Genomic DNA, 72,089 nt, shown 5'->3' with positions numbered 1-72,089 from the left:
AGGAAGGATCAAGTTTAAGCAGAAAAGACATTTGGATTCAGCAATTTAGTTGCATCACAATCAGGTCATTTCATTGTTACTCTTTAACCATTGTAGCAGTGATCTAAAAAACTCTTAACAGAGTTGGTTTAATAGCTAGTTGTAAATCCTCTAATAATGTGGTAATTTCATTGAATTATTTTTAAGACCTCTTGCAAGGCCACTCCTAGTAGGGTGATTAAATCCTCTAACAAGACCACACCTAATAGTGTGTTTTGTAATCTTTAATAGGGTTGGCTCCTAATAGGGCTCACTTCAGAAGAGTGAAAAATAGTAAATAATTACATTGGTGGTTTTTCCCAAAAATTGGTTTCCACATTAAATCCTGGTGTCTCGTGTGTTCACATTATTTCTATTATACTTGCAAAATAATAACTTTTAATGTTTTAAGATCTACTAAAAGTAATTTACACTCAGCATTTACCGAGTTACAACATTTTCTGTGTCTTTGTCGAGTAACAATAGCAATCAGTTTTCTCAATCCAAATTTTGTTGTTGACATCTAAGGGAGCTAGGATTTATTTTAGTGGTAACTGATTCACCCCGCCTGCCCTCCCCACCCCCCCCCCCCCCCCCCCCTTAGTTACTCCTATATTTGGTGCTTGCAGGAAAGGTTTCAAGGACCTAAGCTAAAGATTAGGATGTCTTACAAGAGAGAGATACCAAAGCTAGATAGAGACAACTTTTTAGTATAGTAGGGACTCATGAGATGTCATCTAGCCACCATTAGTTATTAAGGCTACAAATACCTTGATGAAGAATACAAAACTCCTACTAGTACATTATCTGTTGGAGATCTTGTTAAGGAAAAGAACCATAACATCATGATGATTAATATTGCATCTACTCTTAGCTATAATGAATTTGATGAGATCAAAGATTGTAAAACTACTTTTGATATGTGGAACAAGCTAAAGGAAATCTATGGTGGTGATGAAAATGTAAGGAGAGCCAAAGCAGAAAGCCTTAGAGGATAGTTTGATTAGATGAGAATGAGAGAAGATGAAAATATTACCAAATATGTGGAAAGAATCAAAGCTAGTGTCAGTGCAATCAGGGCTTCTGGAGGAGAAATCAAGGAAGAAACTGTTGTAAGTAAAGTTCTCCGAACATTGTTTCCTATCTATGAAATTAGAGTATCTACTATTCAAGAAAAGAGATGTGACCCAAATCCTAAGTTAAGTTTGGATGCCTTGCTAGGAAGATTGCCAGCTTTTGAGCTAGACAACTTTGACAATTATGTTCTAGCTTCCAAAAATGTTGAGTCAACATTTGAAGAAAAACTTTCACTCAAAGAGAAATGCAAGAAAATAAAGGACATTCAGTCAGAAAGTGAAGAAGAAACATAGGAAAGTTCTAACAGTGATCTTGAAGTTGTTAAAGCTTTACTTGCAAAGAAATACTCTAGAGGTAGAGAAAAATACAAAGGTAAATTTCCTATAATCTACTTTTCATGTGAACAAATTGCTCATATTGTTGCCAGGTGCCCAAACAAAGAAAGAAAGGATGAGAAGAAGAGCCACAAGTACAAAGGCAAGAAGGAGTCCAAAAGTCACAAATCCTTCAAAGATAAAGGTAAGAAGACTTGTTTTATGGCTAAAGATTCTGATAACAGTGAAGATGAAATAGTGTACATTGTTGTAAAAGATGAATCTGATGAAGAAGAAGATAAGATGGCACTTATCTCCCATGTCAGTACAAATGACACATGGATCATAGATAGTGGATGTTCACATCATATGACTGGAGACAAAACAAAATTTGAACACTTTGAACACTATGATGGAGGTAGTATAAGGTTTGGAAACAATGAACCTTGTTGCATAAAAGGAAAAGGTCACATATCATCAACCAATGAACTTGTATGCGACAATGCCTATTGGGTTGAAGGACTAAAACATAACCTACTAAGTGTGGCACAACTAATCAACATTGGATTCAAGGTAGAATTCATGCATAGCAAGGCAAGATTATTGGATGACAAAGGGAATTTGATTGGATCAGGCAAACAAACAAGAGGTAACCTATTTTATCTTGATCTTGGTGATTGCTCATGTTTATTTACTCAAATGGAAGAAATTTAGTTATGGCACAAAAGACTATGCCATGTAAACTTTGATAATATGGTCAAGATAAGCAAATTCAAAAAAGTAAGAGGTATCCCTAGTTTGAAGAAACCAGATGTTGGATTATGCAAAAATTGTCTGATTGGCAAAATGGGAAAGACTAGTTTTAAGAGCAAAAACTATCAAACTGAAGATGTCTTGGAAATTGTGCATACTGATTTGTGTGGACCCATTGGAATAGAAAGTTATAGTGCAGAAAAATTCTTCATTCTTTTTGTCGATGACTACTCTACAATGATGATTGTTATGTATCTTAGAGAAAAGTTAGAAGCATTTGAGAAATTCAAATGGTATCTAGCAAGAGTAGAAAAAGAAATAGGAAAAAGATTGAAATGCTTAAGATCAGACAGAGGTGGTGAATTCATCTCCAATGAATTCAATAATTTTTGCATTGAAAGAGGAATCAAAAGGCAAGTATCAGCCCCTGGTGCTCCTGAGTAGAATGGAATAGCTGAAAGAAGAAACAGATCCATCATGGATTGTGCAAGGACTCTAATGATTGAAAAGAATGTTGCTATCAAATATTGGAAGGAAGCCATTAGCATTTTAGTTCATACTTTGAACCAAGTACAGTAGAAGAAGGACTCACATAAAACTCCCTATGGATTATGGTATGGCTACAAACCCAATGTAAGTTACGTGAAAGTATTTGGTAGCAAATGTTATATCTTGAAAGAGTCTAGAAAAGGCAAAATTGATGTGAAAGATAATGAAGGAATATTTTTAAGATATTCTTGCAGAAGTAAGGCATAGAAATGTTTGAATTTGTCTACTCATAAAATCATAGAAAGTGCACATGTGAGAATTGATGAGTTTGCAGAAAAGACTAAAGAAGAAAGCAAAAGGGAACTAGAAGACTACAAAAGATATGTCTACTTTGAACCTAATACATTACTCAGTACATCTAATAATAAAGAGACTTCACCTCCCGAGTCTTCCTTAGCTACCGAGTTGCAAGAAGTACAAACCAAGTAATAGGGACCCGAGTCACATTTTGAAGCTACCAAACCAATGCCTATCAAGTTTGAATGACCCAAGCTTGAAGTTGAAATTCAAAATGAAGACAGTGCAATTCATTCAAAAGGAAAAGAACCTGTATTGGCCAAATATGTCAGAAGGCATCATGCACCTGATCAAATTATTGGAGATTAATCAAAAGGTACTCTGACGAGAAGCAAACTAAAAAGTACATGTTTACTTGCTGATTTTGAACCTAGAAGTGTTAAGGATGCTATAGAGAATGAAATTTTGATTGAGGCAATGAACAAAGTGTGTGCTAGAAAATGTGACCTGTTGGAAGCACGAATCAACAAACAAACATTAGTTTAAAAACCTCAAATATGCATCAAAGACTCAACAAAATGAAGGAACATTAACTAACTAATGCTTGCTTGAGTTTTGCAACTCTAAGCAGCCAACAAACCAAATCCTCTAGCCACCTCTACAGCTCAACAAGGGCACCCATGGGAGGCCTTTTTGGTGTGTTAAGGTGGGGGGTATGTTTGGTGTGCTCTCCCAAACACAACAAAGTGTTGAATCTCTTGAGTGAATGTGCAAATGTGAGTGATGATGCAATATGAAACTAAGCTATATGAGATGAAGAATACTTCAAGAAATGGCTATGGAGAAAGCCATACTTGAAAGCATTCAATGGTAAAAATATGAAATGCAACAAAGAAACTAACTAGATATGCAAGCTAAATCAACAAGTAAATGCAAAGGCAAACTAGCTAAAAAATGTAAATGCAAAGCTAAACCAACTAACAAATGGTTAGTATGCACCTACAAAATCACCATGAAAACTCTTCTAATGCAAGCTCAAACTACCATGAAAGCTCCAACTATGAATGCAAGCTTAAATCTCAAACCAACATGGTAACAATGCAATAATGAGAGAGGCAAATGCTTGAGAGAAGGCCTCTATTTATAGGCTTGAGGGATGGTGAGGTGGCATCCATGTAGATGTCACATAAGGTGACATGCAAGCCATGCAAGTGGTCAAAAATTCAAAGTTTTCTCACACGTGTGAGCAAACTTGAGAAAAAGAGTGGGAGACAGGAGTACAAAGGGGAGTGTGTAGGCATGCCTTCTCACACGTGTGAGCACACACTTAGGCTAATGAGGGGGATTAGGAAGGAGATTAGGATGACTAAGTGAGATTAAAGAAGAAGTAGGCTTAAGAGGATGAAAATGATGGGTGTAGGCTAGGTTTAAGGCTAGGCTTAAGATTAAATTAAATAGGATTTAATTTAATCATAGGTTTAAAAGAATTAATGGGAAATGGGGATTTAAATAAATAAAATTTATTTAAAAAGGGGAAACATGGAGGATCATGTGTTAAATTAATTTAGCACATTAGGGCTAGGAGTATCAAATTAAATTTAAATACTTAGGAGAATGAACTTATTTAATTAATTGATTTAATTAAATAAGTAGAAGCATGTGACCAATATAATTAATTAATTAATAATTAATTACAATGTCAAAGAAAATATTAATAAATTAATATAGTCTTTAGGGATGATTTTAAGCGTCTACATTTTGCCCCTCTTTAATGTGATGTCGAAACGACATCATATCAAAGAAAAGAAAATATAGGTTGCCCTAGAGAAGGTAGGAGTCCTAAGAGCGACGACAGAGGAGGAGGGTGCCCCCTCAAGGAAATGGGGTGAAAAAGGAATATAATTTTGACCCATTTTCTCAAAAATATACTTTTGAAGGAAAAGGGGAGGAAAAAGGCTTACAAGAAGGCCTTGCATGACCTGTTGGGAAAAGTGGAATGAAGCGGGGTGAATTGGGTAATGATTAATCTAAATGCAACTTAACTACATGAATGCATGAGATTCAGTTGTGTTCATATGGGAGAGCACACCTTAGTTTGATATTGCAAGAGGATTTATGCATCAAATGCTATAGTAGTATAGATGACAAGATTCCTTTGCATGGACTAGACTCTCAACACAATAAATGTAGATTTTAGAGTCATGATGGAAAAATGACATATACACACTTGAGAGGTCTAGGCACACCCAAAGTCTTGTTAGGGATCTTGGTGGAAAGTGTGCTAACCCATTACCCCTAGTGAGCAATGCATAACCATAGCCTAAAAACCAATAGAGATGTGTTAAAGAATCATGAAAATAGATCATATTGCAAAATGAAATGTGTAATCAAGTTAAGCCATTCAAATGATACCAAGATATTGAAGATCGAGGCACACATGGGGAGGCTATCACTGACACACAAAGATAAAATCAACAAAAGACCTTATGACCAAGTAGTCATTCAGTCCACAGTTCTTGGCACGAACTTGAGTCTAATAGTGAAATTTTTTAAGCCTATATAGGAAGGATTCATCCTATAAGGCAAAAATTTGATTGTTTGATTGAATTGTATTGAAATGTTTGTGAGTGTTCACTAGCAATAGTGTGAAAGGAACAATGTTCTTAAATCATTTAGTCTTAGTGTGAATTTGTGTAAGTTTATTTGCAATCACTACTTGATAAGCTCAGTTTGGTGGGTTGAAGCTCAATGTCATGGTTGAAGCTCAATTTAATCATTGAAGCTCAATGTCATGAGATTGGATGATGAACTAGAAGAATTTGGATAAGATATGATAAGATAATGGAAGAACTTTGATTGAACAAGATTAATGGTGGGATAAGCTTGAAGTTGATTTGTATGAAATGATTGGAAGAAGGGAATGTGATTAGATTAGAGGAGAAATGAACTAATTGAATGGATTGGAAGAAGTAAAAATTGATGGAGGGTGGAAGGGATTAGAACCAATGACAAGAGATAACCAAGGGATGGTAAATGGAGGAAAAGTAGCATGAGTTGGTGGATGAAAGGAATGGTGAAAGGATATGTGGGAAAATGCGGAGCCAAGGACCATGTTTTGAAGGAGTCTAGATGCCCCATACCAAGGGTAGGAAAATGGAAGAAAATATGGTGGGAAAGGATACATGAAATTGGAAAGATGGTGTGAAGGATAATGTAGGGGAAGGGAAGGCATGTTCTCTTCCAAAGCATGTATGAACATTTTGTTATTGTGCCTCTAATAGTGATCACGAGCATGGGTATGAAAGGGGAATGAATAAGGGATATGGGAGGGAGGGTATGAAAAAGGGATAAGGATATGAAGGGTATGGATGAAATGTGGAATATTAAGTGGAGGAACAGTATGGAATAAACAAGACCAAAGACATATGAAAAGGGGGAGGGAAAGTATGTAGGAGTATGGATGGAAAATGGATGAATGAACACGACAAGGACTATGGAATGCAAGATATGGATAGCATGTCGAGATCAAATATATGGAAGGATTATGGAAGTATGTAGGATAATGTATGGACATGAAAAGTGCATGTGGATGGATGAAAGAAAAGTGAAAGTCAAGATCAAAGAATGCAGATGGAAGTATGGAAGGTATGTATGGAAGTTTGGTATGGATGGAGCTTGCCCCCAGTGTGGAGCGCAAGTGGAAGAGGAAAAGTGAATGGATGGATAAGTGGAAGTGGAAGGCAATGGATACATGATAGGAAAATGAAGGGAGGACTCAAGAATCTAGATATATGGATGGTATCCCTTGATATTTTTTCCTTTATTCTTTGTTATTTTCAAGGAATTTTTACTATTTGCTCATAGATGTTGGTAGGATGGTGAAAAGACGGATGAAATGGATTGGGGAATGGAGGTCAAGGACTTATGAAAAGGTTTGGATTAAGGGGGTGGAGTGGGTGGGAGGAAGACATGGTTGATGGATGCTAGGTTGGAAGACTTGTGAATGAATGGATGAAGGAGGCAGAAAGATCATCATTGGCACACACCTTGAAGGGTGATGGAAAGGAGGAAATTGTGGCGGATATGTAGGAGAGAGTTGAAATTTTTGGATATAGGGACCCAAAATGGATGAAGGAGACGATGGATTTGGGATGGTGGATTTGGGTATATAAGGATCCAAAATGGAAGCTTGGATGATTGATGAATGAGGGAAGCCTTTAGATTATCAAGATTGGATGTCATTTTGAATCTTTCTTTGAGATTCATTGCTACATTAAGTAGCTTTGGGATCCACAAAATTTTTGCATTTTTGATTTTCAGCCTTTGTGGCCTTTGAGTTCAATTTTGGATCATATTTTTCTTTTCTTGGACATGTCTTTTAGAGGGGACATGTTGATACTTGGGCTTTTGTGGATTTTTAGCTTTATTCGCTTTTTCTTTGGCATCCAATTTGTGTCCATTGGACATGATATGGGTGCATGAGGAAAAATGGGATGGAGAGCTTATGGATGGTGAACATTGGAAGGATTTCAAGGATGTGTGCCTTTTTTTATCTTGATTAGGAGCATGAGGGAATGAGGTGGAAAACATGGATATGGTGGATGGATTTATGTAAGGACCCAAAATGGATGGAAGGGATGAAGAGTTTGGATGTGGAACATAGGGACCTAGAATGGATGGAAGGGATGAAGGAATGGGAATATAAGGGCCCAAAATGGACTTGGAATATGGAGGATGGAAAGCTTTAGGTTTGGAAAGAGTAATTTTAGGTTTGGAAGGAGTGGAAGGTGTACCAACATCTTGAGACATTATTTCTTCAATGGATTTGTTAGTTTCAACACAAGATGTGAGTCCATGTGTATGGGATTCATGAGGGGATTGGACAGGTGTGATAGGATCATGTGGAGGATTAGGATTGCAAGGGGGATTATGAGGGATAATAGGATCTTGGGATGGAAGGGGATCATGAAAGGCAAAGGAAGGGGAGCTTTGATCTTGACTTAAAAGGGGATCATGTAGCAGAATGAGTGGATCATGAGATGAAATAGGATCATGAGATGGAATGGAAGGAATGGAACCATGAGATGGATTGATTTGATCTTGACATGGAGGAGTATTAATGGATGGAGTGGAAGGTATTTCTTCATGAAGTGGAGGATCTACGGATGCTAACTCTTGAGATGGAGGGGAAGCAATAAGGTGTATGGTACATGGAATGTCTTGATCTTGATTAGGAAGGGGATCATTAGATGGACTAGGAGGGATAAATGGATCTTGAGGGATAGGAGAATGAGGAGGTGGAGAAATGCTCAGATCTAGAGGAGAAAGGGAATCTATAATGTCATGCTTTAGACGAAGATCTTGAGATGGAATTGGGAGTATGACTTTGGGTGATTGGCTCTCTTCATTTTGTATTTTACAGTTAGCCAAGAATGATGAGAACTACCCCTTACGAGGTGGGGATGATGTTTTTAGAGGCTTAGGATTGTTTGAAGGTGTAACTATGGGTAGGGGATTGCATGGAGGGTTGGGGTTGGATGGGACATGAGGACTATGATCTTCAAAACATGGGGGAAGAGGACACATGCCATGGAAGGTGGACTCTTTCTACTGACTTGCTAAGAGATAATTCTTTAGTTGCTCCATTTCCATGGCAAGGGCATTTGTGTTTGTGGAATTGTGTAGGCTATGAATGGAATGGTACGTAGTTAAAGGATAATAAGGTGGATTTCCCTTATCAAAGGTAGAAGAATAATGCACATGAGATGGAGTAGAGTTGGATATGAAGTTGTGAGGATGAATTTGATATGTAGGTTGAACAGGAGGTATAACTCCATATTGTCTTTGAAGATTTTCAACCATTTGATTAAGAAAATTTGGATCCATGGATTTTAGACAAAGATTGATGAAAGATTCTAGGATGAATGTAATATGAACCTTGGACTGGGAGCAATGTTGGACTTTGTATTGATTTGATTTGAAATGGATTGTACTTGATATGATTTGATTTAATTTGATTTGATTTGATTTGATTTGATGAGGGTTTGATTTGATTTGATAAAAACCCTAACCAAGTAAATGTGAGATTTGAATAAAAGTCCAATGGTGATGACAATGCTCCTATGTGCAAAGCAGATGTGATGCAAAGTTGAATTAGAAGAAGACTTGAATGGATGAAATTAGAAAGATTGATTATGGAGGAATATGTAAATGGATCGAATTAAGAATTGATTAGAAATGACTAAATTTGACAACGGATTGAATTAAGAATCATGAGGATGAATCATTGAATGAGGGAATTGGATCTTGATGTGGATTATGAACCATGATTAGGATGAAGATTATGAATTTGATTGAATGATTAAGAAAATGAGGAAGTGATTTGGATGAATAGAGATGATTAAGATTTTGTGGAATGATTTGAATGATTAAGAACGTGATTAAGACAAGAGATGTATGAGGGTGATGACTGTGATGGAAAGAGGAAGTGATGGAGGAAACAAGAGCTTCTTTTTGTTGTTTTTGTTGTTTTTGAGAATTTTTTTTTTTTTTGGATTTTTGAACTTTTATGGTTTTTTTAGGATTTTTATGTTTTATGATGTTTTTGGATTTTTCAAATTTGAGATGCAAAATATATACAATGAAATATGTACAAGACAAGTGTGTTCCAAACACTCAAGAACATCAAACACACCAAAAAACTTATAAGGTTTCAACTAGGATGTACAAGGATCAACTAGAGTGCATCCTCGATATATGTAAGGTACGTGAGGCCCAAATCTGTAGATGAAAAAAAATAATGCCACACAGTCGGTGGGAGATGATAACCCAAATCTCTTCCTTCACTTCCCAAAGGTATAAATTTCTTTGGGGCTTAGCCAAGAGTGACAAGATTTTGCTTCCAAGAGAGTTGTCTTTTGATTCACCTCCCAATTTTTATACTCCACCAGAACACTGGAGTTGAGGTCATCCCAAGGGGTGATAAAATCCCTAAGCAGGCCTCTTAAAAAAAAACCACTTATTTCTTGTGCACCCAAGATCACCCGAAGGCGCGAGGGGAGAGAATATGTAAGTGGTCTTGGGGTTTAAAAGACACTTGTTCTTTCTCAATGAAGCTTTAAGTTTTCTATCTACTTGAAGACACTCGTGATTAAAACATGCAAGGTTCTTTCCAACTTGAAATAGCGCCAATGTAAATGAAAATGCAGATTCCTTAACAAGGAAGTAAAGTGAGTGTGTGAAAATAAAATGCTGAAAATAAAAATGCAAAAAATAAAGTCAATTTACCTTAGGGAATTCAAGAGTGTATGACTTCATTTTAAGCACTAAATCGAAATGTGATCTAGCGTAGGCATACATGTCCATTTTAAGCACCAATTCCAAATGTTCTCTAGCCTAGGCATACACGTCCATTGTCCCTTAATGCATTCAATATGGTGTGAATTTTTTTTAAGCACTAAAACCAAATGTTGTTTCTATCCTAAACATTCATGTCAATTTTATGCACCAAGTCCAAATGTTTACTAGCCTAAACATCCATGTCAATTTTATGCACCAAGTCCAAATGTTTGCTAGCCTAAACATCCATGTCAATTTTATGCACCAAGTCCAAATGTTTGCTAGCCTAAACATTCATGTCCATTTTATGCACCAACTTCAAATGTTTGTTATGCTAAACATTCATTCATTCAAATGAGAGTGATTAAGTCATATAAGTTCATTATCCTTTAAGTCTAAGTGATAAAAATCACTACAAACTTATTTAGTGATAAAAATCACTATTGCTTTTGTTTTTTAAGTCTTCAAGGTTAATTCCCAAGAGTAATAAAACATTTAGAAAAACCTGCAAGAAAATATGGTTAGGTGTTTAAAATGCTCCAATCTACAAGAAAAAAAAAAACTTAATTAGCCTCACAAGAAAAATATCAAAATGAAGGCTTTACTATGAGAAAATTTATTTTAACTTTTTTTTGTTATTTTTTCTATACTCAAATAAGCTTAGAATGACCCAATTCCTATGGAACCATCAAAAGTCAAAATTTGATTTATACTTTAAAAATAAAAATTAAAAAAATTGTAGACGACAGAATGCGTAAACGAAAACAACACGCAGACAACAAAATAGGTCACCAGAATAGCGCAGACGACAGAATAGAAGGTCACCAAAAAAGCACAGACAACAAAATAGGGGGTTGTCGAAAACACGCAGATGACAAAATACTAAATTTCGCAGACGATAGTTAATCAAAAATACAAATTTTTGGCCGCCCACAACACAGACAACAGAACAGGTTGTGTAGACAACAGAATGTCAGAGACGACAGTTTAGTGGAGGCACCCACAACGCAGACGACAATATGCAGAGATGACAAAACAAACTTCAGAGACAACATAATAAATTTTTTTATAAAAAAAATATGCGGAGACGTCGATCTGTGAAGATGACAGAACGTAGACGACACTGCATTCGACGCAGATGACAAAGCAAGGTTTTGGCGACAAATTGTGGATTTTTTGACAGATTTTTGGATGAAAAATAGGGACGTGGATCCCATCAGATGTGCCAAACATGTGTGCTAGAAAATGTGACCTATTAGAAGCACGAATCAACAAACAAACATTAGTTAAAAAATCTCAAATATGCATCAAAGACTCAACTTAACTAACTAATGCTTGCTTGAGTTTTGCAACTCTAAGCAGCCAACAAACCAAATCCTCCAGCCACCTTTACAACTCAATAAGGGCACCCATGAGAGGCCTTGTTGGTGTGTTAAGATGGGGGGTATGTTTGATGTGCTCTCCTAAACACAACAAAGTGTCAAATCTCTTGAGTGAATGTGCAAATGTGAGTTATGACACAATATGAACCTAAGCTATATGAGATGAAGAATACTTCAAGAAATGGCTATGGAGAAAGCCATACCTAAAAGCATTGAATGGTAAAAATATGAAATGCAACAAAGAAACTAACTAGATATGCAAGCTAAATCAATAAGTAAATGCAAAGCAAATATAAATGCAAAGGCAAACTAGCTAAACTATGCAAATGCAAAGCTAAACCAGCTACCAAATGGTTAGTATGCACCTACAAAATCATCATGAAAACTCTACTAATGCAAGCTCAAACTACCATGAAAGCTCCAACTATGAATGCAAGCTTAAATCTCAAACCAACATGGTAACGATGCAATAATGAGAGATGCAAATGCTTGAGACAAGACCTCTATTTATAGGTTTGAGGGAGGGTTTGGTGAGGTGGCATCCATGTAGATGCCACATAAGGTGACATGTAAGCCATGCAAGTGGTCAAAAATTCAATGTTTGAGAAAAAGAGTAGGAGAAAAGAGTATAAAGGGGAGTGTGTAGGCATGCCTTCTCACACATGTGTGAGCACACACTTAGGCTAATGAGGGGGATTAGAAAGGAGATTAGGATGACTAAGTGAGATTAAAGAAGAAGTAGGCTTAAGATGATGAAAATGATGGGTGTAGGCTAGGTTTAAGGATAGGCTTAAGATTAAATTAAATAGGATTTAATTTAATCATAGGTTTAGAAGAATTAATGGGATATGAGGATTTAAATAAATAAAATGTATTTAAAAAGGGGAAACATGGAGGATCATGTGTTAAATTAATTTAACACATAAGGGCTAGGAGTATTTAAATTAAATTTAAATACTTAGGAGAATGAACTTATTTAATTAATTGATTTAATTAAATAAGTAGAAGAATGTAACCAATATAATTAATTAATTAATAATTAATTACAATGTCACAGGCAATATTAATAAATTATTATAGTCTTTAGGGACGATTTTAAGCGTCTACACAAAGAAATAGAATAGATTAAAAAAATAAAACTTGGACTCTTGTTCCTAGACCTAAAGATAAAAATGTGATAGGAACAAAATGGATATTCAGAAATAAGCTGAATAAAGATGAAAAAGTATCAAGAAACAAAGCTAGATTAGTGTATAAAGGCTATTCTCAAGAAGAAAAAATTGATTATGATGAGACTTTTGCTCCTATTGCAAGATTAGAAGGTGTTAGGACCCTACTTGCATATGTTGTTGACAAAGGATTCAAAGTATATCAAATGGATGTTAAATCTGCATTCCTGAATGGAGTTCTTGATGAAGAAGTTTACATTGAATAGCCAAAAGGTTTGTTGATCTTGACAAAAGGGATATGGTCTACAAATTATACAAAGCACTGTATGGTCTCAAACAAGCTCCTAGAGCTTGGTATGAAATACTACATAACTACTTGATACAAATTGATTTTTAGAGAACAAATGATAATAGTAGTCTATACATTAAGGAAGGACTAGATAACAAAATTGTGTTGGCAGAGATAGTTGTGGATGACACTTTATTTACAGGAAATGATGATCTATGCAAAATATTTTCAGAACAAATGAACAAAGAGTTTGAGATGTCCATGTTTGGTGAAATAAAATTCTTTGTTGGATTGCAGATTCAACAAAACAAAAATGGTATTTATATCACCCAATCCAAGTATATAAAAGAGATACTCAAGAATTTTGGTATGGAAGATTCTAAACCAATTGGTACCCCGATGTGTACTGGACTCAATCTTACCAAGGATGATGATTCCAAAGAAATAGATTAGACCTTGTACAAATCAATGATTGGAAAATTATAGTATGTAATTCACACAAGGCCTGATATTGCCTTAGCAGTTGAGATAGTGGCAAGATTCTCAGCTAAACCTAGAGAAAACCACACGATGGCAATCAAAAGAATCTTGAGATATCTGAAAGGTACTGAAGATTATGGCTTGTGGTACAAACTTGGAGGAAACCTAGACCTAAAGGTATTTACTGATGCTGATTGGGCTGGAAACCTTGATGATAGAAAAAGCACAAGTGGTGGAGCTTTCTTTCTTGGTAAAAGGCTAGTATCTTGGACAAGCAAGAAGTAAAATTGCACATCCCAATCTACAGCAGAAGCAAAGTACGTAGCAGTAGCAATGAATTGTTCTAACATTGTTTGGTTCAAACAATTGCTGGAAAGAATGAAGGTTCAGATCAAAGAGCCAGAAGTCATGTACTATGATAACACTAGTGCAATTAACATATCAAAGAGCCTAGTGATGCATTCCAAAACAAAGCACATTACTATAAAAATATCACTTTGTCAGAGAATTGGTGCAGGACAAAAAAATCAGATTGGAATATGTCTATACAAAAGAACAAATTGCAGACATATTCACCAAGCCATTACCTAAGGATGCATTCTTGTATCTAAGAGGTAAGCTACGGGTCATTCCCCTATCTGAAGCTCACTAAATAAAGTTTAGTGATGCATCAACATGAACCGAGCTAAAAGATCAATCAGTTGATGCAACATAATCAAGAGAATATTGCATATGAATTAGTACTCAAGGTACAATGATACAAATTTGGCATGTGTTTTCAAAGAGGGAGAAGTTTACTATCATATCTTTATCTTTCTGAAATTTTATAAAGGGAGAAGTTTGAAAAGAAGTTACACAAAGGAAGAATTCAACATAAAGAAGAAGTTCTTGTGTAAAATCAAAGAGGGAGAAACTTTCTATTAAAGGAAGTATTGTTCTCAAAAATTTCATTGTGCTATGACATTTTGTGTTGCCATCAATGCCAATGAGGGAGATTGTTGGATACAATTGATTAATTATGTGTTGTATGTGATGTTATACAAATGTTATATCAGTTGACAGATAGTGCTTATTGAGCTCACTTGGTCAGTGAAGATAGTTTTCCTTGTCTACCAAACGTTCACAGAACATATGACAATGTCTACCAAGCTCACTCAGGCGTCGAAGGAATTGAGGTAGAAAAGAGTGTTAACCAAGCTCACTTGATTAACGAAGGTAAAGTTGGACAGAGTTAGTTTTCATCGAGTTCACTCAATTTTTGCAGTGTTAACCGTGCTTCTGTTGGTTAACATAGGAAATCATTCTAAAGTTAGTTTCTACCAAGCAGGGTCGGATTACAAAGGATTTTTCTTATTTTAGCATATGAAGCTTAATTACTTTATGTATTAGTTCTAATCAATTATGGTGATGAATTTTGGTTATTATAATTTGAATTTGGGCCAAATTGACGATCTAGAAAGTATAAATGAAAGGTCAAGCTGAGATTTCTAGTGTGTGTGCAAGTGTGTTGATTGAATTGAAAAGGAAAGAGAGGGAGCCAACTCGAAGGATAAGCATGTATCCTTATGGAGCAGAAAAGTAATATTCGATCAGGAAGGATCAAGTTTAAGCAAAAAAGAGATCTAGATTCAATAATTCAGTTGCATCACAATTAGGTCATTTCATTGTTACTCTCTAACCATTGTAGCAATGATCAAAAATCTCTTAACATAGTTAGTTTAACAGATAGTTGTAAATCCTCTAACAAGGTGGCAATTCCATTGAATTATTTTTAAGACCTCTTCCAAGGCCACTCCTAGTAGGGTGATTAAATCCTCTAGCAAGGTCACACCTAATAGTGTGTTTTGTAACCTTTAATAGGGTTGGCTCCTAAGAGGGCTCACTTCAGAAGAGTGAAAAATAGTAACTAGTTACATTGGTGGTTTTTCCCAAATTGGGTTTCCACATTAAATCTTGGTGTCTCATGTGTTCTTATTATTTCTATTATGCTTACAAGATAATTATTGTTAATGTTTTAAAATCTGCTAAAAGTAATTCACACTTTACATTTTATCGAGTTACAATATTTTCTGTGTGTTTACTGAGTAACAACAGTAATTAGTTTTCTCAGTCCAAATTTTATTGCTGACATCTAAGGGATCTAGGATTTATATTAGTGGTAACTGATTCACCCCCCCTCTCATTTACTCCTATATTTCCAACAAGCCTCATGGCATGTTTGAGATTGATCATCTTAGTACACACATATGTATTATTTTGTGTAGCTTTATCATGGTTCCTTGACATTCAGTTCTACTGACCCACTTTTTTTAGTTGCCTATCACCTCACACTTGTTTGCCTTAGGGGGGTCTTTTGTTGGTCCTCATGCTTCCTTGGTTCAATAGAGTGAGCTATATTTTTAGTATCTTTTCCTATGTACTAGGTAGATGTAGTGACTCGGTACCCATACATTTTAGTGAGATGGATAATTTACCATATAAACACTTTTCTTTTTGTTTCTACCTTGGATGAAACCTTCCACATTTGATTGATCAACTCTTTATGATTTGGTGTTTCATGTCATTTGTATCTTTGATTTCAATTGTTTTCCTTTGTGTGCATCCTAATTTGAGTAGTGTCTTTTGAGGGCACTCATGCATATTATAATCTCCTCTCCCTAGTGAGGTTTTATTTAAGTGGGGGTTCTTCATATTAGTAATTACTTTTTGACAGAGCTTTGTAGCTTCTTCATGCTTCAGTTGTGTTCTTCATGATCATCCTTCTATTCCTATCTTCTCGGACATTCACTAGTGTGGAGGCTTATGCAAACCTTCACTAGTTCTTTCAACACTCTTTCCATCTCTTCTTGAAGTGGGACTTTTTCAATGTGGTTTTCTCTATTTCTCTACTTTATAGAGATTTGGTTGTGCTTGGGTACCTCATAAAGCCTTATTGTCGGGACCCAAATTTACTTTATGTAGTAGTTTCTAGGTTTTTATCTACCTCCTAAGTTTATCTAAATGAGGGGTGTTAGAGTAATAAGTTATTTTCTTATTGACTCTATTTTACTTAAGCTAAACTTTAAGCATATAAAAATGAATTCTTTTATTAATTATTATCATGCATCATAGGTTTGTTACCTTTTAGGGGTTTCATCTCCTTCATAATGATTGATTCTCTTTTCAATTTAACACTTTTTAATTGAATAACAATTTTTCTTTGCACATCAAGAATGAATCCTCTATCATGGATTTGTGAACTCCAACCTCCATAGCTTTTTTCCTCTCTTTCTACAATAGTTTTTTTCATGCAATGAATCTTGGGAGCTATGGGTCGAGATTTTCTCAACTTCAATAGGCCCAACTAGTAATACTAATTTGATCTACCATCATGTAAAGCTTTCCTATCATACTGCAAAGGTCTTCCCAAAAAAAATGACAACAATCCATAGGCATAATATCACATCAAACTTCATCAAAGTAATTCCTAATGTTGAATTTCACAAGGTATTGTTCACGTACCATTACTTTATGTTCATCCTTGATCCAAGCATTGTAATAAGGGTTAGGAAATTTCAATCTCTACAACTTCAACTTAGATATTAATTCTTCAAATTCCAAATTATTAGAACTATCATTGTTAATGATCACTTTGCAATATTTATTTGTAATATTACATCTAGTTTTAAATAGGCTTTTCCTCAAAATAGGTTCATTATCTGAAAACTCATTCCACAAAGTTCTTCTCATCATCAGGTTCTCACCTTTCTCGGGTTCATTCAGAGGATCAATAACTTCCTCTTGAATCAAAACATGTCGACTACTACTTCCTATCTTCTTTCCAAGAAATGTACATTCAAATGCTCTATGTCCTTCTTCTCCACATTTAAAATAAGTTCCCTTAAATTGAGCTTTATCTTCCCTCTTTCCATTATTGTTATTCTTAGGGTAAGTAGAAGAATTTCCTCTAGCATAGTTACCTCTTCCTCTATTAGCATTATCATCTTTCTATTCAAATTTATCTCTATCGTGAAGTGTATTGTTAGATCTGCTACTTTCTCCATAAGATCTACCTCTTCTCCTCTGAATTATTCCACCTCTTGCTCTTTGTCTCTGCTCATGTTTCTTTGTCAAAATTTCTTCAACTCTCAAGGCATAAAAGAATGTTTCTTCAACACTTTACATAATTAAAAAGCTAATCTCATCTTGTATAGAATTCCTTAAACCATTCAAATATTTGGCATATTTGTCAACCTCATCATCAACATGTCTAGATCTAATATCTAACTTATAGAATTATTCAATATTATCTTTCACAATCATGTCTTCCTCTCTCAAATTTTTCATTCTTCTCAACAAATTAAACTGATCGTCAACATGAAGGAAGTTCCTTTTCAACTTACTAACCATCTTAACCCAAGTATTTATCTTTTCCTTTTCTCTTCTTTGTCTATTAGTCTGTAAGTGTTCCCACTAAAGAGAAGCATGACCTCTCAACACTATTTCTTTTATTCTTTCCTTTCCATCTTTAGGTATACTTTCATAATCAAACAATTTTTAAATCTCAGAGATCCAATCCAACAAGGAATCAGTACCCAACTTTCCACTACAACGAGATAGTTCAAAAGCAGGTCTGGAATTCATTTTCCTCAAGGATCTCAACAATCTTTCTTCATCTTGTTCAACCTTAGGTTTAGGATTATGTGGAACTAATTTTTCTTCTTCATCACTAACATCATCAAGATTCACTCCTTTTCTCTAAGCTATTTCAACAACTTGAAGTCTACCTGTAATTTGTCTCAACATGTCCATAGTAGCATTATTTGCATTTCATTTATCTTGAACCATTTTGACAATAGTTCCCACAAGAATCATAACCTTCTTCCAAGAATAGGTCAAAAATTTGGTCTATCACCCTACAACTAATCCACACATTGTTCTCCATGATCCCAAACTTTGCAAGAAAAGAAACCACACTTTGATACTAACAAATGCAAGGCTAGGAAGCCCAAAGAAGGAAATCTTAAGCTATCCTCACTAAGAGTTACACACAAAAGCTAATTATAGGAGAAACTAAAAGAAATTATAGAGAATTCTAATGCAGATATGTGAGACAATCTTCCATTAACATGCTAGGCACAAGACCTACGTAGTTGCAAAAATAAAGATCCAAAATATAATTTGTGAGCTTAGAAGCTTGGGCTTATAGAGCCAAATCTAAATGTTTTACTTCTATCCCACTTCAATCTACCTATCCTAATTCTAAATCTCAAAATATATAGCCAACAAAACCAGAAGTCAATCTATCAAACAGATTATTACAAAATATCTATGTCCTTCCCCAAATGAGACACTTTGCAGGTCCACAATAGGTCCTCATTAATGTTGAGAATTAAGTCTCAACCTTGCAAGCTTTTTACGAAAAATTCTAAAATTTGTTTGTGGTAGTTTTCCACATGTTTATGAGTTGGAAAAAGGTGTATGAGTTGTTAGAAATGTATCTAGTCCCAAATACAATATAAGATGGTTATTTTTAGAGTATAAACACCTCATTATATGACTTTTATGGGGGTCCAAACTAGAGGACAAAATTATGGACGAAAATACCATTCTTGGAGTTACAAATGACAAGTGGGTAATACGCGACACAGTTGTTTTGCCCATGGTTTTGCCCCATGATTTTGTAGGACCACAAATGGTTTCCAAGTTGTAAATCATATAAAAGGAGGGCTTGGAGAGGTGTTTGAATCATCAAGTTCTATTTGCAAGATTGGGTGCTAGAAGGAGTATCTCTAAGTCTGAGTCCAAGTTCAAGTTGTGGTGATGCACTCCTGTAAGAACTTGCATTGCAAATGCATTGTAATCTTCTTGATTTGAGAATAAATTGTGTGGGTTTTAGAGGGTGGGGTTTTTCTCTCAGAAGGGTTTCCCCATGGTAATCATTGTGTTATAGGTTCATTGTTATTTTGATTATGTTATAATGCATTTCTTGAGATCTCTACAACAATTATGTTGAATTTGCATAATCGTCCTCTCAAGATTAGTGTAGGAAGTGATTTTGTGCACCTTTGCTTCCTTACAAGTAGTATCACAACTTGGCTAGTTTTGGTTCTATTTGTTGGGTACAGGGTTTTTTGAGCTAATCAAGGTTTGAGTGGGAGCTTGTGCAGAAGTTTTTATTTCTATGTTGTAGGATTACAAAGATGGCAAGCATATCAGGGAGGATTGATGTAGAGAAGTTTTCTAGCACAAACTTTGTGATGTAGAAGCTGAAGATGGAAGATCTATTGATTGATCAGGATCTATGGGATGTGATTGATGAGAATACGCTAGATCTGACTTCAGCTGCACAATATGATGTGATAGACATAAAAGCTAAAGGTCTCATTAGATTGTGTCTTGCAGACTTGATTCTAATTGATGTCCATGAAGAACCTACTGCGAAGAAGCTTTGGAAGAAGCTAAGTGAGATCTATCATGAAAAATCACTTGTGAACAAAATTTTCTTGAGGAAGAAGTTGTATTACTTGAGAATGGAAGAAGGTGGACGAATTTTTGAGCATCTTGAAAGTTTTAATATGTTGGTGACTCAGTTGACCTTAGTTAGGGTGTCGATGGATGAAGAATAAAGGTGCCAAATCTTGCTATGTTCATTGCCAGACTCATGGGACAACCTTGTCATGGCCATAGGGAGCACTTCAATCATCTTGAAGATGGAGGATATTGTTGGTTCTCTACTTTCTAAAGAGATGAGAAGGAAGGTCTCTTTGAATGCTAAAGAGGCTTTGAGTGTTCAAGGAATATCAAAAGAAAGAGGCAAGAGCGAAAAGCAACATGGCCATTCTAAGTCCAAGAATAAGGGGAGATCAAAATCTCCTAGTAAATCCAAGGTGATCTGCTAGAATTGTGGTAAACCTGGACACTTTCGAAAGGACTACAAAGAGGAGAAGAAGAAAAAGAAGAAGAAGCAAGATTCTGATTTTGAGTCCAAGAAGGAAGATGGGGATATTTTCATCACAACCTTGGCCACTGATGTAGGTGAAAATGCATGGTTGATAGACTTAGGTCATCTTTCCACATGACTCCTAATAGAAACTGGTTTAGTAAGTATGAAAAGTTTGATGGCGGTAAGGTGTATTTGGGTGATAACTCAATTCTTGATATTGTTATCAAACTAATAGATGTAGGTGAGCATGTATATTTTTCTAAAGTAGGTGTGAAAATGGTGAGAGATGCTATGGTAACATCAAGAGGAAGAAGATTGGGTACATTGTACTAGCTTGATGCATGCACAGTTGAATGCAATATTAATTCTGATAAGATTGTGAAGATGACTACTTTGTTGAAGGAGACAATTTCTCTTTCAACCGATGGTAGAGAAGACAATGTTATGGCACCATAGGCTTGGCCACATAGGTGAGAAGGGTCTATGAACCTTAAAAAGTAAAAATCTTGTTGATGGGTTGAATGACTGCAATCTTGAGTTTGATTTTTGTGAGAATTATATCCATGGTAAACAAAACTGCTTATAGTTTTACTCAAGTTCTCATAAGTCCTCATGTATTTTGGATCTAATCCATTTGGATGTATTTGGTCTAGTTTGTGTTCCTTCTATTGGTAGATCAGTTTATTATGTTTCTTTCATTGATGATTTCAGTAGAAGAACATGGGTTTATTTCCTTAGAAGTAAAGCTAAAGTTTTCAGTCATTTCAAAGAATTTAAAGCAATGGTTGAGTTGCAAACTAGAAAGAAGATAAAGTGTTTGAAAACTAATAATGGTGGTGAATTTTGCTCTAATGATTTCAACACATTTTGTAAAGATTGTCATATTAAAAGAGAGAAGACAACTCTATATTCTCCATAGCAAAATAGAGTTGCACAAATAATGAATAAGATCTTGATGGAGAAGGTTAGGAGTATGCTAAGTGGAGCTAGACTAGAACAAAAGTTCTGGGCTGAAGCTATAGCCACTGCTTGCTACCTGCTAAACAGATCTCCTACATCAACTCTTGTTGATAAGACTATTCAAATTCTTTTAGAATAACTGAGAGGGGGGTGAATCATTTATTCAAGGTCTAGATGTACAAATAAAACTTTTCTCACAATTCAGTGAACCCATAAAACATTCATACCCATGCATGCATTCACTGTGTATCAACTAAAACTTATATGTTATTGTCAAATCAATCTTGCAGAAATATAAAGCATGAAACACAACACATTCATCAGCACATTTGACACAATGATTTAATGTGGAAACCCAATTTAGGAAAAACCACCAGTAACATGCTACTCCTTTTTAACTCTTTTGAAGTGATGCCCTGTTAAAGGCCAACCCCGTTAAAGGTTACAATACACACTATTAAATGTGACCCAATCAAGGGATTTCAATCACCTTGATAAAAGTGAGCCTTGTTAGAGGACTTTAGGCCATTCATTTAGAATGCTACCCTGTTAAAGGATTTTCTAATGACTGTTAAGTCAACCTTACTCCAAAGGATTTACCCTAGACTGATATAATTGTTAGAAAGTAAAAATAGAGCTTTGATCTGATACAACTTACAACTTCACTTGTAGATTAAAAATCTCTATTTAGTCCTCAATTTTGCTAGGCTTCCATTCTTTACACTCTGATAGCTTGTTCACCCTTCAAGCATTTATCTTCTTAAGCCTTCTTGCTTAGTATGCCATTGCAGACTCTTCTCTTGGGTCACTTGATGAAGCAAAGCCCCTTTCTCCTTCTCCTTCTCAGGTTCTTGCACAAAACTCTCTAACTCTTTTTCTTCATGACTAGACATTCCTATATACAGGAAATTAGAACATTTTTCTGCTCATTATCCATCGTCAAAATTAGGGTTTTGGATGGATTAGGTAGGATACAATGTATCTACCCCATATCTTGTCTTCTCTAGAAACTTCTCTTAGAATCCATTTGAATTTGCCTCCAAAGCAGTTTACATAAGATTTTGTGCCTTTAGCTCATCAATCTTATCTTCCTCCTGATTCACAAGTTCTAAGAAAACAAACATGTCAACTTTTATTTGGTGAATCTTCGATCTTTGTCATAATGCAATAGCTCGACATATCAATCTTCTGATGCTTGACACATACTATGTCACTCACATCAACTAGATTTTATTGGTGCTTGAAATCAACTAAAATTTACTCAACATCTATTGTCTTGCTTGATATCCACTAGAATTTGCTTTCACTCGTCTCCAACTGATTTTTGCTCGGCTTGAACTAACTTTGTTTAACTTATTCTTCTGAACTTTCTAAGTGTAGCCAGCCATTTTGTAACCTCAAGTAGATTATCAATACATTATGTTATCACTATCTTAACTGATTTTTGTACTTCATTACATAATCATAACTCAACCTTTCCTTTAGGTACTTTTGTTACATCTTGTTGATCAAGTCCTCCTCATCAATCAACTAAGTGACAGTACTCGAAACATATAAGCAATTGTCTTACTAACAAATAGTAGGTTTGACATCAGTGACAAAATAATGATTGAAACATATAGTCTTCTTCAATAATCTTTCTAATCAATGATCTTTTTAATCAGATATTAACAATCTCCCTCTTTGGCATTGATGGCAAACCAAATTGATCAACCAAGTCAATCAAATGATGAACATCTTGTTCAATCAAACTAACTAGGTTAAAACAATAAGACAATACCAAAAAAGAAAACTTGTATTGAAATTTCTCCCTTTATTAGCAACTTCCCTCTTCTTATTAGGTTACAAAATATAACTCCCTCTGAGTTCCTTCTTATGCCTCTCTTTCATACTAAATTGATTAGTAGAATATCTCCCTTTGATAATGATCCTTTTAATTCTCTGATCAATGTCTCCCTCTTTGTTCTGATCCTTTCTCTAATTGCTTTCTCCTTCTCTGATCCTTTGATCGATTTTTGCTAATTCTCCCTCTTTCTTTCTTATCTTCTGATGATGTACTTTCTCCATTGTTCCTCTTGCACTTGATCAATTTAATATACTTTCTCCCTCTTTGACAACAATGCCAAAGACATATACTAAACACTTGACATCTTTAATATATATAGATGAAGGATTTTGCAGGTTCTTCAATTTCTCCCTTTGTCACCTTGCTTGTGACTGATTTGTAGTTCAAGTTCTGTGATTACTATAGGTAGTTCCTAAAGTAAGATCCATTGCATCAATTTGTATTAAATGAATGGTAGTTAGTTTGATACAGGACACTCCCTCTATCTTTTACACAACCTTTGATAGGGGTATCACCCCTAGTTTACCTCTTAGATACTCATAAGCATCCTTACATAATGCTTTTGTGAAGATATCAACAATTTGCTCCTTTGTGTTTACATATTCCATCTTCACATGTTTATCTTGAACCAATTCCCTTACATAATGATACTTAATTGCAATGCACTTTGTCTTTGTATGCATCACATGATTCTTTGATATATTGATAACACTTGTATTATCACAATAAAGTGTCACCTATTCTGTATTTCTTCCTTCATTCCCTTAAGTAGTTGCTTGATTCATACAATGTTTGTGTAGTTAATAGCAACAACAACATATTATGCTTCAACAGTAGATTGGGAAGTACAACTCTGCTTCTTGCTAGTCCATGTAACTAGTCTTTTACCTAAGAAGAATGCTCCTCCACTGGTGCTCTTCTATGATCAATGTTTCTAGCTCAATCAACATCAATGTAGGCTCTCAGTTCAAACTTTTCATTCTTCTTATAGTATAAACCAAACTCTTCTGTTCCTTTCAAGTATCTCATTATGCTTTTTACAACCATCAAGTGATTCTCTCTAGGATTTGTAGAGAATCTTGTAACTATTCCCACAACTAATGCAATATCAGGTCTATTATGTACTACATATTGCAATTTTCCAATCATGGATCTGTATAATGTTTGATTCACCTTAGCTAAATCATCATTCTTTGATAGCTTGAGTCCTGTCACCATAGGTGTACTTACTAGTTTGGAGTCCTTTAGTTCAAATGTCTTCAATATCTCTTTGACATATTTTGACTGAGTGATATATATGCCATACTTCATCTGATATACTTGCAATCCCACAAAGAATTTGATCTCTCCAAACATTGACATTTCAAATTCTTGCTTCATCTAATTTGCAAAGTCCTTACACAAAGCATCTTGTCCTCCAAATATAATATCATCAACACATATTTCAGATAACAATATACCTTTATCCTTATATGTCTTCATGTACAAATTGTTGGTATCATAAGTCCTTTCAAATCCAATTTTCACAAGGTAAAGTATGAAGTCTCTCATACCATGCTCTTGGTGCTTGTTTCAATCCATATAAAGCTTTGTGCAATCTTCATACCATATTCTTGTTATTTTTATCAACAAATCCTTTTGGCTATTCTATGTAGACTTCCTTCTCTAGTATGCCATTTAGAAATGTAGATTTAATATCCCTTTGATAAACTTTGAAACCTTTATATGTAGCATAAGCAAGCATAATTCTCACTCCTTCCATTCTTGCAATAGGGGCAAATGTCTCACCATAGTCAATTCCTTCTTCCTGTGCATATCCTTTGCAAACCAGTCTTGCTTTGTTCCTTGTCACTTCACCATTCTTATCTACCTTGTTTCTGAATACCCATTTGGTGCCAATCACATTCTTGTTTTCTGGTTTAGGAACCAAAATTCATGTTTTGTTCTTCTTTATCTACTGAATTTCTTCTTCCATAGCCTTGTACCAGTCATCATCTTCCAATGCATCTTTTACTGTCTTAGGTAGCTTCATGCTTAAAAAACATGATTAACTTCTTAATCTATTTCTTGTCATTGGCCTTGCATCTTTGTCTCCAATGATTTGATCTGTAGGATGATGTCTTTTGACATATTTGGACAATCTTGGCTTAGTTCTTGTAACTATATTTTGTCTCTCAGCTTCAGTGTCATTGTGTACATCTCTGTCAGGTATTTCAACATCTCTTTCATGTATACTAATCTCAGAATCAGAATGTACATTTTCTTCATTCTACAACTCGACATTTGAATGCAACTTGATTCTTGAATGCAACTCGACAGTTATTGAGACTTACTGTTGGCTTGCAACTTGATTTGTAGTATCTTCTTCAACAAGCATTCCTTCATAGAAGTATAAAAATGATTTTTAGAATCTATTTGAATCACTTGATCATGAACCTAAACCAGATCTTGTTCGAAGGTCTAGTAGACAAAGGAAAGCACTAGAAAGGTATGGATATTCTCCTGATGATTGGAGGTGTATATTTTCTTTGAATGCTAATATTGATGAACCAAAATTTGTAGAAGAGACTCTTGGTATGAATGATTCAAAGTCTTGGAAAATAGCCATGAAAGTAGAGATGACAACTCTTAAGAGGAATGACACATTGGACCTTGTACCATTGCCTGAAGGATGGAAGCCTGTTCATTATAAATGGGTGTTCAAAAGGAAGATGGGTTCAAATGGAAGCATTGAGAAGTATAAAGCATATTGGTTGTAAAAGGTTACTCCTAGGTTGCAGGAATTGATTATGGTGAAATTTTTTCTCCTATAGCAAAAATGACATCCATTCAATTTTTACTTTCTATTGTAGTAGCTTATGATCTAGAAGTTGAGCAGATGGATGTGAAGACAACTTTCCTTCATGGAGATTTGGAGGAAGAAATTTATACGACACAGCTAGAGCACTTTGTGGTGAAAGGTAAAAGTCATTTGGTCTATAAATTGAAGAAATTTTTGTATGGTTTAAAACAAAGTCCTAGGATGTGGTACCAAAAGTTTGATATATATATGTATATGTATATGTATATATATGTATATGTATATATGTATATGTATATATATATGTATATATGTATATGTATATATATATATGTATGTATATGTATATATATGTATGCATGTGTGTGTATATACATATATATGTATATATGTATGTATGTATGTATATATATATGTACACACACACACACATATGTATGTATGTATTGAGTTTGAGATTCGTGTGATCCGAATCTGATCACTGTGTATATTACAAGTCTGATGGTGATTATTTCCTGGTTATTGCCTTATATATTAATGACATGTTGTTTATTGGCAAAGGAAAAGGTTTGATTGCATAATTAAAATCTCAACTCTCAACAAAGTTTGAAATGAAATATCTTGGTGCAACAAGGTACATTTTGGGAATGGAGATTATAAGAGATAGAAAAAAACAAAAAGCTTTGGTTAGGCCAAAGTATGTTGGTACCATTTTGAGAAGATTCAATATGCAGGATTCAAGACCATTGAGTGTTCCTGTTACTATGGGAACGAAGCTTTCTAGCTCATAGTGTCTTTCATTTCAATTGAAGATGGAAGAGATGAGTCGAGTACCATATCAGAGTGCTATTGGAAGTTTGATGTATGCTATGATTTGTACAAGACTAGACATTTCCCAAGTAGTGGAAGTACTTTCCCATTACATGTCTAATCCAGGAAGAGCACATTGGGATGTAGTAAAAAGAGTTTTTAGATACTTGCAGGGTACCTCAGAGTACTCTATATGTTTCCATGGAACATAAAATGAGCATTCCTTAGATATTCAAGGATACGTGGATTCAGATAGGGTTGGCAATGTTGATAGAAGAAGATCCATCGGTGCATATGTGTTTACATTATTTGATGATGCGATTAGTTGGATGAACAGGTGACAAGCTGTGGTCACTTTGTCCACTATAGAGGTAGAGTAAATGGTAGCTATTCATGCCTACAAGGATTTTATCTGGCTTAAGAGACTGTGTTCAGATATAGAGTTCAAATAGGGTGCAATGACAATTTATAGTGACAATCTGAGTACAATTTTCCTAGTGAAGAACCCGACATTTCATGCTAGGACCAAGCACATTGATGTACAATATCATTTTGTGAGAGATATGGTCGAGGACGACAAGGTGAAACTGGAAAAGGTGGAGACTTTGGTGAATGTTGTTGATGCATTCACTAAGCCCATGAGTACAAAGAAGTTCAAATGGTGTTCGGAGTCTATGGGCCTCTTGACCTCTAGCAATTAAGTCCATGACACTTTAGATCCCCTGACTCTTGCAAGGTGTTCGACAAGTGGAATAATGTTGAGAATTGTGTCTCAACCTTGCAAGCTTTTTCTGGAAATTTCAAGAATTTGTTTGTGGTAGTTTTCCACATGTTTATGAGTTAAAAAAAGGTGTATGATTTGTTAAAAATGTGTGTAATTCTGAGTAAAATATATGAGGGCTATTTTTAGATTATAAACAACTCATTATATGACTTTTATGGGGGTCTAAACTAGAGGACAAAATTATGGACAAAAATGCTATTCTTGGAGTTACAAATGACAAGTGGGTAACATGTGACATGGTTGTTTTTCCCATGGTTTTATAAGACCACAAATGGTTTCCAAGTTGTAAATCACTATAAAAGGAGGGCTCGGGAGAAAGAATCGGATAGAACAGTTTTGATATATAAATTTGAAAGATAAAAGTTTTACAAATACGACCCGACACAATTTTTTTTATGATAGTTTAGTCAATAAATTGTACCTAGTGGGATTGTAGTTCAATTGGTTAGAGTACCGCCCTGTCAAGACAGAAGTTGCGGGTTCGAGCCCCATCAATCCCAATTCAATAAATTGAACAATTGTTTGAGCGATTCCTACCCCAAACAAGAGCAAAAAAGGGAAATAGAGTAGACTAGAATAGATTTGACATCTTTTTTTACACATTTTGTGTGTGGATTCGCCGAATTATTAGATCTACAATCTTTTTTCCTTGAGAAATAAAAAAAGGCGTAGTAAGATAGATCTGTGTTAGGAAGAATATCGTGTATAGATTTACGCTCTGCGTTCATCTCTCACTGGGTGCTAGAAGGAGTATCTCTGAGTCTGAGTCCGAGTTTAAGTTGTGGTGATGCACTCCTATAAGAAATTGCATTGCAAATGTATTGTAATCTTCTTGATTTGAGAATACATTGTGTGGGTTTTGGAGGGTAGGTTTTTATCTCGGAAGGGTTTCCCCATAATAATCATTGTGTTATGAGTTCATTGTTATTTTGATTATGTTATTATGAATTTCTTGAGATCTCTACAATAGTTATGTTGAATTTGCATAATTGTCCTCTCAAGATCAATGTAGGAAGTGATTTCGTCCACCTTTGCTTCGTTACAATTAAGGAGCTAACTACACAAAAAGAGAAAACTTGAACAAGAAAGGCCATTCTTCAAACATCAGCCATGAACAACTAAAAGGAAATCTTTTTGGATGATGCAAGAATGTCAAAGTATCGAAGGTGCTCCTTCATCATGATTTCAATTGCTTTATTCCCTTGCCTTATGATGTGTGATAACTTGAAATCTACAAGAGATGCCAACTCATCATTGATTTTGACAATGTAGTTTTGTAGGTGCCAAGCTTCCATGTCACCTTTGATGATGACATTAATAATAATTTAAGAGTCACCTTCTACATGTAACTTCCTAGCTCCTAACCTCTTGGATGCCCTGATTGACACAAGAGCCACTTTATCTTTTGCCTTGTTTGTTCCATCCACTAGATGTTTTCCTCCATATGCAATGAGATCCTTGTTTGAATATTTGACTATCAATCTTGTAGCAAAAGGGACAAGGTTCTAGTTTGAGGAACCATCAAAATTATATTTCCACCAACCTTCTTTAGGACTTTTCTATTGAACCACATCAAGATTTGGGGGTGGGGAAGGGATTAAATTCGAGTCACCCATTCATAGGTTTGTGTTTTTGAACCTTGGTTGTAAGAACTATAGTCAATAAGCCCCACTATTTCTCCAAGAGTCAAGGGTAACAATTCTCCATTGAGAACCATGGTAGTGAATGCCCCTGGGGACTTTAACCATGGTTGGAGGCACTACAGGCAAGAAGCTCTACTATTTCACCAAAGGGACAAGCTTAAAATGTATTGTGAGCTTACTTAGCTAGAGTTTCCTTGAATACTTTAGGTTATATTTGTAATGTCATTAAGTTAAACTAAATAAATATATAATAAAATGAAAGCAAGTGTAGTCTCAGAGATACATTTTCAACCTTTAAGATAACCTAATAAACTACATAAACACCCAAGTCAATGAGATGCTTCTACATGAAAATAATTTTTGCCACACTTACTAAACACAAAATAAAACAAAACTACATTTGATGCTACAAAATTGATAATATATGTCATATACATAGTGTATAATTAAACATATAAAATTTATAATTAAAATTTAAATATCTTACAGGATTTTTAAATTGGCAAATATCATATAATTTTAATAATTATAAAAAACAATAAAAATGAACTACTAATTAATAACTATACAAATGATTATTAATTGCTAATAAAAATAATAATTTTTTAAAAAATAGTTAAATTATTAAAGTTCATGTCTCAAAATAAATTACTGAACATGGCTTACTCCAAGAAAACAATTTGCTATCATTACAATTAATGATATTTGAATCTTCAACTCCATTCCTCCGAGCTACTACCAACCTTCCATCAAGTAGATTTGAAGACCTATTGTCATCTTGTCCATTTACAAAATGTTCCTTGCAAAACATGGAACCTTTTCAAACTCTAATCCATGATTTTTGTTTGGTGGAAACATCTTAGCATATGTAGATATTGACACCTTTGCCTTTATGCATTTATATAGTAGATTACAACATTATGAGTAAGCATTCATCTAAACTAGAAGCTTCCTTTAGCGAAGCAACCATGTGCAGGGATATCTTGTCTATCAAATTCACCTAGGTGTCGAACCTAGCCCAAACATGCCTTCGGGGGTTCGAATCTCAGTAGATGACATTATCTCCTCTTACCATTATCCTCACTAATTCTACCATGTTACTCACTTTTATGACATTTATCTGATTTCTAATGCTTGGATGAAAGAAACCAACACAACATTATATATCTCTACCAACTCTTCTATTATAAACATCTATCCATATATATATTTTTTGATCGGTAAGACGTTGAAGCTAAGACTCATTTAGAATTATTATGTTGTGCTTAATTATTATTATTTATTAACCTTGAGTAGATTCGAGCCCAAGACCTCCCAAATAAGAGGCTCACAATTTACCATTGTATTGTAGGTTCTTGCCTTCTATCCATATTTATTTACTCGATCATACTCTAGGATAACTGTCATACAAAGACTATAGACTCAATCAGACTCATTACACACTGAAACTATGAGTTAATTTCATATGAATCAATTCCTCTTCTAACATTTCATTTCATTTACTTTATATAGATATATATAAAGCAAATATATGTAATAGACGGTTTACTTTTTTAAAAGAAGCGAAGTTTATTCGTAGACAATTAGACATTTTTTTCCCATGTTTTTTAATCCATTCTAGCTCCTCCTCTTCAACGAGACCGTCTACTTTTCAAAAGAAGCAGAGTTTATTCGTAGACAATTTACCTTGTTGAAGAAGAAACGTTCCTTTCAACATCTCCTGTCTGGTCAAGGGGATTGTTTTTAAAACAATGCCAAGAAATAGAATTTGATTACACACCGCTTCCATTCTATAAAATCTTCCTCCGAGATTGGATTTCCCAGAATATATCAGAAATTTGCAGAATGGTTGTACAGACTTTGGGCGATTCGAACCTTGGCGCGGTTTTCACGAGCTCCAATGTCTGCAAAGACTGGTCGCAGCGGCGGTGCTCGAAGGTATTGTTCATGTCGTTGATCTGCGGCTCGGCGGAGGCATTCTTCGCCGGATTACTGCCCGTCGCCGTGACGGCACCTCCGCCTCCTCTTCGTCGGGCGCCGCGATCGTTTACCACCGGCCGTAGAATTCGACGGAAAACGACCTCCAAGCTTGGGGGAGAGGAGGAGGGGGTTTCAGAGTGGTTTTCCGGGGGAGATAATGGGGGAATTGAAGAAACGGGTCTAGGGTTTGGCTTTGGCGGTGGGGGTTATAGTGGAAGGGGATGGTCGTATGGGAATGGCGGCGGCGGTGGCGGGTGGGATAGGGATGATTTTGGGCAGGGTGAATGGGGCTTGAATTTTGTGTACCAGGCGGCGTGCTGGATTTCCTTGTCTCATTGTTTGTATTTTGCGTTGAAGAAGGTTTTGCGGGTCGATCATAATGGAGTCGACAATTCTACTTCACGGGAGGCTTCAGCTCCCTTCGCATGTTGTTCGTCTGCGATTAAGGTATAATCTTCTTATTTGTTCTTTTATTACTGACATTTTTATTGATCACTTTCACGTTTGGTTTGATTATCTTGAAATAATGAAAGGTCGGACAATCAAAAATTGCATATCCAGTTTGATCCATGGTTATTTTGCAAGTTGATGTATTTGGAACAAGCAGCTCTCAGATCTCTGGTATCTGTCCTTTTGAAAGACCAGTTTTCGTCTTTATTTGGTCTTTAGATAAAAGTCTTAGTAGTATTTTTTTTCAATCAAGTTTGGTTTCTTTTCCTTTGGCTTGGACCCTATGAAGGATGTTAATACAACAAAGAAATTCGCCAATGATAGCAAATTGGACTCCATGAAGGGTACTATTTTACCGAAATCGCTATGATATTACGTGTAGCACACTGTACTAAAATTTCAGCTGCTTTCAATCAGTTTGAGTTATTATTACAGCCATCTCTCCCTGCCATTTCCAAAATTTGAAGATTTGTCAACCCTTAAACTTTGTTCCTCTTAACTGTATCTCCGTTCTAGAGACTTGGAGAAACACCGTTTATTTTTGTTTGAGGAAATTTCAATTGGCGATTTTATTTTGGTCTTTCTGTTTGACTTGTTTTCCCAAAGATTTGAACAATTTACATCAGCAAAACAGTTTATTTTGGAAGGGCTTGCTTTCAGTTAAACCTGATATGAGCCATAGGCAAATTGTTATTGATTTTCTCTAGCTTAGAGAAAGGATCCAAGGAATATTTATCTGGCAGAAACTGCCTGTGCTCGCACTTAGGCTGATCCCTTATTGTAATACATCCCGGCAGGCCAAAAAGGTTTAAGTTAATAATTTTTTTTCTAATAGAAAACATATACAAATCTTTGCGAATGCTTGGGATTGAAGGCTATCAGCTTTAATGTTACTATGTAATTAAATATTTATGTACAATATATATGGCCTTCTATTCAAATATAAGATTTTTTAATACAATGAGGTGACATTTAGAACATTCAAAGGACATGCTTGAGAGTTCAATTGTATGTATTCACTGCTAGTATTTTCAGCAATATGGGTCTGAAGGTTGGCATATTCAAAGATTATTGTTTCGATTGAAGTTTAAGTAAATTATCTAATGTTATATTAATGACGATTTAGGCGTTTTAAGTTTATTAGTTATGTTAATATGGTAATTTCTAATTTCTTAGTTAGTCTTTTAGAAAATTTCTGCTTTTGCTCTCTGTTATTATGTCTCCATTTGTAATCACTTGTTTATGGATAATGAAATATTTTAAAATTTAACAGATGAAAGTTCCTTAAAAATATTCAAGTTGATAATCCTAAAGGAAATGATCATTAACTGAATACAAAAAAGAAGCTAACTAATAGGACTTAGTTACCCAGTTTCCCTGTTTTAGGGCTGAGCCAGGGTTGGGTTCAAAGTGGTTCTTGGTTCTAGTTCGGTTTGCCTGTGGGTTCTCCCAGGGTTTGAACCCAGGCAGGCTGGTTTGTCCCGGTTGAACCCAGTCTGAACCAAGGGAGGCCCAGCCAGGCTAAGTGTGAATTAGGTACATTTCCACTGAGATCCATTCTGTGATTTAGTGCGGAAAACAATTATTACAGAATGAATAAGATCTTTAAAATTACTAAATTAGATATGCTGAAGTTCAGATATTTATTGTATCAAATTTAACTAGCCCTCAAGATTTTTCCGAGTGAACTTTTTATATCCATTTGCTGATAATGAACCCTGTCCAAGTAATTGGAAGCTCTCAATAGTGATCAATTATATTTTAACATTAAACAATAATAAATATCTTCAATAGTTGAAAGCTTAGTTATCGGATTCATGCCTTTGAGGCTGGATTCAGATTTGGATAAATATAGATATATATCTATGTTCTCAGAGGACGCGTCCTCCACCCCCCCCCCCCAAAAAAAAAAATCCAGCGTTTCGGGGACGGGGATGTCCCTGTCTCGGGGACTTGCATCCGTCCCCAATTTTTTAACACAAAAAATAAAAATAAAAAAACGAAAATGTCACTTTTGCCGTCCGGCAAAAATTTTTGCTGTCCCCATCCCAGAAACTTGGGGGAATATATATGCATTATATAAAAAAAATTATATTTATAAAAATATTATAAATAAATAAATAAATAAATTAAAAATTAAAAAAAATAAAATATATATATATATATATATATATATATATATATATATATATATATATATATATATATATATATATATATATATATATATATATTCTCAGTTTGGCTTGTGGGTTCTTGGGAATTCATGATGGATTCACGAGGATCCGCGTGGATTCATGACGGATTTGTGTAGGATCCTTGTTTTGGATTTTGGGTTTGTTCGGGTTCGTGGTCTGTGGATCTAGACGGATCCACAACCCAAAATAAGGATCATGTCCAAAGTAACGAGTCTTAGGCTCGACTCGGACTCGGCAAGGGTAACTCGACTCGTGACCTGGCTCGGACTTGCTAGTGACTCGGCAAGGACTCAGCAAACTAGCAAAACCTTTGAAATTTTGAGATTTTTTAGGATTTAAAGAACATTCCATGCACCCATTATTGAATAAAGCTTAAAGACTCAAGAACATCATGAAATAGAAGGTAATTTGATTACATACTTAAACCTACATCAATTACATAAGTACAAAAGTAAATTGCTAAATAGTAAAATACTAAATAGTAGCTGAAGGAAATAGAAAACATAGATATATAAAATCCATGAAACCCCATCAAAATGTATATCAAATCCATGAAATCCCTCACATCAATAGTCATCATCAAATGTTCCAATCATATGTTAAGTAACTTAACTTAAGCAAAAAGTTAAAACAAGACTTATAGCTATGGCTTCTAGTCCTCATCCTTAGTCTCAACCTCATCCTCATCCTTAGTCTCAACCTCAGTATAATCTATAATATGCCTCTTAGTAAGGCGTCTAAGGTAGGTCTTGGATGATTGATTAGCCATAGCCTTAGCTCGTGAGGTACCTCTAGGATCAACTGTAGTCTCTACCAATGCCTGTGAGGTGGCACTAGGAACAACTGTAGCTCTTTTTTCCCCTGCTGCCATAGCCACGGCCTCAGTCGCTTTGTCTGCCTCGTCGACCCACTCTAGGTCCTCATCATCAAAGGTAGGATCAGTAGCCTCAATGATCCACTTAGACTTTCGATCAACTTCCTCTAGAGTAATCGAAGAGGTGTCATTATCCAAAATCTCACTAGCCAAAATCTCCTTGGTCCTAATGTGCAGGTTGTAATGCACAAAGACTAGCTTATTCATTTTCTCCACAGACAACCTGTTACACCTATTTGAGTGGATGTGCTCGAACATGCTCCAGTTGCGCTCACATCCAGAAGCGCTACTTGGCTGGCTCAATATGCGGATGGCGATTTGTTGAAGGCCCAAACATTTGCCACCATGTATCTAAATTTTGAAAAAAGGAAAAGAAAAAAATTAGTCTCATTGCAAAATTTTAACTTTAAAACTAGAAAGTGAAAAACTAGATAGTATATATGTGCATCACTGCATATTGTATAAGGCTTAAGCTGCAATTTTTACCTGGCTGCAATTTTGTATGACCTTCTTTGCAAATTTGGTCTTAAAAAATGGGCCCCGTTGCATTATTATAGGCATCCATCTTGTTAAAGATGTTAGCATTTAAGTATTGAAACTTAATACTCAGTAGATAGTTATATATATATGTGCACCACTGCATATTGTATAAAGCTTAAGCTGCAATTTTTACCTGGCTGCAATTTTGTATGACTTTCTTTGCAAATTTGATCTTAAAAAATGGGCCCCGTTGCATTATTATAGGCATCCATCTTGTTAAAAATGTTAGCATTTAAGTATTGAAACTTAATACTCAGTAGATAGTAATATATATATAATTATATTAAATTACTGTTTATTAACTAGTGCCAGTTCATCATTAATATTACATTATCATTGATCTGATTACATATCAGATAATTCACAAAGCAGATTAACCTTGTGTTAAGGTTACAATAGACAATGATATGATTGTCTATGAACGGATTACATACCATTGCACTACTTGGGTTGTCGGATGACATCCCGTGTCCATTGCTATGTTTATTGTGGTCGAGTCTTCTATATTGGGATTATGTTATGTTCACTGCTAACTAACTAATCATATAAACCGACATCAATACATACGGATATTGAGGCATGACCATGTAGGGTCATGCCCCTACTTGGTGATGCTTTCAATATGTATATGTATTGACTTCTATTTGATATCTGAAATCATATCAATAAACATGGCTTACTGATTTCAGAGAAGAATAGTTATTACTACAGCAAGAATAATTAAGTTTGAATTTGTATAAAAGAAAACACCAGTCTTCTATAAAGTAGAATACGGACTGAAACATTTTGATAAGTCTACATCAACTGAGATCTATTAAAACTTACGTGGTATCAGAGCCTACATGGTAGAGAGACTAACAAAAGTGCTGGAAAAATGTCAAATAACATAAGAGTATAGAAGACTGACTTGAAGGTGCTGTAAACTTTTTTTCATGGAAAATTTGGATTACCATAATCCTTGAAGAATTAGAACTAGAATTCTTCATTGAATTTGATCTTCCAATTCCTGAAGATGAAACAGAAAAAACCACTTGGAAAAGGCGGAACAATAAAGCCAAGAAAATCATAGTAGACTCTATAAAGGATCACATACTTCCTTCCATTTCAAATTTGAAGAAAGTCTTTGAAGTATTCACAACAATTAAAAATGCATTTGAAGTCAACAATTCAAGTAGATTGATTACTCTGAAGAATCAACTGATGAATACTAAAATGAATAAGGGAGGAACAATCTCATCTTATTTTGGAAGGATCTTTGAAATTAAGAATCACCTAAATTCCATTGGAAACAAAATAGAAGATCAAGAACTCTCTATATTAGCACTTAGAGGATTACCACTATCATGGGAAGCATTTATTCAAGTTGTCATTAGACCTTCAATTCCTTCATTTGATCAACTAAAAATTGATTGTACATTAGAAGAGTCAAGATTAATTTCCAGAGGTATTGTATCAAATCAAGAGGGAGAAAATCAGGCTCTTTTCTCAGCTCCAAATCATCAAGGGAAAAAGAGGAAATTTAAAGGAAAGAAGCATGACTATAAGAAAAAGAATAATAAGTTCAATAGTACTAATCTCTCCAAAGTTAAATGCTATAAGTGTGAGAAATTTGGACATGTCTTCAGTAAGTGCCCTGAAAGGGAAAGAATCTTAGCCTTACTAGCCGAAAGCAAGAAAGATGAAAATCTAGTATTCTACTTTACTTTATCAAGTGAGATAAACTCAAATGAAAGTGTGTGGATAATAGATAGTGGTGCTTCTCAACATATAACAGGATTCAGGGATAAATTTGAAACACTTGAAAATTACAGATCTAAAGGAGTTACTATTGGAGACAACTCTGCTCATCCAGTCAAAGGTATTGGGACCTGCTCTATTTAATTAAGGATCAGAGTCACATTAAAGTTGAAAGATGGTCTATTTGTACTTGGAATAAAAAGAAATCTAATTTCAATCTCTGGATTAACAGATGAAGGGTTTCAAGTCACATTCAATGAAGACAAAATCTTGTACTGGCCAAAAAATTCAAGTCTAAAAAATGCTATCACCATAGGGACTAGAGATGGGACCTTTAGATAAACTATGTAACATTCAAAATCAAGCTCTTAATCATGAAATAACAAACTCTAATGAAATTCGATATAGAAGACTTGGGCATATTGGTTTCAGTTCACTACCAAAGATAGGAAAAATCACTTCTGGAATTCCAAACCTAAATCCTAAACATATAAGTATATGTAAAGGCTGTGCTCTAGGAAAGAACATTAAAGGACCTTTCCCTCCTAGTGAACACAAGTCTAAATCAATCTTGGAACTAATTAACTTTGATCTATGTGGGCCCATGCCAACTCTATCTCTAGGAGGTTACTCTTATTACATAACCTTCATCGATGATTACTTTAGGAAGACTTAGATCTTTTTTCTGAAAGTTAAAGAATCAAATGAAGTATTATTAAAATTTAAAGAATTCAAAGAATTGGTAGACAATCAAGTGTCAAAGAAAATGAAAACTCTAAGAGCTGACAATAGGGGAGAATATACCTCTAAGAATTTCAAAGCTTTTTGTACATTTGTTGGGATTAAGAGGGAGTATACAATACCTTATAATCCTCAACATAATAGGGTAGCTGAAAGAAAAAATAGAACTATTGTTGAGGCAGCAGAAGCTATGCTTCATGATCAAAATCTACACTTTTCATTTTGGGTAGAAGCCACTAATATTGCTGTATACATACAATATAGATGTCCACACTCCATTCTAGAAAATATAACACCTGAAGAAGTCTTTACAGAAAATAAACTTGACTTAAGTCATCTCAGGATTTTTGGTTGTCCTGTGTATATACATATACCTAAAGAGAGAAGAATTAAGTTAGAACCATCAGGAAAGAAAGGAATATTTGTTGGGTATAGTGAAAAGTCAAAAGGATACAGAGTCTATGTTCCTGGACAAAGATCAATAGAAGTAAGTAGAGATGTCATATTCGAGGAAAACACTGCCTTAAAACTATCTATAAGCGCAAATAATGAGACTTCAACAGACTTCTATGAGAATCCACAACCTGAAATTCAGAGGGAGAATATATCAGAAGAAACAAGTGCAATACAAGATGCAGAAAATAGAAACATCACAAATATCAAAAAGAGACCATTGCGGGCAAGAAAAATGATTGAAGAAATTGATGTTGAACCAGATGAAATTACTAAGAAAGTCAAGAAAACCAGAAATAAATCATGTTATACTGCACTAGTAACTGAAATCACTAAATTTGAATCTACATCTGTTAAAGAAGCTCTAACTTGTCAAGCATGGAAAGATGCTATGGTAAAGTCAAGAAAACCAGAAATAAATCATGTTATACTGCACTAGTAACTGAACTCAGTAAATCTGAACCTACATCTGTTGAAGAAGCTCCAACTTGTCAAGCATGGAAAGATGCTATGGTTGAAGAATATCAATGAATACTACAAAATGATGTCTGGGACATTGTACGTAGACCTAAAGTCAAGTTTGTTGTCTCTTCTAAATGGCTCTATAAAATCAAATATGCAGCAAATGGGAGCTGCTCGAGGTTTTTCATAGAAGGCAAGTATTGATTATGAAGAAACCTTTGCTCTGATTGCTCGTTTCACTTCAGTTAGGACAATTCTTTCATTAGTAGCAACAAAAGGATGGAAAGTGCATCAAATGGATGTGAAAATTGCATTCTTAAATGGAGTCATAAATGAAGAAGATTATATTGAACAGCCTGAAGATTTTGTGATAAAAGATGAAAATCTTTATGTATGTAAACTAAAGAAAGCATTGTATGGCCTGAAACAAGCTCCTCAAGCTTGGTATGGAAGAATTGGCAGCTATCTCAACAAATTAGGATACTCTAAAAATGACACTGATCCTCATATCTATTTTAAAATTTCTAATGGAGATATGATCATTTTGGTTTTGTATGTCGATGATCTCTTAATAACAAGTGAAGATCATCATTTACTAAATGCAAACAAGATCTTGCTGCTGAATTTGACATGAAAAACCTAGGCTTGCTACATTACTTTTTGGGCCTAGAAGTATGTCAAAAGGAAGATTACATATTCTTAAATCAAGGAAAATAAACTCAGGATATTTTGAATAGATTTGGGATGATGGACAGCAAGCCACTTGCAATTCCAATGGAAACTACTCTACACAAGCTAAAAGAGGAAGCAACACATTCAAAATCTATTGATCTTACCCTCTACAGACAAATTATTGGATCTCTCATGTTTTTGGTAAACACTAGACTTGATATCTGTTATTCCACAAATGTTCTTAGTCACTTTATGTGTGAACCTAAGAAAATACACTTGATGGTTGCTAAACATGTTTTGAGATGTCTACGTGGCACTATTAGTCTTGGACTAAAATACATAAATGTTGAAATCAAATTTGAAGGCTATACAGATTCTGACTGGGCTGGTTGTTCCATAAATCAAAAGAGTACTACCGGATGCTGCTTTGGTCTCGAATCAACAATGATATCATAGTTCATTGGAAAACAACCTACAGTTGCTTTGAGTTCTATTGAAGTAGAATATATGACAGCCTCCATAAGAGCGCGTGAAGCAGTTTGGTTAAGGAAATTGTTATTTGGATTATTTGGAAAGAAGTTAGATTCCATTGTGATTCATTGTGACAATCAGAGTTGTATCAAACTTTCAACAAATCCAGTGTTCCACAATTGGTCAAAGCACATTGAGACTCCTTACCACTATATCAGAGACATGGTTGACATGATTGTGATCAAGCTGATCTATGTTAACACAAATGATCAAAATGCTGACATTTTCACTAAACCTCTCGCGAGAGTGAAAATAGAGTATTTTAGCTCTAAACTTGGTATCAAAAATGTGTAATTACATTTTTTGTAAATTTATTCATGAATGTTTGTTATATTAAATTATTGTTTGCAAACTTCTTAAATGGATGGTGATGATGGTCCATATTTTGTTAAAGATCTCTATTATAAGGTGACGATCTTATTAATAGATGACAAATTTTTAATACCAAAAGTATTGAAGGTTATTGGTGTCATTGTTATAGGCCGGATTTTGCCGAACACATTGATATCCATCATGATTATAGGTAAGATCTTGCCGGACATTATGAAAATTATTGGTGTCATTGTTATATTCCGGATTTTGCCGGACACATTGATATCCATCATGATTATAGGTCGGATCTTTTCGGACATCATGAAAATTATCGGTGTCATTGTTATAGGCCGGATTCTATAGGACACATTGATATGCATCATGATTATAGGCCGAATTTTGTTGGACATTATGAAAATCAGCTATTATGGTTCTTTAGACCGGACTTTGCTCGCTACCATATTCATCAGATATATTTGAGTCATGCTTACTTGTATGTAGAAGTTTCAATCCCTCATTTCTAAAGAGGGAGTGTTAAAGATGTTAGCATTTAAGTATTGAAACTTATACTCGGTGTATATATATATATATATATATATATATATATATATATATATATATATATATATATATATATATATAATTACTATTTATTATCTACTGCCAGTTCATCATTAATATTACATTATCATTGATTTGATTACATATCGGATAATTCAGAGAGCAGATTAACCTTGTATTAAGTTTATGATAGACGATGATATGATTGTCTATGGACGGTTTACATACCGTCGCACTGCTTGGGTTGTCGGATGACATCCCGTATCCATTGCTATGTTTATTGTGGTTGAGTCTTCTATATCGGGATTATGTTATGTTGACTGCTAACTAACTAATCATATAAATCGACGTCAAATTGTCAATACATAGGGATATGCCCCTCCTTGGTGATGCTTTCAATATGTATATGTATTGACTTCTATTTGATATTTGAAATCATATCAATAAACCCGACATACTGATTTCAAAGAAGAATGGTTATTACCACAGCAAGAATAATTAAGTTTGACTTTGTATAAAGGAAAACACCAATCTACTATAAAGTAGAATATGGACTGAAACATTTTGATAAGTCTACACCAACTAAGATCTATTAAAACTTACACATCTCAAGCAATATATCTATGGCATTAGTGGCCATCTTTGATATCACAGTGTATAGGCCACAAAGAATCTCCTCATGTGCCTTGAAATCATTGCAAAAACGGTATGTCGGATTGAGGTAATAGTTTGTTGCGTGGATGGGTCTATGAAGCTGATTTTGCCATCTCCTATAAATTATGTCCCAAATAGGGCCATACTTGTCCCCAACTCCTACATAGATGGCCCTAATAGCCTCCTTGGCCCTATCCATGCCCTCATATATGTAGCCCATAGTGGGCTTCTCCCCATCAGCAACTTGTAATGCCCCGCCAAGGGATCCAAAGAATTAACCTAAAGTTTCACTAAGTTCGGTAGCATTTAAAAAAAAATAAAAAAAATGAACGTAAAACCATTCATACTATAGTAGTGAAAGCAATAACAATATCCAACTGAAAGTAGACATAAACATACATACAAAACAGGTTACATTCTTTAAGGATCCCTTAACGTTGAATTACATCTAAATCAACTAATATTAATGATTCCATCTAACACTACATCCACATAAATAATAATGAAAAGTCCAATGTTCATACATTACATTCCGAATGCTCAATCATCCACCATACATGTCACAGGGTATGAAAGGCTTTAAAGAATATACATGTGTGGAAATAAAATACATCATCCTACTAAAGTAAATGTAATCACATGTCATACATGATGCATCATCATAAAAGATAACCATATATCATCAAACAAAATTATCTAAGTTCACGGTTCCTCCCGATCGTAAATAGCATCATTAGACCATTGTGGGCCCTAGCCATCCCTCCGTGTGTAACATTCCAAATCACCGAAGAGATCATTGGTATTAACATAGTAGGAATGTCACTCCTAAACCATACTACATCATATGCAGAAAAAAAATTTAACATGCAAAGTAAAGCATAAGATAACATCATCTAACATATGCAAATCATCAATATAAGGATACGTGTCCACCATCATAATCCATGAACAGAATGAAGATAGATGCCAAAAAGAGAATGCATCAGCCATGGTGTCTCAAACGGATCTCAAATGGTAAGAGTGAAAAAGCACTATCACTCGATCGCGCGGAACCTAAATGGTCCACTCCCACCGCGCTAAGGAGATAATCTCAAGTCCCAAACAGGTTATTAAATTACATAATACAAATACTCTCTAAGTCCAAGAATCCTAAAAGTATACTAACTCAAAGGTTCCAATCACAAACTGACATCTAATCCCAGAGGCGCAACAAAGACATGTAGGAAACTTACTATGCAAGCGAGAAAGTGTCATCGCACGGATCACGCTAGAGTCACCTTGGCAGTCTCTCAATAGACCCAGGCCCCCTAGTGATCCCTATGCGGCCACTAGTATCCTCTCATACAGATGAGGCATACTACGGAATGCAAGGTCGCAACCAAGCGTTCCCTCTACTCCCATCCTAGTCTGTACTAGCACTCGAGGCATGGGTGAGAACAAACAATTATCTTATTAAGTTCATTTAAGTCAGTATTAGGTGTGAATGTTTTCGCTTATTAAAACAACTTACAATGAGTTACCCTGGCAGCCTCTTAGGGCCCCGGCCCCCATTGCAAGCCACTTCCCGACACTACAAGTAGATAACCTACCCTAGGCTCATGGAATCATAAATCACAAAATCACCACAGTCCTATACAAGCGACTGGAAAATAACCAAAGATAATCCACAAAAGAGCATCAAATCTCCATGAGCAAAAGAAAAGCATCCATAGATAATCATGATCACAACAGTTCTCTATTGGCAATTGAAGGTATCACTGATATTACTATAATCATTGGTTCTTAACAAGGAACCAAAAAGTATCTCAAGTAATACTGATCGAAGACTCTAAAATGGTTGAGTCAAAACATGTCACAACATGACATCATCAAGATCAATTAACAATTCATTCCCATCAAAGTAATTGGAAAGTAATCCAATACAATTGATCGATAACTCATAAAAAGGTTACATAAATCATAGCTTGAACAAGAAGACTGAAAACAATATCAATCAGCATGCCATCATATAACCATGGTTGAGTTTAAAAGATCGAGTTCAAAAGACATCATCATGATATCACATTCATAACCCCCAAGCCTCTAGTAGACGTCCTATAACTGGTCAACAAACTAGTCAACCCAAACCCAAAACAAGAAGCATAGAGAAACCACAATGCAAGCACATGTTTTGGTTTGCTAAAATTTCATAGTTGAATTAAGTGTGGAGGTCTCAGTTTTCGTTTTCAAATTTAGATGTTGAGTGGAGGAACATTTTGTACGTTTTCCTAACCCATGTATTGTGTTTTGATGGATTTAAGCTTTTCCCTCTAACTCTTAGAATTCAATTTTCTAAATGCTCTAGGAATATACGTTATACTTATTTTGGTAATGAGTTTTTTTTTTTTTTAAATAACTCAATTTACAATTTTGAGGACTAAAATATTTGATAGCTTAAATGTTATAACTTTTAATTAACCTTAATTAGATTAAATTCTAATTAAGTAAATTGATTAATTTAAAACTATATTATTTATTTAAAATCTTAAATATTTAAAATTTCATTAATATTTTATATATATACATACATACATACATACATACATATATAAATATATATGAATAATTAATATATAACAATTACACACACACACACACACACACATATATATAAACTATCAACATTTAACAATATTAATAATGTTTTAAAACATTATAAAAATCAAATGTAAAAATTTTGATTTCAAACACAATTTTTAAAACGTTGCAGTCAATATATAATCTGCGCTGTCGCAGTACGTAGGTACCCTGCAGTCGCAGGGCCTGCGGTGACAGCGGGTACATCATACCCTTTGTCGTCGCAGTACCTGCGACGGTAGGTAACCTGCAACACAAAGGGTACGGGGCACGGGTTCGTCCCCCCCAGTAATTTGACTTAATTTTTTTTTTTTTAATAACGTTTTCAAAACATTTTTTAAACATATGTGATTCGGTTTTCAATTTATATTTCCTACTGCGTTTTATTTTATAAATAAGCAGCGTATATATATATATATATATAAAAGATTGTTACCAAGTACTATAGTGTCTTAAATATGTATGCAGATCTGTAACATATATGTATATATTTTTATTTTTATTTTTTATTTTATTTTTTCTATTTTTTAAAAAGAAAACATATACATAATTTTTTTTTTAAAACAAGAAGGGCTTTTCCAATTTTAAGAATTTTTTTTTTTTCTTTTTCTAAAATGCTCATTCTTCAGATTTGCCTAATTGATCCCTCTAATAGGTTTGTCCATAAGCATCTGAAAAACCCTAGCCCCATAGTTTCCCCAGATTTATGCATATGAGGTTTTCTCAAATAGGATTTAACTACCCATAACAAAATGCATACAACCAAGATATGAAAATCCTCAGAAAGCATTCAGAAGACACGAAGAAGACAGGAAGTGCAAGAAGCGAAATTTCAAATGCAAAATTCACAAGTGTCTACCTGGACACTGATGTTAATTCACTTCTCCTCAGAATCCGCAGAGCAAGCTCCTTCCTTTTCCAATGTTCCCGGGTCCTCCAAACACGCTCCCTAAGCTTCTAGGAGTGCTTGAATATAAAGAACTCTCAGGAAGCACTTAGAATGTCTCTAGAAACAACCAGAAGGTGTTGACAACTAAGCATGAGTCTTTTCCAACCTTCTAGACAAGTCATAAGGTTGTAGACACCATGTGCTTAATTTGTGCATTAACTCTTGTGTTGTTGACATTTGTGCAATCAAGAGGTGCGTTTACTCCTAGGCAAGCTTATAACTTTTATTTTAATTCTTTTATTACTTTATTATTATTATTTATTTATTATTTTATTATTTTTATTATTATTATTAATTTTAATTTCTAATTTCTTTTATTTAATTCTCTTCTCAATTAATTCCCATTTAATTAATTAAAATCAAAATATCAAAAGATCATGATATTATATTAATTTTTTTCAAACATTTAAATTATTAATTAAATCTTTTAATTTTAGACTTAATTAATAGAAAATTCACCATAGACCTCCAAGATAAAATATGAAAACCCATCATAGAACAATCCATACAAAATTAGTCTAAAGGGTTAAAAATCACGAATTATGTCATCTGACACATTCAGAAGGTAAAATATTTCGGATACTTGTCCTACCTCACTAGGACAAATGGTTTAGGGGTTTAGGATTTGGATTTGAGAATTTATTTCACCTCTTTTACCATTGAGACAGTGCGACAGGGTACGCTCATCTTGGCAATTCAGGGAAGTCGATACTCGGTACCTGCAACCTGCATAAAAATCATGCTTATATATAACATACAATATATATATATATATATATATATATATATATATATATATGTTAAGCTAAACGGGCAATGGCAGGAAGTGGTGCATCGTGTAGATTCCGACTAGCAGGTGACTACGACTCCCTTCCTTAACCACATCAGAAACGCCATACATAAGAACAAACACGCACACCATACACATGCAAGATTGGGGTAAGTATCCATAATAATACATGATAATAAACCATCTAACTAATCATCATCAATAACTGAAAATAATGTAATAATCATCATGCATATATGAAATGTAGAGTCTAAGTAATCTCATCATATATCAACTGAATCCATAGCATAATATCTGATAGTCTCAAAACAATGCTACTAACCATCAACATAAAACTAGTCTAACATAGTCCGACAATAATAGCAACAATGTGTCCAGAAAAATGTGAACGGGGGCAGGCACTACACAACTCGTAGGAGGGTTGTGTGGGACTAAAAATTGCATGGTCAATTTTGAGTACCATTGAGAATTTGAGCCCTATGAATGCTTTTTGATGAGGTTGTACTCGGTTGTACTCCCGAGCCCCAAGAGGTGTTTAATGCTTCTAGCACCTTCCATTCAGTGTGTCCACTCGTTCCATGAAGTTAAATTGACATTCTGAATCATTTTGTGAAGTCTCATTTTGAGCAAATTCCAAATCTGCATTTTCACCCAAGTGTCAAACAGCGACAGGAGCCTATGTTTGCATCTGAATATCTCGCACCCAGAAATGTGTCATGACCCACCACTGCATTTGAATATCTCGCACCCAGAAATGTGTCATGACCCACCACTTTGGGAGTATCTAGTGTCCATATCCGAGAACCTATGTTTCAGATTTCGAGTCACTTTGAATCCGTTTACTAGGTTTTGAATCCCTCAAAGTTGGTAGTTTATTGTTTTCATGCTGATGCACAGTGCACATAATTTTGGGAAGCCCTGTTTGACGTGGGATAACTTTGACCCAGTTGACCAAAATGTTGAATTTCCTTTTGCGTTGTATTGTAGACGTCAGAGACTTGTTATGTTTCAAGTTTTAGTTCATGACAAATCCGTTTGATTAGTTTTCAAATGCGATTCCAAATACAATTTTTAAAGTTTTACTGGTGTCAAGGAAAGCAGATTGATTGGAACCCCTGTTCGTGACATTATAACTTGAAATCCGTGATAGGTGAGATCGAATGGATTGTACCACTGTGTTGTCCTCCAAAAATACTAAAAGTGTGCCAATTTTCACATCTTGACGAATCCATTTGCACACTTTTCTAGGTCATTTCAATTTGCAAAAAATGTTTTTCTGTCATTGTTTCAATCTGCAAAAATTCGAGTAGCCCACTTTGACCGCTTGCCAAATGTGCCCCATTATTTGTCATGAGCCCAAATCGCAGATCCATATTGTCCTCATGACAGAGAACTAATGCCCCAGTTTTCGTTTCCCTAAGTGTTCATTTGCCCAATTTTCAAGGCTAAATCCGAACTCAGTTTATTGCTTTTTAACATGTTTTCTTGTAGGTAGTTCTGAGAAGGCAACTTCGACGGTGAATATTTTTTGACTGAGAATTTGTCATAAGGTGAGATTCGACACTGTGCAAGTGTGTGATACAAAGAATCATTGTGCCAGTTTTCAGAGCCCGGTTAGATGTTCTGATCAGTGTTTAAAGCCAGCTGACAGGCCCTGTTAGCAAAAAGTCGCCGTTTGCAGATAAAGTGGTAAAATGAGTTTTAATTAAGTTCAATGATGGATTTTGATTCGAATCAATGTCAGATAATCAATAGGCTAGTTTGAGGGTTCAGTTGTCTGAAATCGAAATTTTTTTGAGCTGAACCCACTTTGGGGCCCGACTAATTCTATTAGATTAACAAGGCATTGGGATTTTTAAATTTTTTAAAAAGGGGAAGAATAGAAAGTAGGGGCTCAAAAGATTCATTTGGAAGGAGATTCCCAATTACTCTGGACATTGTAAAGAGGGAAGAGTTCAATGCTTTTGCAAAGACACAAGAGCATTGTTCTCCAATAAAGATTGGGAATGAAAACAATCGAGGTGGTGTGAGATTGAAGAAAATAGTGCCAAGACGTATGGATGAAAATGAGGCATCATGTTTAGTGCAAGAGATGACAAAGGAACTAAGAGCAGCAGTTGGTAATGATGGCATGGAGGACCTTGGTAAGATTGATGCTTATGATGAGAGACTTTTAGAGGCGTTCAAAGCTGAAATGAAAAACACATTCGAAAGTGAACATAAAAGTAACATGTGCCATGTAAGAGTGAACAAGCAACCCCAAAAGAGAAGAAAGTAAGAAAATTACATAGAAATGTTCTTGAACTAGATGTTGAAATTAAAAACAGTTTCTTTCCATTGGAGGAACAATTTGGGAATATCATTGAAAGGGAGGAGGCAACAGGACCAATAGCTTGTGATATTAATGAAATGCATAGAATTGAGACAGTAAAGGATTGGACTGTAGTGGAACCAAATGATCAAGATGAGAAGGAAACATTGGCCATATTGAAGGCTGAGGATGATGTTGCAAATTTGAAGCTTATTTTGAAGAGGTGGAAGTGCCGGGCATCAAAAAATGTAGAAAGTAGACACATATGATGATTGAAGGCCAATGCAGTTTTAGATTCACTCTTGGTGGGCCTTCTTGTTCAATCTAACAAAAAGTTGGCTGTGATAGATTATATGCCAAAAGAATTAGAGAAGCATACACAACTTTGAGTGACAATGACAATAGAAAGCAATTGCCCATGATATGGAGGAAGTCCATTTATCAGGGGCGGCAAGCATGTAACACGCCTAGTAGTGTTAAATTAGTGATGGTTAAAGCAGTGTTAAATGGAATTGGCATCGGAGGCAAGTCGATGGAAAGAAAAGTGGAGGTCCATGTTTTTAATAAAAAGGAGTCCACGCTTTGTTGAAGGCCCAAGACGCTAGTTCAAACAGGAAGCAGCCCACGCTAAGAATGTAACACCACTCACGCCAAGCTCACATCAAAGATGTAATGAAGAATCCCACGCTAAGAAGAGACAGCCCACATCATAGTTAACCCACGCCATTAGAGTTTGGGAATGCCAGAGGAAGGATTACGCAGCTAAAGGCTTAGAAGTCTGTGGCTTCAAAAAGAAGTTTTATGCAAATGGAAGCGCTTTGCAGAGGCCCCCATGCACACAGGCCATAAAGGGAACCGCTGAGCATAGGAGCTGGCTAGTATAAAACAACAAAACATTCACGCCATGAAGAGGAACTAGGAGGAAAGGTTAGCTGTGAGCCATAGTGTGCTTTTGAGTTATAGTCAAAATCTGAGAATTGTGTACAAATTCAGAGGTAGGGGGTCAATATCATGGGAAATCCAGATGTAGTGTCACAATCTTCAGCATATGCTGGGGCCATAAAAGATAGTTGGTAGTCATTGGTGAACACATAGGAATGCAAGCGAGCTTAACGACATTTGAAACCAACCATAGTTTGGCTACTGTTAACACCGGTTGAAGATATTTCTAATGATATTGAATGGTTAATCTTTGAAAGGTTTAGTGTGAAGCTCGTGCAAGCAGGGCCAATGCAATAGTTAATTTTGGAAAGGTAGAAGGTAGCGTCTGGAGCAAGAGGAAAGCGCATGGGTCACAATTCAGACCTTTTATCCCACATTGACGAAACAAGGAGTTTGTTTTAATGTTTAAATACTATTGCACTCAAATGCATAGTGTCAACAACACAAAGGCTTTTGAAAGTCGTGTGATGTGTGGTGAATTTTGTGGGTCCCAGTGACTTAGAATAGAGGTAAAATTTTGAAAGAATACGCATGCAGGAAGCTGATGACATAAGCAGATTGAGGTCGTTGGAAAGTCGAAAATTCGGCAATTCGCTACCTCGCTAGCTGGGAAATCCAAAGTTTTCTAGCTAGCGACAGCGAATTGTTGGAAAACCACGAAATCCGGCCAAGGTCAAATAGGCAATGTGGGTCTCGCCTGGATATGGAGCAGTGAACCAAGGAGTGACAAGTGGCATCCGTACAGCGTGTGCATCAACGAGATGATGAAATGGCAATGATGTGGCATCATCATCGAACCAGTGAATGACATGTGGTGAGCAAGCGGTGACGTGGCAAGCAGATGCAACAGATGAACTAGATGGTGACACGTGGCACATTTGACGATTGTCGCTATCTCGCCATAGGGGAAGATGCACGATGATTACCATAGCGACATGTCAAGCCTTGAGGTAGTGACGACACGTGGCAGCAAAGGATGAGGTTGTCGGCCAATCTTAGTGTGACAGGTGGCACTGTTGTGCAGACTAGAGCCAATCAGAGATTGACAAGTGGCGTTCTCCGATTGGTCAAAGGAGGAAAGTGAGATTTTAAATATAAAAAATCCCAACCTGCATGTTCATCCAAAATGAAAAATTTGATTTAAAATATTAAATTTCAAGGTTTTAAATTTTTCATTTTCATTCTTTTATTTGAGGAACCATCAACAGAGGCTTGAAACTTCAAAGAGGCATAACTGGAGCAATTTTTAACCGAAATGGGCGCTCCAATATACCACCGAAATTGGAACGAGCTGAATTTTCCATTTTTGAGGTCGGTTCTTGCACAGGTATTCACCAGTTTGCGTTATAAGCCAATTTGTAAAATCCAGGGCATTCTCAGCATAGTGGGCAAAATTTGTCAAGGAGCATCAGAATTGGTTAGAGGGCAGTTATGAAGACTATTTGAAGCCAAAATGTGGAAAAAATGACTTTGAGAAGATTGTATTGCATTTTGGAGGCCTTTTAATTGATTTTTGGCTTAATCGTGATTTAAAATCTGGCAGCAAAAGCAGTTATTATTCCATCAAGTTTCTGAGATACTTTATGCTTTTGACAGCCAAAATGGTTAAGGATTTGATTCACCTATGGAAGAGAGAGATTAGAGAGTCTTTTCATGGAAAAGAGAGAGACTTTCAAGTGGACACATGTCAGATGTAGAGTAGATTCGGGAATTCCTTTATCCTATATCATTCTCATTCTTTCTCATGGTACAGGTTCGAGTTTTTTCACTGCGAGACCATTGGTTCCAGTTTTTTGGAGAAAAAATGCTCATTGCTATGAGACCATTTTTTGGTTCCAGTTTTGATGTATTCCCAATATTGAGACACCATTCTTCAGCATAATTCTCTCATGTGAATAGCAGTAGTGCTGATAATACAGCAAGTTCTAATATGTTAGGTGTTTTCATGTTTTAATTTTATGCATCTGAATGTATAGTTTCAAGGAAATCAATACAAATGAGCAAGCATTTCATTAGTTTCATTTTGATTCTCGTCTCCTGTCTCAGTAATCTGTGGTCTTGGAACAATTTGAGATCCATTTTCATCCCCTTCAGGTTGTATGTTTGATGTATTTTGCTGTTGGAACAAAGGGCCAAGTAAATGCTTGATGTGTTTGATAGGGTTACTGGTTATTTTGAGAAGGATATTTCGTGAGAATGAGGTCTTAATGAACACCGATGTCTGAATCACAAGGTGATAGGATAGATTTGACGTTTGGGTATATGAAATATGTCCTGATATCACATATGTATGTGTTGAATTCATGGAATTGCCCAATGGATTAGGCACTGATCAGTTAAAGGATCACTTGTTTTACTGCTGCATATTTGAGGTTGTGTTGAATCAACATCATTAATCAAACGTTTCCCCTTTCATGTTGAAAGCTATTCAAAGTTTAACCCACACTTAGCTTGCTAGTTTCATGAGTCAGGTCATTAGCTATTTCATGCTTATGAAGTACTGGTTAAGTATAGAAGATTTAGGGATTTTATCTGTTATTCTGGATTCTGATTATGCTCATTGCACTGGTCACATAATTGGATCCTAACAGGTTCACCCGCCTAGGTTTTACAGAGCCTGAAGTGAAGAAGGCGTGTAGCCTTATAGTTGGCCCAAGTTCTTGGTAAATTTTGTCCATTATTAGAGATAGCTGTCCATAGATGCAATCTTATCCTGTATACTTGGTCATTAAAACACTGTTAAATCAGGAGCCAACAGGTTGCAAGGGGCTCAGTGATCTACAAAACAATTTTGTGAACGATGAAACTTTGCAAAGTTGCACAATGAAAATAAAACAAAAATATGTATGAGATAAATTAATTTATAAATTTTAAGACCTAAGCTTTTAAAATTTAAATTTCCTCCACAATCTCCTTACATGGCTCCCAAAAACCACCTTCATCATAAATGCATTTTGTTGCATCTATCCTTGCAGGGGTGTGGGCAAAGGACGAGGAAGTCCATTGTGGACCAACAAACATGCACCTCAAAGGTAACCTTGAACTTAGCAAGGATTTTAGTGTGATAAAATTAGAGGCAAATCTTGTGATACTGGGACGAGCCAACTCCTTTCCCTTCATGTATTCCCTCATAATGCTGAGGACCAAGGCATGATTATAGATGAACTTGCAAAGATTTTTGGCTTTAGCAACACATGATTTCACCCATTTAATCTTGTCAATATCCTCTAACATGAGGTCGAGGCAATGGGCCACACATGGAGTCCAAAAGATTCTTGGGTGTCTCTCCATCAAAAGTTTTGCTGCAGCAATTTTAAATTAGTTAGTAAACAATTAAAAATTAAGATGTGTTAGAAAAGTTCTAGTTTTCAAAATTTAATGAAAAATTAAAATAAAAAATTTAGAAACTTACAAGTTAAATTTTTACCTCCAACAAAATTAACTGCATTATCAGTCACCACCTGGCCAACATTTTCTTTCCCCACCTCCCTTATGACCTCTTCAATAGCCTCACATAAGTATTTTGCATTTTGACATGTGAGGAAGCATCTATAGACTTAAAAAACATGGTGGATCCTAAAAGTGAAAATGAAACAAAATAATTATCATTGAATAATCAATAAAACAAAATTTTAGTTATTCAATAATACATTAAATTTTAGACTTTGAGAAGTAGAGGATGATGAATTACCTCCACTAAAAACAAGAAAATTTAGGAGAGTCCTATTCCTCCTATCTGTCCATCCATCCATCATAATGGTACACCCCCTTTGGCTCCAAATCTTTCTGTGGTCCTTTAACTCAAGTTTCATCTCCTCAACCATTTCTAGTAAGATAGGGCCACCCAATTCCTCTTCAGTGGGGGCTTTAAATCCCGCACAACAGAGGGAAACCACATCAATCATCCCCTGCCAATAAGGAGTTCGATTATATTTATAAAAATATTTAAATTAGCATATTTCATTTTCAACATCAAGTTAAAATTTTATTTTCAAAATTGAATTTAAAAAATTAAAAATAAAACTTAAAACAATCAAATATAAATGAAGTTGATGTACTTGGCTGCTATAAATGGAATGTTGCAGAAATACCAAAACTTGCAAATTGCTCTTCTCCAGCTTAATGGATCTCCCTATTCTAGCCCAAGCTCTCAAGTGAGGGTTGTGCACTAGGAGTGGAACGTGGTATAAAAAAAATTGACCAACCTAGATTCTCTAACTCTAGGACGAAAGATAATGCCAATACTATTATCACGAGCAATGCCCCTAGCAGTGCAAGGAATAGATGTAGAAGTAGTACCACTAGTAGAAGCACTAGGACAATAGGGGGGAAGGGAAAAACCTTCTCCAACACAACCTATTGAACTTAGGGGTGTAAAACTAGATACATAAGCAGTTCTTGATGAGCGTGGATGGGAAGGGGAACCAATTTGAGCTAACTCTGCTAATTTTTTTTGTCTTAATTCCTTTTCTTGTTCATATTTTTCTAAGGCAATTTCATATCAAAAACGTTGAGCCTCAATAGTTGCAACTTTACAAAGTTCAACATTATGACCATGTATGCTAGCGATATGGTATTTCAATCTATTTATCCCCTCACTATTAATGACCTTACAAAATAAGCATTTTGTCTGAGATCTACCTCTACCCAAAAAGTTTATGGTTTACTTCCAGGACTCATCTTTTTTATTGCCTTTAGAGAGCTTGGGTTTTTTAGCTGAAGGAGCCATTATGAGTAAGGGAAAATGTCAAGGTTGTTGCAATAAGACATTTTAGACCAAAAATTACCATTTAAGCATTGCATTTTATGATGATCTAAAGTAAAACAAAACCCATAAAAAACATACAGAAAAAATTCATCCAAAAAACCCATAAGCATAGAGAAAAAAATCATCTAAATCCAAAATTTCAACTCTTATCTCTTTGAATTGAGTTGACAAGTGAGAAGAGCTCCTATAAATGCAAGTATATAGCTGCTCCAATGTCACAAATGCAAGCATTTCTCCTCTTCCTTTCAGCTGTTTGCAAAACAATGGCACTCTATTTCCCTTTCTTCCTCTCTTTCTTTCTTTTTCTCACATTAGAGTGTTATGAAAGCCCTTTTAGGGTTATAAGCAAAAGAAATACAAACAAAAATTATAAAAAAAAAGTAAACATTTTTTTATTTTTTAACTAAGTCGGACTGCTTCAGCCGTGGCCGGGTCACGAGGGTTGTGACCCCCGAGTCACAACTTGACGCACGAATCAGGGGTGTTGCTTGGCTTGACCCGTCGAGCCCGAGTCACGGGTCATTTTGACCCGGTGAGCCTTGCTCGGCTTGCTGACTCAGGAGACTTGCCCGACTCATGGCTAGTTTCATTACTCTGTGATTCAATTCTGAATCTGGACAAATCTTGGCACAAATCCGGTACACACACACACACACACACATATTCCAAGTTTGGTTTGTGGGTCCCTGGGGATTCATGACAGATTTGTGTTGGATTCGTGACAGATTCATGTAGTATCCTTGTTTTGGACTGTGGATTCGTCCGGGTTTGCGATCCACGGATACGCGGATCCAGATAGATCCATAATCCAAAACAAGGATCCTACCTGAATCCGGATGAATCCATTATATAATTTATATATTTGAATCCAATCCATGAATCCGATTCATGTGCCCGAATGCAATTCACTCCAGGCCATCATGCTCCTTGAGAGCAATACTAGTAGTCATACTTGCAGCTCCTTCAATGTACTAAATACAAATAAATCAGAAGAGTAAATTAGAACAGTGCTCTATGATAGGTGTCTAAGCAGATTATTCTTTTAGAAAATTTGATTGTAAATGTAGATAGCTTAAAACAATAGCAATAAAATCAAAACAATAACCTTTGAAGCAAAATTAAATAAGGTATCATCAAAGCTCCAAGTAAAGATTTACAACTCAATGGAGTAATGCTCAGTTTAACTGGTCATCAACTTGTTTCACTAATCAAATAATACGCTATTGGAAACATCAGAAATTGGTGTAGGGTCTGGATTGAACATAAGTGGGAGCAGGTGTGTGCACGGGATGGCTATGACATGCCCCTGCTGTCTCATGATGCCCTCATATGTCTCCAGCCATGCCCACAGACCTATTGATTGGTTTTAATGAACAGTTTTTATTATTTAACTTTAAAATTGCAAGAAATATGTTTTGTTGAATACCAGTAGGCATTCATCATCTGTTAGTTTCATTGCATTGCAATTTGCATTTGCATTTGCAGTTTGTTCATCATGTTTAGAGTTTTGTTCTTCATGATTTATGCCTAAAGTTGTGGGCTCCATAGTCATGGGAAAAGGCAGATTTTTTTCTTTTCAAAAGGTGTTGAAGTGGTTAGAGGACCAGATTTGGAAGCTAGGGTGACATAGCGAAATGCACCTTGTCCCAAAACCAAGGATCTCTCTTAATCAGAATATTTCTATCAATGGGGATTTTGCACACTAGAAAGAGCCATCTCTAACAAGTGGTTTCTGCTGAAGAGAAATTGCATATGCAATCTCACTAGGCTAGGCCAAAATATATAGAATTTGAATACTATTGTAACTTGTAGCCAAATGTCTGTCCTAGCTTCCTCCTCTCCAAAATCCACTGTTAGCTGAATTTTCTGTCTTGAATTTACTACGAGGCCTGGTTATCAGATCATCCTCTTCAGGGTTGAGCTGAAGACCCAAATCTTCAAATCCGTTGCAATCACCAGAAATTTCTCCCTTGCCAATCTCCGCAGAATATAATTTGGTCAGGATTGATGGAGTTTTTGTGGAGGTTTGTTGAAAAAATTGTATTAGTTGTAGGCCATGGCCATGCGGGACAATGAGAGAGGAGGTACCACAAAACACACAAGCATCTTGGTGAAGTTATTGTAGAAGTGGTTCCACTTGATAAATGGGGGTGGTGTTTGACAGTCCATATATGTATCTTAGAAATACAATTTACTATAAGGTGGAAGATGACAAGAACTCCATTCTTCAAAAGAACTCGATCCTTGATAAGTGGTAAGGTAGGCCACTACAAGTGGCAAATTTATTTCTTAATCTTATTAGCAAATGCATGAGAGAGAGGAGATCACAGCAAATGGTAAGATTGTTTCCCTTATCTTAATTAGAAACATTCCAACTGTTTAATTTGTTTCTAATTCTAGTTCTACTATTAATGTAAAAATAAAAACATACCTAGGCGCTGGGACAGAAATTGCAGGTAGGTCTAAGAAGGCGTTTAAGAACCAAGTTTGTGTTTTCCAGCTTTTAGGGACCAAAAATTTCTAATTGGAAGTGTTAATGTGAAATTAGATCGGTCTAGTTAGTGAACAGGTTAGCTTGTCCATTCACGTTCTCATTAAAGCCAACCCCTTACACTGAAAGACCATGAATTCCTCTTGTTTTGAAAATAATATTCAAGATATCTTACAGGAGTTGATGATCTGAAATACAGGGGAAGAAGTAATTGAATGACCTAAACACAGAAGAGTCGAACCTGACAGAGACACAAATCTGATGTCGTTGTTCTTGGTAGAATTTGTCTAACTAGTTCAACAATGGTTGAAATTGTCCTTGGCAGAAACTGGACAAGTAGAGCATGATTGACTGCAGTTGAACATGTTGCAGAGAGAACAAATTTAAAGTTTTAGGGCTTCAAAAATTTGTGTAAGATTTCTTACTGTTGTTCCAAATTTTGAACATACTGCTTTGAATCAGTTGTAATTCTCATACTAGAAGTCCATGTAAGAGAGGCCATTTTTTCATTCAATTCTTTAGTGTTGATAATAAGGGAACTGGTAATAAAGACTTATTGCTAGCAGCATGAGTCTCTGGAAGTTTAGAATAGGTTTACAAAGAGTATGCGAGTATTAGAAAGTTTTAGTGTAGGCTTGAAGCTGTGTCCTTACAAGTCTTGGCTTGGGCAATTATTTTACCGCTCTTCTGTAGTTTTTCTTTCCAATTTGGATTTCATCAGGTCAAAATGCCGATTTTCTGTTTCTTATTACATGCTTGTAATTTAACAAGTTCAATTGAGAAAATTCTTGATTACAAAACTAAGAAATTTCTTTAAAAAACTACATGCAAAAATGGTGGATGGGGCCCTTCCGAAAGACAGCTGACAGCTTGGAACAAAGAATTAAAAATTGTTTAATATAAATGAAGTAGAATATGATTTTTTAACCCTATATGTTGCCCACTATATTATGAGATTAGGCAGAATTACACAATTACTACTATCTTCAATATTCCCGCATCAGAATTAGTTGATTTTATGAAAATGTCTCAATTTCTGTATAAGATTCTTTAAACAGGTGTCCATTTTTAAGACAAGCTCTTCAAGTTTTCTTTTAATTGATCTTTCTAATATTTGTTCATAGCTATTCATTTTCAGATCTTCATTCATAGCTATTCATTTTTAGATCTTATTTAATTTGTGACTGAAGTTATTTGCCTAATAAGAAAGTGTTCTATGCTTAATGTAAGTTGCATTGCTTACAAATCCTTTTGATCTGGATTTACCATTAATAAATAATGTAGTTACTGTTTATTTGATTTTATTGCAATTCCGAAATTTGATTGATTTACCGTCCATGTAAAATGTGTGTGCAGTTTATTATGGTGGGCAAAGTATATGTACATTTTAGGAGTCCATGCATCTTATAAGAATTTAAATGATTTTTTTAATATAAAGATATGAAGATAATTCACTACCTCTGCTAATGTTTAACCTGCTAAGATATGTGGATTTGTGGGGAATTTTTATTTAAAAATGTAAGTAATTGCTAGATAAATGGTAACATTGCAATCTAAAAATACATGCGTACAAGTTTGAAATGGATGTGATTAGTGTAGGATTTATATTTGTAATACATTCTCCATCAGATCATAACTTAACATTTCATTCTGTGAATGTTGCAGCATTGCACCCATGGATTTGGAGAATGTGTTGAAGCATGAGAGTTTTTCGAATTGAAAACCCACAGGGTTCAAATTGTTAGTTGTAGATATTAGGTTTTTAGGCAGTCAATGAAATTGAATGGTTAAACACAAATTCAATTCCGTTTTGAAGCAAAAAATTCTTTAACTATAGACCCAGGAAGGATTCAATTTCTCAGAAGGATTTGGTTACAAGCCTGCTTTTGAGCAAATGCAGCAGTTCACTGGATTCACCAATTCGCCAGGAAGCATTCAATTTCTCAGAAGGATTTGGTTACAAGCCTGTTTTTATGCAAATGCTGAGGTTCAATGGTTTCTGCAATTTGATATCATCAAGGATCAGATTTCAGTTTGTAAATTTTGGGTATGAACGCATTGGATGAAATTGAATGTTCAATTCCTTGTGAACTCAAACACTGGTCTTGAACACCAGGGTTTGGATATGTGTTGTTTAGAGGAGCAGGCTGGCATTCCCTTGTCTCATATGGTTATTGCCGTGAGCATTTTTGCCAAATCTACCTGATGTATAGATAAGCTAGATCTATATTTAAACTGATATCTGTATATATATATATAGTATAATTTTTACTGTATATGAGGACTTCACATCGTATATGGCTCTTATGTAAGCAATGCAGCAATGAAAACCACCTTGTTACAAATTTGGCAGCATTCAATGTTGTCAACAAGCTTTTCTATTTTTAAATTTGATGTGTTTTGTTGCAATGCTGGAATGCTTGCAAGTGATTTTTTTTTTTGTTTCGTTACTTGCAAGTGTATGTTCGACTATTTGGACCATTAAGGATTTTGGAGGTTCATGGCTTATTTTTTATAACTGTTGGATGTTTCTTGTTCCTTAGCTGAACCTTTTTCTTGTTATACAAATTTATTCAGGTCATACTTTCTGCTTCATCATAATTTTTAGGATCCTTCGAATTTGAAGCGCAGGACGGTTCTTTTGTATCGAGAGTAGAACTCATAATTACTTCGTCTTTTATCACCACCGTTGATATAGCTGGGTAATGCTTTTACACTATTCCACTGGGATTGATTTAGCAGTTAGTGTACTCAAAGCTATATTTGACTGGTAATATAGCTTCTCTTTCTAGTATAATATGTTATGATAGATGAAATTTGAATACATCTTGGAAGCATACCAACCTATTACTTTTCAAATGTGGAGTTGCACTCGCAGCTTAGTTCTTCGTTTTCCATATTTAAAAAAAGAAGTTTTCTTAGAGGTATTTGTTTGCATCAATTTGACAAATTTAATCTTGTGTTGTCAGATATTTGGTCTCTATATACAGTAGAAAAATAGGAAACGTGTTAAATTATGACTGCAGCTTATTTCCTTATTCAAGGAAACATTGGTGTTAGTTGTTATTTCTTAGCTCTCTCAAAAATTTGCAGCTTTGTCAGAGGGAAACCGAGTAACACTAGAGCTGTTGTTGATTGTTCCCACTTTATTAAATTTGATATTACGAAATAGCAATCGAACTGTGCATCTCCACCACCGAACAAATCTGGGGTTATCTGCTACACATCTTTTTTTCCTGAGGTTAAATCATATTGGATACTCCCCCTTTATGCCAATTTTTAAAACTGGTCTATTCAAAGGTCTAAGAGATATCAGCCTGAAGGTCCCCATATGAGATGGTCCATATATTACATTTGTTATTTGGGATGGATAAACACTTCAAAGCCCTTCGATAAGCACTTCAAAGGCCAAATCTCTTGGTATCTTCCAGATGATTGTGTTTAAGATATCCACTCCAGTTTAGTTACACTTTCATTTTAATGTTATAATATTAATAATATACATGTTGGTGTACTTTAGGTCTTCCCAGTTTTGAGCTTTGTTGAGTTGTTATTTTGCATGATGCTTACGATAGGAATCTTTTCAAACTCCTCTCTTGGAAAACTAATTTAGGATCAACTCCAATGTTCTGGGTGATCTTGCGTCTTATTGGAATCCACTTATTTGAAGATAAATGTGCGTGTTCACGAGGAGGCTTTTGCTGATTTGAACAATTTCAAATAAGATGTTTGATCTGCTGTTTGAAAACTAACCACAAGAGAAATATATTTTTGGTTATTTCTGTTTTATGATGAATGCAATTTATTGATGCAATTATATGAGTTCCTATTTTAATCAAGTGTTAGTAAAACAAATAACAAAGATAAGGTAATGAGAGATTAAATTAAATAGTTTGAAAGAGATTTCTAACGGACATAAATCATGGTAACAACACGTTTGTGAGTTAAATCGTTGAAAAGATCGGGTAGAAAATCAATGAAAATAAGAGCAATGCTTTCTCAATTTTATTGATGCAATCATCAATGGGAACTCAATAATAATCGAAGGATGTTTAACTTATCAAATTGCAAGGCCATGGAAAGTGCGCTCATGCGAGACAAGAAATTATGTAGGAACAATAGGTGATCTTTTCTCGAACTTGGTACGTTAGCAGAATTTCTTAACATGAAGCAAACACCAAAACGAAAAGGTTCCACAATCATAACAACAAAATAAAATCATTGACTATTATTATTTATGAACATGTATTCACAAAAATAACACATTTTGGCAAGAATAAATACACTCGGAATGAGAGCACCAATAGCATATATTATTGCATTAAAATGATAACTTGGAGTACATATTACATCCATGTATTTACAAGAAATCATCTCCTAGAGGAATCCCTCAAGTGGGCTTCGTTCGTGTATGATCTTTTATGCTGAGCACTTCCTTGATATCCAGGACATGATCATCCTACGCTCTTGGTACCTCACTCGTCGTTGGACTCGTGCTCTTCGCATCTCCTTGGGATCCTTTAGAGTGGGATCTTACCGACTACGTATTCAGACTGATCACCAAATTGATAGAGGATAGGATTTGTCACCTTTGTCACCTCAGGGAGGTTGAGATCGAGTCTCACTTTATCTTTCGTTGCCCCATTTACTATGAGATCTGGGGGAGATTCTACTGTTTGTTCAGAAAGTGTCGGTCTCTTCCCTCATTTTTCAGATATATTGACCAACATTGTCTTGCACTATACTTTCAGTAGACCATGCGGCTTTGTGAGCACACTCTAAACTCTACACTGACCCCTATGCAACTCATCACCTCCTTTTTCAATCCTATGGTTCTTGCCCGAGGATTGAAGTGGCCTCTCTGCGCTATCTCGATTCACATCAGATTTGTGAGACCTCGTAGAGATCACACTCGATAGTGCCTCTCTACTACTATTACTTCCTGTAGGCCTCAGAGGTGACCTTCTAGAGCACCTGATTGTTCTAGTGCACACCTTTCCATTCTTGACTACTATTCGCCTGTGAGGAGTTCTTAGTGTTTAGTTGTTCCTCTTCCTTCCCTTGGTACTTTTGTTGTTTTGCTTTCACGCTCTTTCCGCGGACATTGTTTGGTGCTCCCCTTTGCTGACATTTGCTCTTTGTACTGTTTCCAGTGCCTTAGACCCTCGTTGGTCTCTTGTTGGCATTAATAAATTTATTTGATCTTATCTCCTCCCTTTGTGTTAGGAGAGAGAGTTCTTAAAATGCAATTCATGTTAAAAATTAATAAACAAATTTAATTATATACAAACTGACTCTCTAAATCGTGCTAAGTAGGTCTCCACCCTTGTTTATATCAATTAATGGGTGCATGAGCCTTTATATGACAAAAGAATAAAAGATGAGAAGATAAGAAGAATGCAATTGCAAGATGATTAAGGAGTCTGTAGAAGCTCTAAAAATGGAACCTCAGCCTTCTCTAGGCATTTCTAGGAGTTAAATTGCTGTCAAAATGCGTTTCTGGTGCATGAAAGCTTTAAATTAAGAATTGCTAATTAATTGTTGGTGCATTGCTACTACTTCAAAACTACCGACGAACCTCTATGAAAAGCGCACCTGTGTAGGTTCCAAAAATCCAAAATTTTCATAAAGTGTCAAAATTGCATTTCCAGCATCTGAGTTTTCTTCCCCTTTAGACCAAAATGATGTCTAGATGTTTGCTCTTGGATTTCTCTATTATCTCTGTTACTTGGACAACTTCTGGCAAATCCAGAGCTTTGTATTTGTCCTTTATTAACTGCCAGTAATTACTTTGATTCGAGTATTCGCAAAATCTTCAAGCTTTGTATCTAGCTCCAACAATACCTCTTCAGTTTTGAATGCTTTCCTTATATCTTCATCCGACAAAGCATTCTCAAGTGTTCCTTAGAATTGTTGAACTACTACTTGTGTTGCAATGAGCTTGGATTTGGACTCATCTTCAAATATTTCAAGGCAAGCAATGTTGTAGTACCTTTCTGTTTCCAAAATTTGCTCGAGTTGGATCTCTTAATCTTTGAATATTTGCATGTAGTCCTTCCATGACTTTATTGCCGACATATATCTTTTCAGTCCAATCATTGAGCTTATCAAGCTCCTTAGTTGTATATACTTCCACGAGCGTATGATACCTTTGACCTTTTATTGATGTCAAGGCCTATAGGTCTTTTGCCTAGGTATGTACCTCATCCATTAACCCAAAATCTTGGTTTACTATAGATACTAGCTTATCCGCACTTGACTGAATCTGGTGCAACATATACGAATTTCCCTGTATTATCTCTACACCTTCCTCTTCAAAATTATCATGCCATTGCTGACATGCCTCCAAAAATGGGTCCAACTGTGCCATTCTTGTTCCTTTCCTCTCTAATGCCGCAACACGAGTAATCTCTGGATTATCCAGCTCTATAGAGCCCACAATCTTATGCAGATAGCTTCTTAATATTTTGTTTTGCTTCTTGAGTGCCATCAACTTGGACTCATCTTGATCAATATGTCTAAAAACCTCGTTCATGCCCGTAGCGATCATTACATTTGCAGTGTCTACCGTGGGCCTTCCTAACATGATCTCCTTGATCTGGTAATCCTTAGGAGCTAGTTCCTCAGTGTCAGCATGTGGAGGAGGAATGATAATATGTGCAAGTAAGTCCTGATCTTGGCTTTTCATTATGAAGGCCAATGTTCGTGCATCACTCATAGGTGGCTCAGGCTTCTTAAGTGCTTTCACTAATTCCTTCATTCCCTCCTCGACTGTCAAGTCCAACTGCCTTTTTTGGCAGAACATGACCTCTCTCTTCAACCATATTGGTGCGGTGCCCATAGGGGACATGTATGTTGCTGAAGAAGTCGTTTCCATTGTAGGTCCCTTCCACACTTTGCTTTAAGAGTTTCTTCTTCACTAGTTGTGGATACACCGCATAGGGCCAAGCATTAGCATCTTGCATGCTCCCCTTTCTGTAAAGTTCTAGGTAGTCTGCAGTCCTTGTCGCCAATAAGTACACCATGTATGATGTCATATAGAATCTCGGATTGGCTCTCGCAACTATGAGTTGCTCATGTAGATTATCACTGAGGATAGTAGCCTAACCTATTAGCATCTTTTCCATCTTGATGGTATCAATAAAATGGACCATCTAGGTATGAAGGTGTCTTGCTGCTGGTAATCCCATGACCCTTCTCAAAAGCACGATTGCGCACCCAATATCATCCTTCATATAACCCCGAGTCATGTCCACTTTTCTGACTCTGCGACCTACTGGTGTTCTATCTATTATGAAGAAGGATTGAATTGTTTCTTTAGCTTCCTTTTCATTGTCCCAATACCATCTCTCTACTCGGTCATAGTTTATCTTTAAATATAGATCGGCTTTAGGAAGATGGAATACCTTCTCAATATTTCTTGGTCAAAGTTCTAAAACTATCTCTCTTGTGACACTCTTGACGACCTTCTCTTCGGTCACATAGTTCTCTGCAAGAGCCATTATAAGTTTCGAGGATCGAATGGATGATGTGATGCCATGTTAACAAGTCTTGATCTGATAAGAGCTGACACCATCGTAGATCGCTCTTTTAATTTGTTGTAGATGGTAAGGAATGTGTTCCAATCTATATGACCAAGCTTGTTATCTCTGATCTCTGCATGCTTGTCTTGAAATTGAGATTTCCTCAGTGCACCTTGGTACTTGAATACAACAGGTTTTGGAGCTATCTTTGCTGTCATTGAAGATGATGATGATGCCATCTTATCTGCACAAGAGAGGAGACATTAGTTAGGGAAGCTAAAATTTGACCTAAAATAAACCCTAATTGACCCCAAACAGAAAAAAATCTAAGCAAAAATCAAGCAACACAGTCAAAATCCAGTCAATCCCTCCAAATGCCTTGATATGTAGTTTAGCGCACCTAGCGCACCCTTAAGGGTGCGCTAGTGTGCTGAAATGACCCCTAATTGGCTTTTTGTGCATAGATGCATAATGCAAATGCAAGTCTGGGGGGGGGGGGGGGGGGTGTGGGGGGCAACTTAGTTTCATGACGTTTAACTTCATTTTGGGAGGCACAAAGGTGCGCACATGCACTGCTTGAAGAGGTCCTTCGCATGCCTTAGGTGTTTGTTTAGTTTTTAGGTTTGTGCTTGTTAGGGAAGGTTCTATCGGTTAAGGGCTTTTAATTTTTTTTTCCTAAGGTTTCAGAGGAGGTGCGCACATGCACACCATAAGGAGGTGTGCATGTGCGCACCTTCTTGGTGTTGCTGACCTTGGGTTATTGTGAGTGCAGGTTGGGAGTGGAGAAGACTGGGAGTGCGCGTTGGAGGGTGCATAAGTGTGCTTAAGTCTGGAGTCGAAGAGCGAATGATAAGAAGAAGAGGGGGGGGGCGGGGGGGGGGGGGGTCTGGGGTGTTATATAGACCTTGAGCCCTCCTTAGTGCGCATCTCCAAGGGTGTGCACCCTTTGGAGGTGCGCACATGCGCATGTGCACATCTCCGAAAGGAGATGGGTGCACACTAAACATTCCTGCACACCTTGAGTAGGTGCACATGTGCGCTATTGTACATTTTGCACATGAAAACATAAAAAAATTGTATTTTTTTCTTTAGATTGAAGCTTTTCAGACCTCCCAATTAGAGACTGAGGTTTGACCCAAACTCCTATGGGAGTCCAAAAATGACCCAGGCCCTGAACTAGGGGTCTGGGAGACAACAATTTACTATGGGTTCTCATTTCTAGGAGAAATGGGGAGTGCATTGTGAGACCACAACAAGCTCCTAAGTGAATAGTAATCCAATGCAAAATATGTCAAGTCTAGACTGCCATTAGGATGGATTTTCTTGTCATCTACCCCTATGAGCCTACCCATGCGAGAAATGGAGCAAGTCAAACACTATCAATTAGCTAGGTGATTCTAGGATGGGTGGGCAAGTGTCAAGCTTTTCCCAAGATGAGAAGAAAGCTAAATGAGCTCTACCGATACATCTATCCATGCTCATAACTTGCTTGAAGTGAAGGACCAGTTCTGTGTACATCAGAGGGAAAGATTCCATGAAGATCTAGAGTTAGAGTGATGAAGAAGCAACTAGTTGAACAAAGAGATCATGGAAAGCATAGGTAGAAGTTGGCAATGCGTTTTGGGTTGATGTGATCAAAGCAATGGTCTAGATCAGATTGTGATCAACCATGTCAGGAGGAAGAAAATTCAAATATCATATAAGTAAGGATTCATGTGACTAAGCATTGAAGAGAAATCTCCAATCATAAAGATCCACGTGACAACGGACCCACAATGAGCCAAGTGAAGTCATTAATAAGCAATTGAATCCAACAACCCTCGCTTTACCGCTTTAGCCAAATGCAAACTCTTCACGACGTAGCAAGACCGTAGATCTCCTTCCACCTAGTATGTTGTGAGACTAGATCATCAATTCATCTCGATCATCCAACAAAGCTAAGATTGAATGGTCCTAGTTGTGTTTTGGGCCTAAATGTTGAAGGAGATTTTTTTGGAGAAGTTCTTCGGAATAATGACACTTGTCCACACACAAATCCATTTTCGACCAAAAATTAAAAGGATCAAAATTGACTTGTAAACGACAGTTATAGATTCAAATTATAAAGGAAAAGAGCTCATGTGATCATGGTCATAGATTTTGAGGAAATCAACAATGGTCATAAAACAATTGTAAAGATAAATGCGTGGATCCAGATCAAATATAGTAATGCCATGTGGGGGTGCGGACCTAGCTTATTACCATGCAGTTTCCAGTCGAAGCACAACAAATCAATCACGATCGTTGACCTGGATTAATCGTGACCATCCATTTTTTCAGCAAAGGATAGAGTTAAAGGCCCAATCAAAGCACAGAGACCAATCTTGATCGTCGATTTGGTAACTGAAGATGGTACATTGACGACAAAGATTTAAACTCAAAGAAATGACTAGAAATATGAAATGGAAAAGGTGGCGTGAAGGATTTTGCTGAACCAGTAAGAGAAAATGAAGTGTTTCGAGCACATTCCATAACGACAATGAATTGCAGAAGCCATGGAGGATGCCAAAGGTTAATAAGGAATATTAGGTTGTCAAATCTAGAGTTAGGAACATTACCAAAGCCATGTAATGATGCCAAACTGTTAGGGTTTTGGGGGTTTTAAACCATTTTTGCTTTCTTTCTCTAATGTATTGAATTGTAACTGATGACTAATGATTCCTAAGCGATTCAAGTGCTCTGTGTGGTAATCATGAAATGTAACTAGCTATGTCTAAAGGGCCTATAAATGTAACTTTTTGAGAAGTAAATAAGATCAAAAAAATTGGGATATTGGCAAAATTTGGATATGGGCAAACCCCTGTAGCTAGGACTACTGTGTGAGATTTTGCGTCCATATTTTAATTATGTCATTCATGTTAATTAGTCTAATGTTAGTCCTTGTATGGTGCTTGAAATGAAATATGTTGTTAATGAAAACTATGGGATTGCAAATGAACAGGGTTTTGTTTCCTTCTTTTCAGTGGTTATAAGCTTTATTCCCCTCATTTGCAGTATTATCTCATTTCCTGAGCCCTATACAAGTTGGTGCATGTGCATTTTCATTGCTATGTGAAATTATGGATTTGTTTGATGTAAGCTACTAAGTAGGAAACAAATGGTTGTTGTGAAATCTCAGTGAATTGGAAAATCTGAGTATTGCTTATTTAGTCAAACATCCTCTCTTTATACAATATGCATTGTTTTTGATTAAGGAAAACAGATTTTGAAGGGTGCTTGAAACCCTTTATGGACCGAAATTTTTTCACTGAAGCCCATACCAAACAGTACAACTACCCATAGGTGAAACAGGTCACCAACCAATACTAGGTGACCAGGGTGGCATCACAGATAACACAATACTCTTCAGCCACTAAAACAAGTTTTGAACGACTACCTTAAACCCCAAGGCTTAAAAAGAAATAGACAATAAGTCCCTAACCATGAAAAACTACAAAGAACAACAGGCCAAAAGAGCCAGGAGAGCCAAAAATAGGATAGTCGTAAATAGGTAGGGACTCAAGATTTTCCTTTCGGTCTCGTCTTTTGAGAACATAATGCCATATCAAAAGATGGAGTGGAGGGCTTGACCTTTTTTTCCTTTTATAGTTGTCTATCCATCATCCACCCTACTAGCAACCTTCTACCACGCAAAGTCAAAAACACCACAACCAACCCCTAAAACCCCCATAGCCAGGGAAGAACTCAGGACCACAACAGAAGAAGGGACAAAAACAACATCTAGGGACAGTGCCCGAAGAGGGGCTACAATCAAATCACTAGTGACGGAATCTGAAAGAGGGAGAACATATAAGGTCACCACCGTTGGGGCAACATTCATACCATTAGAGACAACAATCGAATCTGCCACCAAAGAGTCCTGAGAAGAGCCATCAAGGGAGCTTTCAGAACCATTTAGTGATCATCCAAAACCCCCTTCCACCAAGAAGGATACTTCTTTGGTCTAGATTTTTCAGAGGAGCATAGGGTAGCAAGGTGGTTTGTCTTGTGGCATTTCCTGCATCGGAAGGGGATACCCTCATAATTAAGAAGCTAAATCCAAGAGACAAGAGAAGAGGCCAACTTAATATTTTTAGGGAGTCCCTTGGAGATGTTGATCTCCACAAGAATGCGAGCATACAATATGCATTGTTAGGTAGTCATGCATTACTGCATTTTGCATTCACTAGATCAAATAGGCTATATTTAGGTGTTGAAAGAGCTTAAAAGTAGCTCATATGCATTCATACCTATGAAGGTCATGAGTCATCATCTGATATCCACTTGGATAGCTTGAAGTGTTGGGCAATTTGGTCATACCTCTTTTGCTCTCTGATTAAGAGCATACCCCTAGATATTGTTGATCTACTAAAAATAATATTCATTGCAAATCTTTGCACACAAGGGAGCTGTACCTTTCAATTCAAGGGTCCTTGTAGAACACCTACATTGACCCATACTGTTGCTAACTACTTTGTCTTTCACTACATTGGGCACATTAAGAGTTAGGTTATAAACCAAAATCCAAGGAAAACAAACTGTTAACCAACAATACATTAAAATACTAATGATATTAACATTCTTTTTTAGTTCATTTAAGTCACTTTATTCTATTTTGACATCAATTTATTTTACTGTAGAGTTATTTTTTTACATTAGATTTATTTTTGTCCACCACTAATTGAAAGACCATCCTATTCTCCGCATGGCACATAATTGCTACTGCAGATTTAATATGCCCACTTGCTTATGCAATAACCCATTAGATCCCATTTTTGTCTTGGTAGAGCTTCATTTCTCTTACCCTTTGACTAAGAGCTAAGGTTAGAGTTGAGTCATCATAAAGTGGGGAGATATGGTATGGTACTTTGCTTGTGCTACACATCAAAATAAAGTGAAGCATCCATTCAGACTTTCTTTTTACTACAACTCTAAGTATGGTCTACAAATTATCTATAACCATTGAGCAGAAAATGTATTCCAAACTAGAGAACCAATTTTTTTTGTGATTCATGTGATTCAATTTAGCCTAGGCAATTTTTGCTGACTTGGTGGATTAGACGTCGATTTTTTTTGGCTTGAATCACCATAAATCATTGGTTTAGGCAATTTCTTCAAAAACCACCAGAAACCACTCGAAAAATCGGCCGTGTGGCAGCCATACTGGTCAACTCAAAAACATAAAAACATAAAAAAATATAACCTTGAGTTAGAGAGTTGTTTTTTCATTTTGTTAATAGATAAACTATGTTTCATGGATCTTCATCTTACATACATTTATGATTTGACGTCATTGGTTTTATGGATCTTCATCTCACATACATTTATGGTTTGACAACATTTATAATCCTATATATCTATGTCATATTAGCTTATGTTTTCTATTTACTTCAACTAAAATTTTCATTTTACGTATGTGATGGATTTATCATTTATGTTCTTTGTTTATGTATGTTAGCTTCTATTTGCTGATGTTATAGTGTCTTTAAGTTATTTTCAATAAAGGGTGCATGCAATAAGTTTTAAATCGTTAAAAGGGTTTTTCACTTTGTTGCTTCTTAGTCAATTCTGATCTGATTCACAATTCAAGTCAACCTTGCCAATTTCAAATTTTGATTCTTTGTTCCAAACAATAAATAGAAATGGAAATAATGCAATATGACACAACCAATAACAATAAATGGAAATGGAAATAATGAAAACTGACAAACAATACTAGTACGTTAAGAAATGCCTTATTTCAAACTGTCCATTGTTGCAACTTGATTAAGACTCGAGAAAGATGCTCCGTTACATATCTTAAAAGTGAATTTGAAAGGCAATATTGAAAAACTCAAGAAAGATTGTGACTCAACAAGCATGTTAGGAGTTCGAATTGTCAAAGCCATACATGCTTAAGAAGAAATCACACAATCGATGATCCTTGAATTCAAGGATGATCCCTAGCTTTCTTGTAAGAAGGCAACACCATCTTATGGAAAGCAAAAACATGCTAACAAAAACCAAAACCTCTAGGCAGAAGCCTAATGTCAACCTATTGGTTACTCGGTACAACACCACAAGTAATCTAAGTTAATATGGTATAAGACACAAAAAAAATAGAATTTCATATTTATACATTATATTGAAGTCACACAAAATAATATAAAAATGAGATGTTCATTTTGAAAGTTGTTATGAGCCAACAACTATAAGATGTATGGGGCTAGAAAGAAAAAAAATATAGATAATGAGTTCAAGGTGTTTTCTTGTTTTAGTTAAATTTGACAAGGAATCTATTGATTGCTTTAAAGATTCATCATGCATGATTCCTACAAGTGTTGAGAGTAGAGGAAATTATAAGAATGAGAAATTCTAAGAATCCTTTCATCTCCAAATGAAAGTCGTATCTATGTGAGTTTATTAAAGGCAAGTATGCCAAAACAACATAAAACAATCTGGGTGTTGATATGTGGTGGCTGATTAGGAAAGTACTGCACACTTTCCATAATTTTTTGGGGTTTGGGGCATCACCTCATTTTTTTTGGTTGACTTGTCAATTGTTTCTCAAGGTTGACTCATCAAGTGTTCTTAGGATAAAATACTCTAGTCCTAATTTGTAAGCGGCAAAAAACTTGTATAAATGACTTAGGGTTAGAGATTTTATTATGTATGATGAGATTGTAGCTTCTTGCAATGATATCGAGATGTGAAGGATTACAATTGTAATTAGGTTGTAATCACTAGATAATAATAGTATTGGACTCACTGTTTGGTAGATGTAGCCCAAGGATTGGGTGAATCATGTTAAATCATCGAGTCTTGTGTTCTCTTTTGTGTGATTTATTATTTTTTTGGTATTGGTTATATTTGCATGTAACTATTGTTTCTATCCATTATCCCAACAAGTGGTATAAGAGTCAGGTTATTTTTTAGTTATCCTTTACAGGAAGGTCTCATGATTGAGTGAGAGTCTTACGATTGAGTGGGAGCAATGGTAGACATAGGTAAGCTAAAGGTTGAGAGGTTTAATGCACAAAAATTTCAGTTATGGAACATGCAAATGGAGGATTATCTTTATCAGAAGGATTTATCGTGGCTATTGCAAGGAAAATCCAAGAAACTGACAACTATGATAGATGAGGACTGAGATATTTGGATATAAAGACACTTGGAAGTATTCGATTATGTTTGGCACAATCAAATGACATTTTATACAAAAGCAAAGAGGACTAAATAATTGATGCAAACCCTGAAAACTTGCAAATTTGTATGAAAAGTCCTCCACTTCAAATAAAGTATTTCTTATGAAGCATTTATTTAATATGAAGATGGAAAAAGGTGGATTGATTGCTGATTATTTAAATGAATTTAATATGGTTACTAGTTATCTTCTGTAAATGTCAAATTCGATGAAGAAATTAGGGCTATTTTGATTTTGTGTTCTTTGCTTGAAAGTTGGAATGACTTGGTAATAACTATGAATAATTTTGTTTATGGATATAATACCCTAAAATTTGATGATGTGATTGGTGTTATTCTAAGTGTGGAAATTCATAGAAAAAGTTCAGGTGGATCTACATCAAGAATTGTTTCGAATGCACAAAGCAGAGACATAACGAATGAAAGAGGAAACAATTAGGGAAATAATGGAAAATCAGAAGAAAAAATGTCTCAATCAAGAGGACTAAGAGATTGCGAGTACTGTGGAGAACTAGGGAATAAGAAGAAATATTGTTGGAATCGAAAGAACAATGAAGAAGACAAACATGTAATGAACAATGAGGAAAATGTGGTAAGTAACAAATCCAAAGAGGACGCTTTGCTTCTTTCCTTAGAAAATGTTGATGATTCATAAGTTTTAGATTTAGGGGCTTCATTTCATGCTACTCCCCACAGAGGTTATTTTCTTGGTTACGCCCAAGGGGATTTTGGGCTAGTTTATTTGGGAGACAATGAACCCTGTCAGATTGTTGGAAAGGGGAAATTTAAGATTAAGTTGCATAATGGGAATCATTGGCTACTAGAAGAGGTAAGTCATATTCCAAGGCTGAGTAGGAATATAATTTCAGCTAGGCAATTGGGTGATGAGGGTTGCACTATTACTTTTAATGATAAAAATTAGAAGGTTTTCAAAGGTTCCTTAGTAGTAGCAAAATATGT

At 35.6% G+C, this 72,089-nt stretch overlaps 1 protein-coding gene across 1 annotated transcript; it reads left to right on the top strand.

Annotated features, from left to right (window-relative positions):
- The first annotated feature begins 31,078 nt into the window (after positions 1-31,078).
- On the top strand, positions 31,079-58,682 carry LOC149571484 (glycine-rich protein). The gene is made up of 2 exons (XM_089813000.1): positions 31,079-31,801; positions 58,072-58,682. Exons 1-2 carry the CDS (start codon positions 31,220-31,222, stop codon positions 58,108-58,110), a joined length of 621 nt encoding a protein of 206 aa, XP_089669126.1. The 5' UTR covers positions 31,079-31,219; the 3' UTR covers positions 58,111-58,682.
- Positions 58,683-72,089: the final 13,407 nt, after the last annotated feature.

This window comes from Cupressus sempervirens, chromosome 2, assembly GCF_028749045.1.
Source record: "Cupressus sempervirens isolate cs-2001-9-10 chromosome 2, ASM2874904v1, whole genome shotgun sequence".
Lineage (NCBI taxonomy): Eukaryota > Viridiplantae > Streptophyta > Pinopsida > Cupressales > Cupressaceae > Cupressus > Cupressus sempervirens.
Note: the sequence above shows the minus strand (reverse complement) of the source record. Positions and strands in the feature narration are given on the sequence as shown.

Excerpts from the sequence above, each read along its gene's own strand:
- LOC149571484 (XM_089813000.1), top strand. The coding sequence starts at position 31,220 with ATGGTTGTACAGACTTTGGGCGATTCGAACCTTGGCGCGGTTTTCACG. Across the intron at positions 31,802-58,071 it reads GTTGTTCGTCTGCGATTAAG|CATTGCACCCATGGATTTGG; the intron begins GTATAATCTTCT and ends TGAATGTTGCAG.